Source organism: Pyrus communis, chromosome 14 (genome assembly GCF_041283825.1).
Source record: "Pyrus communis isolate YQ-2024b chromosome 14, ASM4128382v1, whole genome shotgun sequence".
Taxonomy (NCBI): Eukaryota; Viridiplantae; Streptophyta; class Magnoliopsida; order Rosales; family Rosaceae; genus Pyrus; species Pyrus communis.
The window spans coordinates 21621442-21689259 of record NC_142578.1 but is presented as its reverse complement, the minus strand read 5'-3'; the positions used below and the strand labels follow the sequence as shown (position 1 = coordinate 21689259).

Genomic DNA, 67818 nt, shown 5'->3' with positions numbered 1-67818 from the left:
TTCTACTTTTGAAATAGTCTCTTAGCATTTCTTTTGGCTAATCGATGATGCTTTATATTTGTAGCTTTTTTTTTTATGTTATTTGTAAATTAGTAATTTTTGTTTGCTAAGGAGGGCCTCGTTTTTATATTTTCCCACATGACCTCTATTATCTCAACCAAACAGTGATTTGAGTGTAAAATCATGTCCTTATAAATCAAGCTTCCATAACATAAAACAACTCTAAAAAGAAACTCTCATAAGAAGAGACTATAAACTCGCACAATAAACACATAACGAGTTGTTGTAGTTTATTCAAACTCACAAAATATTTGTAACTTGAAATAAACCCAGTAGTTTATTCAAACTCACAAAATATTTGTAACTTGAAATAACCCCAATAGCAATTCATATCCAAATCTGGAGTCGGAAAAACACTTGGGTAAGCAGATCTTATTTTCACGATAAAAACATTGTTTGACACCTTAAATGTTAATATAGTCATTCTTACTTGTGAATAATGTCTGACACATACAATAATAACTCATTAAAGTCACAAAAAGTAAAATTTTTGCATGCAGTGTGTTGACTCTAAAAATTACAGAGCCTACATGGCGCGCATGCTGAACAACTATAAGCTAATTACGTCTTTCTTTTGAATGCGGATGTGACCGGAGTCGAGGTATGCTAGGCGACACTCGAAGGTGACGTAACCAAAAGAAAGTGATATATAAAAATATTGATATATTTAAACCAAAGCTAACATTTATTTAAGTTAATAAAGATAGTGCACAGTAGTCGGCAGAACCTATAAAACATAAATAGTCAGAGCATAGATGACAGTACGACATAAGTAGAGCAGTCAAATCTAGTTAAGGTACTTATTACACAACCTTAAATAAGCTCCTACATTTATTTAGGGATATGTCAGAACCGCCTGAGATTTCCTCGTACGCCACAGAGAATTCAACTAACTAAGTCCTGAAGGGGCGAAAAACAGAAGGGTGAGTGGGCAAAAACAAAGGTTTATAAAACACATTTATTTTCTGAGCATACTAAACCCTCTCCGTAAAACATGTATAGTTTACAAAAAAATCATATTACGTATAAGTATGAAATCAAATGCGAATTAACAAAAAATTTCCAGAAATCCGGCAATTTTTCCAGAATCCGGCGAACTAGATTGCGGAAGGCGGAGAAAAACCGAAGAAGAAGGAGAATATTTTTTTAGACTTAACGGAATATTCTAACGCCGTTAGACTTAACAGAATATTCCCTGGGAATCTGCCGGCATGTGCAGGCACATGGCCTGCACATAGGTGTGAGGGCGTGTCCGGCCTCATGGTGGTAAGTGGTTGTCGTGCACGGGTCCTTGACATCGTGTAGAATGTTTTCGTATATTTAAACCCAAGTATAATTTTCAAAATATACATAATACATATAGTAAGAAAATGCATACCGTAGTTTGCAATATTTCAAGAATTCAATACGTCACAATATTTCGTATGTAAGCACATGATGTTCGTAAACACATAATCTCGCATAGCAACCATATCATATCGAGTGCTCATCGACACATGCTAACACACGAGTTCATGCAGAGATATTCTTACATGAATAGGACTGAGTGTAACAAGGATATACGCTCTAGTACTACAATTACGTGAAGACTGGCCTTATGCGTAGCACATACGAGTCCTAATTGCCTGTAGCAATCTAGCACAGGACTGGCACTTACAATGGATCCAAAGTGAGCGGACGATGCGATGTGCACATACATGTGGAAGACTGGCCCTGGCTCGGGCGAGTACTAACACTGATGCAGCAAACGATGAGCATATAACATAAATATAGTCATGCCACAGTGATTCAATAATTCTAGTCAACATAATATTATTCGTAGCCGTAATTATAATTATGGCATCAATAATAATACGCATACTTGTGCATCCTGTAGGACGTAGCATAACTTCATAATTTCTATCAATGAACTAAATCTTATAAACGTCACGCTAATCTAGGCATATTGTAGAAAACTCTTTATGAAATGTATAAATGGAAACTAACAAATATATATACACACACACACACACACACTATATAAAAGAAAAGACCCACCCACCCTTATTTTTCGCCCCTCCAGGTTTTAGTGCTGAGCTTTCATGTCGATGAGGATTTTTGGCAAATCTCAGTATAGGTGGCTACCTTTGATAATATAATTCTTATCCTACCTTACTGTACTTTACTTATGCTCTAACATCATGTGTGAAATGAATTCATTTCCGCTCACAAGCGCACTCTTAAAATTAGGCACTTTTAGGTTTAAATTTATTCTCATATTCCACTACACTACACTTTATAGCTTCGTCACCTTCCAGGTATCGGCCAGCATAGCTCGATTTGGAGTCCAAGTGGACATTCCGGGTCAGGGTGTCTCAGGACGTGCCAACTCGCAACCGAGCTTAATAGGGCGAGTAGAATAGATGTGGTTCTAGAACTTGAAGACAAGGTTGCTCAATTCACTACGAAGTTCAGGATCATGCGCACTAGGTTCAATTGCTTTGACTATATTCATGAGAATATAGGTGCATCGAATCGGTATCAGGCTATAGGGGAAAAGGTACTCAAAGAAGATGAGTTTATTTATGATAAATGTGGTTTTGCAGTCTGAATCTTGAACTATGAAATACACCTGAGAATAACCAACCATAGAACAGTTCACTTCACCCGAAGGGCTAATGAAGTGACCACTTTAATTAGGTGAAAAAATTAAGAATTTTTCGCCAACTAAGACTTGAACAGACAACCAACCGACCAGAAGCAGTGCTGTTTATTTATCTAAACTGAAGGTGCTGCTGAATCATCTGGTTCTATGACTCTAGTGTTGTTTACTTATCTAAACTGAAGATGTCGTCGGTTGTCAACAAAATGTTTTTTACTTATCCACCTTGAAGAGGTGTTGACAAGAGGATTATGATAGTTAGTGGTTTTCTCAGAGGTATGAGAAGGCAATCGCATAGAGCGAGGATTTTCGTGTAGAACATTTTGAGTTGTTTGTTGAGTTGAATAGGCTTTTCATATTGTAAAACCTCTTTTATTTATAGAGATAGACCTCGTAATAAACATGATTTGCCGAGGTAAAGTTCTAATAGGACTGTGCCTACTTGATTCTAATTCTTAGAATACTCCGTATCTCATCAGAACTTATCTTGATCCTTGACAATTCCAACTCACTTAGGAATCGACCAAGGCATTCTTGACCTTGATCCTTTCACAGTTTTACTGTTATAGGACTCAGTCTAATTAGAGCTTCCTTGGACTAAAAGCCCACTAGCCTGAGGAATTATTACTGGGCTGAGAATTATAGTTTTTCAACTTGGGTCACTTATTCTTGGCATAAACCTTTATTTCAGGCTCAAACAATGTGAAATTGCAATTTGTCTGCAATAGAAAATGTGTGAAACCCCACCCCCATCATTAATTTTTAATTTCATTTTGTCCTTGAAAGTTTATAAAAATGTGCAGTTTGGTCCCATATTCTACTTTAATCCGGACCCGCCATCTAGATTTCCCTTCAACCCCATGCTGCCATGTGGCACCACCCTAACTCATCTCTTATCTCTCTCTTTCCCTGATCTTTCTCCTCTCTCTCTCACTTTCAGTTCTCTCCCTTTCAACTTTCACTCTCTCTTGCACTCACGCTCCTCTTTTCCCGGCAACACCACACCCACACCGTCATCCAGACGAAGGCATGGCACCTTCACCACCCCCAAGGACCTTCTTTTCTCTCTCGTCAAGGTGAGGCTAGAAAGCCTAGAAAACCCAGGAGAAACCCCTGGCGCACCCGCAACCTTTCAAGCCTAGATTCCAGTCGTTTCAGTCCTCTTCACGGTGATTAGAGGTATGAAACCTCTCCATCTCCATCCTACTTTCATTTTCGTACTAGTTTAGAAGCCTAGTTATAGCGCCACCGTCGACTGGGGCACAGGAGGTTTTGGCCTCCTTCCTCAGTGTGTTCGAGACCAGGCCTTTTGGGCCACATAGAGAGTTTAGGCCTTTGGCCAATTGTTTTTAAAACCAAGCCCTTAGAGGCTCAAGGCCTTCGGGCCTTTTCTTGTCACCACGGGCCCTTGGCCTTTAGGCCAGACCCTAAGCCCATTTCTCTGAGCCCATTTCCTTGAAACCCAAACCCAAAATCCTAAGTGCTAAAGCCTTGGGTCAATTAGATGTCGAGCCTTAGGCCCGTTAACCCAGCTCACCTAAAACCTAAGCCCAACCCTAAACCTAGCTAAACCTTAAAGCCCAAAACCCTAGGGCCCAACCCGGTTTAGACTCAAACCCTAAATCGGTTTGACCCCATTGACCGTTGACTTTTCGCATTGACTTTTTTGGGTTTCATGAAACCCTTCCTAAGCTAGTTTCGACGTCCTGAACCCGTTTATGACGTCCGTTTCCCCAAATTAGATCGTTTCAGTATAGTTTTATTAATTGTACTCTTTATGTGCTTAGGTGCAATTAATAACAGCGATTCAGTCATTCCTATTCCGTAAAGCTCATCTACAACATAGTATCTATGAGTGGATCCCTTCTAAAATGCATTTTTTTAATACTAGAAATGCATATATTTGGTTGAGTTGATGAGAAGCAAGTATTCGTTTTTATTTGGTTGAGTTGTAATTTTGGGGACGAAATTTTTATAAAGGGGTAGATTGTGAAACCCCATCCCCCATTATTAATTTTTAATTTCATTTTTTCCCTAAAAGTTTATAAAAATGTGAAGTTTGGTTCCCTATCCTAATTTAATCCGGACCCTCCATCTAGATTTCTCTTTTCCCCTACGCTGCCATGTGGCACCACCCTAACTCATCCCCGCTCTCTCTTTTCTCTCTCTCACTTTCAGTTCTCTCCCTTTCAACTTTCACTCTCTCTTACACTCACGCTCCCTTTTTCCCGGCGACACCACACCCATACATACTCACACCATCACCCAGACGAAGGCACGACACTTCCACCACCTAGAGGACCTTCTTTCTCTCTCTAGTCGCGGTGAGGCTAGAAAGCCTAGAAAACCCAAGAGAAACCCCCGACGCACCAGCAACCTTTCAAGCCCAGATTGTAGTCATTTTCGTCTTCTTCACGGTGATCGAAGGTATGAACCTCTCCCTCTCCTTCCTACTTTCATTTTTGTACTAGTTTGGAAGCCTAGTTCTAGTGCCATCATCGACCGGAGCACAGTAGGTTCCGGCCTCTTTCCTTGGCGTGTTCGAGACCAAGCCCTTTGGGGCATGTAGAGAGTTTAGGCCTTAGGCCCGTTGTGTTTAAAACCCAAGCCCTTAGAGGCTCAAGGCCTTTGGGGCGTTTCTTTTCTTGTCGCCACGGGCCCTTGGCCTTTAGGCCAGGCCCTAAGCCCAATTCCTTGAAACCCAAACCCAAAATCCTAAGTGCTAAGGCCATGGGCCAATTGGAAGTCAGGCCTTAAGCCCATTCACCCAGCCCACCTTAAACCTAAGCCCAACCCTAAACCTAGCTAAACCTTAAAGCCCAAAACCCTAAGGCCTAACTTGGTTTACCCAAACCCTAAACTAGTTTGACTCGGTTGACTCGACCCGTTGACTCTGATCGACCAGAGCCCGTTGACTTTTCGGGTTGACTTTTTTGAGTTTCATCCGGAACCCCTCCTAAGCTAATTTCAACGTCCTGGACCCGTTTATGACGTCTGTTTCGCCAAATTAAATCGTTTGAGTATAGTTTTATTAATTGTACTCTTTATGTGCTTAGGTGCAATTAATAGCAGCGATTCCGTCATTCCTATTTCGTATAGCTCATCTACGATGAAGTATCTGTGAGTGGACCCCTTCTAAAATGCATGTTTTAATAGTAGAAATGCATACATGAAAAGAATGATCTAATGATCACGTTTTAGATAACGTTTTATGAGTAAATTGGATTTACCTTATATGATTATCATGCTTACTTAGAATATTTTGGAATACCATATTTTCCATAGAACCCATGGTCTTTGTAAGATATCTAATGGATGACGATATATTATTTAGAACATGTTTTTACACACTTCTTTATAATATAGATGATGGATGACTTTATACTATGAAGATGTTTTTGAGAGATATATATATATATATATATATATATATATGTATCTATGTTTGGAAAGACTATGTTCAATATTTTGTGCGTATCTAGTGGTCACTGTTCTGCCTTCAAGCAATGACACTTTTATTGACCTTCAGGTCGGGTGATGTAGGGGCCTTCGGGTCGATTGAAGATTTATGTATTAGGCCTTCGGGTGGGGTGATGTAGGGACCTTTGGGTCGATTATGATACCACTAGTTAGCACACTATATATGAGATATGTTTTACGGAAAGTTTTATGGCATGCTAGGGTTTTCGGAAAACCTATCACATATTATACTATTAGTTTTCATAAAACTTTGGGGGTTAGTATGTTGATAACTATTATATATATATATATATATATATATATATCAACTTCGTCCACTCATGTTTGTTTTGCACCCCCTCAGGACCTAGGTACGAAGAAGACGACCTAAGCTACGATGCATTCCCATACCATTGACATCGTGCCATCTTCCCTGTTTGACTACTCTTGTAATAGCACCTCCCACTTGTAATATGTTTTAGAATATGCTCTGAACATGCCATTCATCATCGTTGTGAATTCATTGTTGGCAGTTGAAAATTATTTATATCACTATTTTCACTCTATGAATTGTCACATCTTATTATCTTGCTACAAATTAGGTGCATGTTCTTAGAATTTGCATTCATAAATGGTTGCGTCACCTTTGGGTGTTGGCCATCACTTGACCATCTTGATGTCTGTGGGACATCAGGATCGGGGCGTGTCAAAATGACTCCTTAAGCCATCCATAGTAGAATGAAAAATTAAGTTTGATTCCAATCATATAGGATTCAAACTCCTATAGTGAGTCGTAAAATTTGAGTTCTATGAGAGTAATTCTAAATTCATGAGTTTAATTATGATATACTTATTTAAGATTTGAACTCATAACTTTGATCCTACACAATACACCTTTTTAAGAAAGAGAAGAGAATGACCAATAGTAGATTCGAAAATGTGTCCTGCAATTAAAAGATATAACTCAGCTCTAATAAGCTCACACTAATATAATAATTGTGTTATAAAAATTAAAGTCAAAATGCCGAATCCCTGTTTATAGGAATCAAATTCACTCAAACTATTGAGAAAGACCTGACATGTATGTAGCCAAGTATTTTTCATGTGCTAATTACATGAACCAACTATATAAGAAAAAGTGAAAGCGTAAGAGATTTGATCATAGCGGAATAATTTTAGGTAGTATTTTTGCTTGCCACCTTTAAATGATGATGATATTACTACATTATTTATCATTATTGTATGAGTTTAAATTTTAATATTTGTGTAATAGATATACATAAATATCAAAATTTAAATTTATCTAGTAATAATAAATAAGATGAAACATTACCTCCTATTAAGCTAATGCAAAAACAATGGGCCCCATCACCATGCACCATCTTGCAATGGGCATCCATATCCAAGCAAAACAAAAGGAAACAGCTTGAAATTCTTAAAGATAGAAAGAGAGTGATGGAGATTTATAAACGACAGTTTTGTATAGTAGTAATTATCAAGCGCGCAAAAGGAGCCTCTCGTAAAGCTGATTGATTCAGTGCCCCTCATCACTGAGAGAGATAAGAGCCCCCCATCACTGAGAGAGATATAGAGAGAGAGAGCTCCATAAAGTACTTACTCTCTCTCTCTCCTCTTTTCTGCATTTTTGCTCCATTATTTTTGTAGAGAGATATAGAGAGAGAGAGCTCCATAAAGTACTTACTCTCTCTCTCCTCTTTTCTGCATTTTTGCTCCATTATTTTTGTACAGTCAGAGAGTCTCCCAGACAAAGTGTACCACTTCTCTATTTCTCTCTCACTCGCACATTTGGCACCAACAAACACTATATCTCTCTGAGAGGGCCAGAGCTGGCATGGGCCACTGTCAGATGCGTGCTTTTCACTACCCCTCCACATTCAAGACCTTTATCACTCTCTCACTACCCCTCCTTTAGAGAGAGAAACAAACCCTCTCTCTCTCTCTCTCTCTATCAATTGATGACCCCCAAAAGAAGTATTATGAATGGGCTGTAGAGGACAATCAGGAAAATGGGCTCGAGTTCTATGACCGAGTCAGGGAGCTCCTCCTCCTCTTCGCCGCCCAACTCGTCAGCCGAGTCACTCAACGGCCTGAAATTCGGCCAAACAATCTACTTTGAGGATGTGGGTTTTGGAGCTCAGCACAAATCATCATCCGGGTCAGCTGCTGGGTCTTCCTCCGCCGGGGCTACGCCGCCCAAGAAGCAACGGGGCGGCGGGAATATGGGTCAGCTGGGTCAGCCGCCGCGGTGTCAGGTGGAAGGCTGCCAGGTAGATCTGAGCGATGCCAAAGCTTACTATTCCAGGCACAAAGTCTGTGGCTTGCACTCTAAAACCCCCACAGTCATTGTTGCTGGTCTTGAACAGAGGTTTTGCCAACAGTGTAGCAGGTCAGTCAACTTTTTGAATTTTGGTTGTTGGTTTATTTTCTGTACTTATTTGCAGAGGAACCCCAATTGCACGTTTTACAGTTTCAACCTTCAAGTTCTGTTAAATTTACGATGAGTTACGTACTTGGTGCTTGGTGGGGCTCTTTGTAAGTAAGCAGCAATTGTTTCCAATTTCTTAATTTCTATATGTGAGTGAGTATATTGTGTGTGTAGCTTGTTCTTGGGTAATGTTCTTCAGTGTGTTGGTTGCTCTGGACCTTGATGGGGCCTTTTGGATTTACTTGTTTCCTTATTTGGATGCCTGGTTCGTTGTTGTTTCTGTTTAATTTATATGCAAAACTAGGTCTTGGTTGCCGTTTTCGGGTGCTGGGTATTTGTTGTTTTGAATTTGGATGGTCACTTTTTGTTGTTTCTGGTTAAGATTCTGGACGTTTAGCTGTGAATTTGGCGGTATAGTTTCTTGTTTTTTTTTGTTTTGTGCATAATCGTTCGATGATTAATGCTTTCCCTTTGAGAATTTGTTCATGTTAATGGATTTTGTTCTGGTTTGTTGGTGCAGGGCTTCTTGGTTACTTTTGTTGTGGAATGGTTAGGTGCTTTTTGCGTTTTACTTGTAGTTGGGGTACATATTTGGGGGATGAGGATGACATATCAGTTCTATACAACGTGTTGTGCTCGTAGGCGTTCCTTAAAACTTGAACTATTTAGTAACTGTTGGGTCTATCTTGTTGTTTGTGGAGGAACAGTTCGTATAATGAATTAGAAGCCGGACTTTAAACTGCAAGTCTCATAAATTTGTAGCAGCGTGCCAAAATGACACTTTTGAAGGTTTTTGTCTTGACTTTTACATCAACACAACTCTGTCCACTAAATAGGATGTCATTCAGCCTTGTAGTGTGAGTAGTAATTAATGGAAATAAGTTCATTGCATATCCTCAAATTTTTTTATTTTGGGTTCTCAACCAACCAAATAAGAACCAATCAACTTGTCGTATGGTATCCGTAAGGGTCTCTAAAGCTGTCCTTTTGATTTCTGCAGATGTTCACAAGTTTGATAAAAGAATACACTCACTGCATTGTACAATTTCCATATAGTTACTACCCTAAAACTTGCCAAACTAAACATCTATTTTCGAAAACCAGACTTTAAAATTGGCTCCAAAGTCCTAGACTAAGAGTGTCCTATTGTTTGTAGGTGAACGTAATGTTACTAACTTCCTCTATTTTTGATATTTTGTGGAAGTTCATGTGCTTTTGCCTTGTGGATCATATTATTATGGTGTAACTTTCAACAGTTCATTGATTTGAGAAACTAGGATAAAACCGAGGATCTAAAATTGCAAAAACGAATCAAATTTTTAACAATGCATTCCGAAATGTTGCATTTAAATGCTTTACTTGCAAGGACTGTATGCTAAAAGTTACATGGAGGTGTACCATTTAACACATTACTCATCCCATATATTACAAATTGTGACTCATGAATCGCTTGCAGCAATAGCGATTTGACTAAAAAGTAGGGTTGAAACAAATGATCAATGCTGTTTCTTTGATGTTACACTTCTTAAAGTTATAGAAGTCCTTGTGATTGATTTGATAACCACAGTAACCCATTCTTTTAAATGTGCTGTTCAAGTATATGATTGAAATTTAGCATTAAATGTGATATCTTTTTGGGGATTCACGATCTATGATTGGATCCTTGTGATGGTAGGTCTGCTGTTAAAAACAAATCATTACGTGCCTATTGAAGGAGAGCATGAAACATTTCCTTCAGCTATGCTGCTATACAGTAACCATGCCCTTTTTTGCTGAGGGCATTTCCTCTGACTAGATTTGTATTAGACATTCAGTGGTAGCATACAGTGAAACTAAACAAGCAATTACCCTAGTTAATGTCTACTTTTACTTTTGTTAGTTTACAAATTTCATCAAGTCTAGTTCAGTCCCTACGTCAATGATAAATAATATTCTTACCTTGCATTTCTCAGGTTTCATTTGCTTCCTGAATTTGACCAAGGAAAACGTAGTTGTCGTAGACGTTTGGCTGGGCATAATGAGCGTCGTAGAAAGCCACAACCAGGATCCATATTGTCTACGCGTTTTGGCCGACTTTCTTCATCTCTCTACGGTTAGACATCATCATATCATTAGTTGAACTCTTTTTTTTCTTGGTCGAATCATAAGTTTCACTCTGTACCTCTCAGATGTGTGTATTTTCAGTTCCTCTAACCCTACTCATAAAGTGCTACAAAATCTTTTACTTGAAATGATAGAAAACAGCAACAGAGTTGGAAGCTTTCTGATGGACTTCACTGCATACCCAAGGGTTTCTGGGAGGGATGCATGGACAACAACAAGAACTTCTGAGCGAGCACCTGTTGTTCAAAATGCCAATGACGCAGGGAAGTTTCTCCAACAGCCGTGGCATAGCAACTCTGGGATTACTACATCCGGCTTTTACATGCAAGGTTCAGCAGGTGGGACTAATTATCCTGGTCCTGGAATTCCTCCGGGAGAATGCATCACAGTAGTCGCTGACTCAAGCTGTGCTCTCTCTCTTCTGTCAAATCAACCATGGGGCTCTCGAAACCGAGTATCAGGTGTCGGGATGAATTCCTTGATGAACACCCAAGGGATACCTGTGGCTCAACCAACCCCTCATGTTGCAACCTCCAATCACTTTCCGACCACTTTATGGGGTTTCAAAGGAAATGAAAATGGTAGCAGCTCACACGAGATGCTTCCGGATCTGGGTCTCGGTCAAATCTCGCAGCCGCTTAGCAGTCAGTACTCTGGTGTGCTGGAGCTGTCTCAACAGGGTAGGAGGCAGCAACACATGGAACTCGGACACACCAGGGGCTATGACTCCACCAGTCAGCAGATGAACTGGTCACTTTAAAAACTATGGATTCTGTTTGCAGGTTTTATGTCTTGAATGGTAGAACCCTGAACTGACTATGCTGTTTGTTAAAAGACTAATTAAGAAAAATATTATCATATTCTAGGTTAGCCTTCAAGGCTTGAACTTCCTACCTAGCAATAAAGCTACTGTTTGGATTTTGGATATCCTTGTGATTATTAGTGGTTTGTGTTGTTATTTTTATTTATTTTTTGACAGGCTGAAGTGGACCAACAAATTTTCAAAGGGAGAAGTGATTTTCACGCGCTCATTTTCTCATTGTGCACCTCTTTTTCTTCGATTCTGTTGATTCACATCTCAATAATTTACGTGTCTCGATTTGATTAGTTAGTATCACCGTTTGGCATTGTCATGTGGTACTAGAGGGAATGAGGAATGAGGAAATCACTCGCTACAATTTATGCTCAAAAGATTTGTTGTTAGCCCTAGGGCTTTTGGAAATAGAAATAATGAGGGATGGGCTGCTTGTCTTTTGGTAGGAAAGTGAAGGGAAATTCTCCAGGACCAAATTAGTTGAAGGATGAACATTTTAACAGATTCTTTTTCCCTTTTGTATTTTTATCAAACAATTTAATAGGAGTGAAAAAGTTATGTTTGATTTAATATCATAAAACTACGCAAATGACACTTTTTCCACTGAGTTCCCTCTCCCCTATCAACTAACCATTTTTTTTTTCACTCAACACACTTGCAACTCTTATAAATTGTTGCCAAGGGGAGAGTTATGAAGGTTTTTTTCTTGGACTCCTTTTTTTTTTTTTTTCTTTTGTTTTTGGAGGGAAATTGTATTTCATTAAACGGTCCAAAATGACAGTCAAAGGTTGGTACATATACAAAGAGTCAAAGAACCCACAAGCATAAGCATCAAACAAAATAGCCTAAAACAAATTACAAAAGCTTACAAGTTGAACTAAACAAAAAATATCAAAAGTACAAGAAACATTAACAACCACCACCCCAAAACCTAAACAACAGCCGGCCGTACAAATGTATGATCAACTACAATCAAATGAAATTATGAGCTCGTTTACAAGTGCTTTTAAAATGATTGAAAGCGCTTTTGGTGAAATTGACTTTGGGTTATAAAAACACTTTAAATACTTTTTGGAATAAGCATCAAATATCTACTTCTTACAGGAAGCACTAAAGCGCTTTCTAAGATCCACTTGGATTTGTACAAGGGATTAGTCTCATACATACTTCATTCATACATATAAATTCTCTCGTTACAGTAAAACTTAGAACAGTCTGGGAAATAATCTAAATGTAAATGAAATGCAAAGAGCAGCTTAAGTAGAGGAATCCAGGTGTCCCACTTACGGCATTGATCACCTAAGTTGATCGATGGAGAGAAAGTGATCGATCTAGACAGGAATTAGGCTCTCCACATAATTTACTCCGATACCAAACAAGTTCATTTCTCCATGGTTGAGAATCTTTCTCTGCGTCTCACTTCTAGGGTCATACACGAACAAGTTTTCCGGCGGCACAACATCATTTGTTTCTTCTTCGTGTGTTTGTTTTCTTGTGAGTAAAATATGTTGATCCTTCCATACACCTACAAACATGCGTCCTGCCGTAAATGCTTTGGATCTGCTTATCAATTGTCGAACCCAAGCTGGCTTCGTCGTCACCGTAGTAGTGCTACTACTCATCACCCAAAGCACTTGGTCGTAACATTCATCATCTAATGAAGAAGTAGTTGTTAGAATTGCAACTGAATTATTCCATGATAATAATGGTACCAGGTGCTTGAAATCCTGCAATTCTCCTGGCAGATGCATCACATGGAAAACCTCATCGTGTAAGTTGAACGAAAGAATAGCGAGCTCGTACTCCGTCTGCAGTACCAAACAATACAAGACTCCATTCAAGGTAATCGCCCAACTAGTGAAACATCTTTTAAATGATGGAAACTCCAATTTGTTTTCGACTTCTCTCCATGAATTTGTACTCTGGATGAACACTTGGGCTTGGAAAGTAACTACTTCTCCATCATCACCATTACGTGTCGGGAAAACTCTCACCACTTTGTATTGATTTATCTCCCGTACGAAATCAAAACCTAGAAGAGGATCATTTTTATCATCCCATATGCGTTGAGGATACCGTCTGTGAGAGAAAAGAACAGGTTCCGGAAGATACCTAAATTGTTTTGTTGCTGGATTCCATACTACTATTGAATCAACATAGTCCTCCTCGACCCCCTCCTCCTCCTCGTCCTCCTCGTCCCCCTCGTCCTCGTCCTCGTCCTCGTCCTCGTCCTCGTCCTCGTCCTCCTCCTGCTGTGTCTCATTACAAATTCGCACAATACCACAAACCAAACCATTACTGGACCCCACTATGTTAAAGCTTGCATAGTTCGGGAGAAACGGTAAATCCAAACTCAAAAGCGGAGTTTCTTCGTCACGAAGCAATGCGACTCCAAGTGATTTCGGCTTATATCTTTCAGTGCTAATTCCTGAAACAAGGAGAACACAAGGATTGATAGCAGAGCGACGAAGGTGTCTAGCAATGAAATAAGAGCTTTTGGTAAGCGCATACCACTCTTTTGAGACACATGAAAATCTAATCAAAGACTTTGCAGGTAGTTTTGAGAGAATTTCTACTAGGACATCTTGGTGTAAACACTTGATCAAGGATAGTTTTCCTTGGTTAACCTCACCGCTGACGATAATCGACTCATCACGCTCCTGCATTTTGCCTCCAAACATGCAACAAGCAGCTAGCAATTCCGATCGAGAAGAGCCTTTTGGTCCAAAACCCTAGCAGTACCAGTATTATTTATTTATATAGGATTTCGTCTACTATAAACTAAATAGAAACCGTACTGGATTCAGTCAACAAATACATTGCGGAGTAGGAGTTTGAATAATAAAAGGGAATGGAAATTGATAAATACTTATGCTAATGGGAAAAGGAGGAGAGTTTGAACTTGGAAGGCAGTGGGTTGAAGATGAAAACTCTAACCACCGAGGAATCCACCACTTGTAAGAAAATCTTCTTTTTACTCACGTGATTTTATTAAGTTTGGACAACTTAAACTGAATTTGATGAAGTGTGCCGCCAATTGGATACCATGAGCCTACATGCAGTTTGTGATAAACTGATAATCCTTGTTATATGTGGATAGTCACTCTAAACTTACAACAAAATTCTCCAAAACAAAAATCACAAACCTAACCTTTCATTCCAAGCAAATTTCTCCGATATAAATCTAGCTAGTTTGAATTGTCTCGCAAAAAACACAAGTTGTTGACAAATTTTATTAGCTGAACATACCAATGTTCAAGCTTGACTTGTTTCTTATTGAACCAAACAGAGGCTTGGCTTGTAATTTATTTCACAAGTCGATCTTCGATGAGCCCGACCTAGTGCAACCTCATTATGTTTAGAATACTGCCTTCTCCATTACTTCCTCCAAAGTTTCATTTACAAACCCTAGCATTTGTTTTAAATTTGCATAGCGCGTCCCAATTTATGTCTCATAAATGTCCCTAATAGAGGTTCGGCCACCTATAAATATGAGCCCATCTCTTATAAGAAAGATCGTACAAATGTAGAATGAAAAATGCAGTAACAATAGCATTTTTTAGAAAGAAAACAAAAATTATTGAGGTTGGTTATCACGTTTTATTTGTGGAGTATATTGCTAAAACAAAATATTATTCAAGCTTTCAGGATCCAAAAAGTCATTTCATATTGTAACACATAAGTCGTTAAATATCCAAATTTTAAGTGAGTGTCATAACAAATGTAAAAGTTTCAATGAAGCTGCTCAATATTTATGGAATTGGATCTTATCAAATTTTTTTTTATTTTTTTTATTTATTTATTTATTTTTTTTATATGGAATTGGATGGGTGTGATGAGCAAATACTAATTGGTTGTTGGACTTATTGATCAAAATATTACAAACAAAACGATATTGTGAAGAGGGATTGGAACTCGGGACCTTTTGTATAACACAGAATGCTCTTAACCAACTTTTACAAACCTTACAAAACGAAAGAATAAATTTAAAAAATAGCATCGGCAAGGCTTTCCATATCTCAATAAAAGTTGGATTGTTGAACTTCAGCTCTTGCATTTGGCTATATATCCACACACTTCGATTTGGGAACTAATTCAAATAATGCTCTCAGAGGTCTGGACTATAGGGATTTCCCTAACCTAATTCGGGTTTCTGACTCAGAAATTTGCACGTCGGATCTTAGGAACTTCCGGATCAATTGGATGCAAGAATATCTCCATTGCAAGCAAGAAGACCTGCATTACCGCTCGGTATTACCTTGTCTAACAAGGAATACATTCTGGGGGTCCATGCATAAGGGAACTTAGTTCAGTGGTCGTCTTCGTCCGTTCCAGGGCAGTACGACAACAGTGCCTCCGTTGAGTCATACTGAAGCAGAGCACAGTTCATAACATGACCATCAGAAATGTATCAATAGCAGTCCACAGTTGTAAACAAGCTATTTCAGCAAAAAAATTTCTCTTGGAATGCAAATGATAAATACGGTTACCTGGCATCCACAAAAGAGGCAGTATCTATGTTCATCTCTCAGTTTCATCAATATCTCTTGCAAATCCTGCAGCAAGCACAGAGCAAGGATAACTAATAAGTCAGCTTTTCCGACTAATATCAAGCAACAAAATCACAGCATGTCAAGAAAAGGAAGGAGCAGAAACATTGCACCCTACAAGTCTTAAAAGACTTGACTTAGAATTAACCGTTTTCAACCCATATGCAATTGCACAAGAAATTACAAGGGCTGGAAACAGACCTAACGCCTGATACACCAAACGAAGAGAATCTAGCAAGCATAACTTCAAAAAATCTGGATGCTATCAATTAAAATTTCCCCAATTTTATCTCTTGGTGGTTAAATTGTTCAGAGCTGAAACTCTCAGACCTAGTCACCACGTAATAATGTTCTTTTAACACCTCCTCAAGTTTACCCTAAACAACAACAGACAAGTCTCCACTTGACCATTAAGCGAAACAAGAAAAATTTGATCACCTAAGGTAAACCAATGCCAAACTCAGCAAGACATGATTTAAATTTTTCAACATTCACATTACATAACAGCCACAGGAGTACAAACAAGAAACTGACAATATTTTTCATCTTTCTTTCTCATGTTATCTCATGAAACTCAAAGATGACTTGACTTGTTCTCAGAATTTCTAATTCATGAGAGATGGAACTAACTACAACGTAACCGAATAACGTGACAGTCTTTCCCAAATACCAACAGAGTCTCCAAAAGACATGAACTCAACATAAGCATTAAAGCCGCCTTATTCAAAAAAACTGATATAGAACAACTGGAGAAGCAAAACAAATAGTATCAGGCTTAAAGGAACTTATTTCTTTGATGATAATAGAAATACACTGTCAGATAAGAATTTGACATCAATTTGGAGGTATTATTACACTTTATCTGCACACACAATCTCAATCCACCCATCATAATATGCAGAATTGAATTTCGCATAAGCATCTTTCAAAACAGTTCAGCTATAAAAGAAAAACTTTGGAAATTAAAAAAGGGAATGATTTGATTCCAATACAATTTTTGCAGCCTAGGGACTTCCAACGTATCTGTACATTCGTTGCAACTTGCAACTGCAAGCCAGGGCACTAGAGTTTGACAACCTGATACTATCAAACCCACTAAGAAGTATCAGTTCTTATGCTAATTTTTAAGAATCTAATTCTAATGCTGGGCTTTGTAGACTAGAGTCCCAATTATTATGCCAATAATTTCAGAATCAAGATTGTATAATAACGAAATATCGGGCACTGGTATGCTTCCGTCCTGTCCTACTTTGCAAAAACTTCCAATCTCCGCTTCCTAGTCGACTTTAATTTTCTTGGGAGAGAATCTATTTTGCACAGCTTACGAATTCCTCCGTCAAACAAGGCTTTGTCTGATTACTCTCTGTTGAAGCCTTCTCGGCTTTCTGTACATTTTAACACCCAAGTGCTTTTGCCTCCAAGACAATGTCATGTATCAATTTAAAAGAACATTTCAACTCTACAGCTCCAAGGAAGTGCTTTAGCCTCATAGCATTTGGGTACTATAAGTTCAGGATTTCAAGTACACATTCAGCAGGAGATAGTTATGTTATCTATATATATATATATAGACACACAATGTAATTGCCATTGGATGAACACTGTAAGAATTTCTAATTTGCATCAAAATCATCTAATTCAGTTAGTTCTTTGCTATGCTTGTCAACCATGCCTTTGAGCTAAACTCAGTCATACATAGATACTGCATAAAAAAAGATGCTCATTTAAACACGTTATAGTCTAAGAAAACACAAACAATTCAAGAAACATACCTCTTCTGTAATTTCTTCCTCTTCCTCTTCCTCCTCTCCCCCCTCCTCTTCCCCGTCCTCATTCTTCTCCGGAGGCACAACTTCCTTATTCTCCAATTGATCCAACGCTGCCTGTGCCTTCTTAAAATTAACCACAACTCTCTTGCTCCGCCACTGTGACTTCTGCCTATACCCAAACTCCTCCATCATAGCCTCCTCAGTCCTCCTTTCCGCCCAAGTCCTTATCTCCTCTCGCTTCCTCTTCTCCTTATGCGGGTCTTCCCGCCCAATCCCAGCTCGTGAGCGCCGAATATCAATCTTCACCGGCTCAGCCTGGCCCGAGCCCTCCTTTCCAAGAGCGGAACCCGGGGTATACCCCATTTGTTTCAAAAGTTTGAATCCAATGTTGGATTGTGGAATTGGGGCAGCCTCTATTTTAGCCAATGTTTTCTCATCCTCTTCCTGTTGCTTTCGCTCCCTATCGATTCTACGTTGTTCTTGCCAGTTTAACAGTTTAGATTTTTTCTTAGAGGGTTGAAAATTACTGGGGTTTTTGGTATTCAAAATCTGTTCACCAAAACTAGGTTAGAGAATTTGTTCACCAGCAAAACCAAGAATTAGCTTAAAACACAAAAATCATGCTCCATTTGGTTGCAATTAACCCTCTTGATTACACATTTTAGAGATAAATTGGTTGACAATCCCAGAACTAGGTTCTATGATTCTTCCGGAAGATTTTCTAGTGAACCAAACAGAAAATTAAGCTTGCAAGCGTACCTTTTTGGATGAAGATTTTGGAGGGCTGGTGACTTCTGAAGTGAGGAACTGAGAGAGGTCGCCCATGTAATCATCTTCTTCCGCCATAGCCCGAGAGCTGTCGAGCACGTTCGCCAAGCAAAATCAAAATCAGTAAGCGTTCTTGAAGTATTTTCGTATTATTTTCTTCCTTTTCCAAACATTTAATTACTATAGTACCCCTTGAAATGTTTGCAAATAATATTTCGTTTTCTTCTTTAATTACTAACATATGGACACATACAAAGTGTAAGAGAAAATTTTTATTTTTGTTTTTTTAAATAGAAGGAGAGAGGAAGAGAGTGATGGAGAATGTGGGAGTGGAAAGTTTTTTTAATTTTTTTAATTTTTAATTTTTTTAATTTTTTTAATTTTTTTAATTAGAAATATATTAAGATTACATGTGAGGTTTTGAAAAAAAAAAAAACAACAACAAAATTTGGTTATGTGAAATTACATTTCTGCCCCATATTTCTCATTCATGTTCTGTTTTAATTAAAAGGTTAAATTAGTAATTTCATAGAATTTTGGTTAACTAATTATTTTATTAATTAGTAGAAATAAACAAGGGCAGAATGGAGATTTAATAATTATTCTGAAGCTAAATTAAACTAGTCTCTTTAATTTTATTTTATTCCAAAAAAAGAGAAAAATTAGTGAGAAGTTACGGTTGTCTACTTCTTCCAGACCCGTATAGGATATGAGAAATTTTACTCTGCCCTTAATCACAGTTAAGCAAACTTATTATCTCGAAATAGTCTCCGTAATCTTGTTGAACTAATATCTTTTTAATTCTGAAATTGTTAGCATACTTGAAATTTAATTTAAAATTTTTTTTTTCTGTGCAAGAAGCTGAATTTTACTTATTGATTACATTATTGACAAATGTGTTACACCATTGAAGACATGAAAGAAAATGGTCAAGTAAAATAAAAAGCGTAAACTCCGAGCGATAACATGAAATTCATGAACAACTTTAGACGTTAAAAAACAAAATAATATTCGAAATTTTTAACTGTGAGATTTATAATAAAAAACATAAAACCAAGATGCACTAACAATTAAAAAGACTAAAATATCCGAGATTTCGGAGCATCATAAGAAAACTAATCTTCTGTGGGCCCAATACTTTGGGCTTGTGCCCGGCCTTTTATTTAGGCCCAGTACTCTAACAAACCCCGAGAAGCGGCCCCCTCGAAGAAACGGAACCAAACGGCTGTGTGCCTACGTGGACTCCAGCTACTCAACGACTCGTTAAGACATTCTTCTCTCTCTCTCTCTCTCTCTCTCTCTCTCTCTTACTCTCTGCAACCTCCACAGCACGCATTCCAAATCCTCTCTGCTCGCTCTCCGTGCCCGTTGCTTCCTCCGCACGTACATCTCGTCGCCTACAAACCCTAGCTTTTCTGCATTTCAATTCATAACTCCGACGTCGGTTTCGTCTCCAGAAATGTATTCTTCATTGCGTTTCGCTCAATTTTACTGTCTTTCTTCGCACTTTCCATTCCGTTTGGTTGCCAAGAAAATGCGGGAAAACGAAAGAAAATTCACTTTCACTTCGTTCGGGGGTTTCTGACGATTTTCCTTACGATTGACTGCTGCAGTTGGATTCTTCTAGAATATGGCCGCCAAAAGGAGTGTGTGCGTGTGCTTCGCCGTAATTTTCATCTCGTCGGTTCTGGTTTCCGGCGCCGGAGCATTTACCGATCCGCTTGACGGTTAGTCTTGATTTTCTTCCGATCATTTCTTTACTTGTTAATTTTCTCGGCGTTCTGTATATATGGAATCTTGTCACTGCGAAAGTTGATGACGTTCGTTGTTTTGGAGGTCCGTTATCTCCTGTTTGGTTACTGAGAAAGTGTAGGGAAATTAGAGAAAGGCTTAGAGAGATAGGATAGAATCCGAACCTATAAACTTTCTGTTATTATTGACGATTATATTAAAAGAGGGAAGAACAGAGTTTTAATTTTGATTTTTTAATTTGAGGAATAGAATTTTTAGTTTTCCAGGGATTTTCCCAATAACCAAACAGAAAGGTTGGAAACTCCTACAGTTTGCCGTAATTTCTTTTGGATAGAAATTGGGCGACCGCTTTGGCGGGAAAATAAACAGAACCGTCGTTTGTGAAAACGACTTGTCGTTGTAGATACCGTATAGAAATAGAAAAATATAGCAGTCTTTGTGCTTTGCAGGGTATTGTGGTCACTAAAAATCGAAATAATGGTTCAATTTCCTGTTTGGATGCTAAGAAAATAATACAATTTTTTTCCGGAATAGAATTATGGTTCTTACGCTAGATTTTCTTAGGAACCAAACAGGAAATTAACAAACCCAGAACAATAGTAGTCTTATGGTTCTTAGTACTTACCCTAGATTTTCTAGGGAACCAAACATGAAATTTACCTTATAATTGTACGTTGTGCATTGCAGTCACGGCTCTTCATTATTTTTACCGGGCCCTTAACAACCCACAGGAGCTGAAGGGGTGGCGATTGGATGGAGGGGATCCTTGTGAAGAGTCATGGGATGGAGTTTCATGTTCGGGGTCCTCTGTGATATACCTGTAAGTAATGCAACTCTTCCATTCACTATATTATTAACTATGTACAAAACTTTAGTTTTCCTTTGATCACCTTAATAATATTGCAGCAAGCTTCACAGTCTGAACCTTTCTGGATATATTCCTGAGGAGCTCTACAGTATGTTCAACTTAAAGCAACTGTAAGTGATACTGACTGACCATTTTGCGGTCTTTTTACTTTGAATACACAAGTGTTGCTGAATCTTAATATTCATCTGGTTTCTTCTTCTTAAAGGGATGTTAGTTCCAATTACATTGTGGGTGAAATTCCTTATGTCTTGCCCCCCAATGCCACCCATATGTAAGTACAATGTTAGCTCATTGCCACATACAATTCTTTGGTTAAATTCCACAAATTGGGTTCTCTTTACTCCCTTCTAATTTTTATAATTCTGCACTTGTAGAAATCTGGCATGCAACTATTTGACCCAAAATATTCCCCATTCTTTACCTACCATGAAAAGTCTCCGACATTTGTGAGTAGCTTGTTCCGGCCTGTTATCTTACTGGTTTATGGGTTCTTGGTTATTCTGCGATAAACTGAAATGTTCCTTTCTTCCAGGAATCTAAGCCACAATTTGTTATCGGGACCTGTTGGCAATGTATTTACCGGCCTACAAAATTTAAGAGAACTGTACGTTTCTTTTCACATAGTTTTTTAATGTTGGATTCTAAATTCTAAGTGAAACTGAAATAAGGTTTTAACTTTGATTCTCTAAGTTGATGTGGAATAAAATGCCATGTAAAATCCCCACAACTTTTAGTCTTCTGTATTGGTATATCAGAGGTTTTGACTTTTCTTTTATCTTAAATGAAGGGAAGCAGAGCATAATTGTCATTTGATGAAATTATCTGTTTGATATTTAAAATATTGTCATTGGACAATATCCATTTCTTATTTGTGAGTTTGGTTTATGCAGTGATTTGTCATACAATAACTTCACTGGAGATCTACCAAGTTCTTTTGGTTCCATGACAAATCTCACTGGATTGTGAGTTTTCATTCCCTTCCGCCCGCTTGCAGTGTTTTACGGCTTGGTATAATGTATTTCTATAGTTACATGTCCATGGGTGCATCTACAGGTTCTTGCAGAACAATAAATTCACTGGATCAGTTGCCTATCTAGCCGAGCTTCCACTAACAGATCTGTAGGTTTCTACCTACCTGCCTTTAGCAGCGTTTTGCATTTAGTTGATCTTTTTTCCTTTTTCTTAATTTCTTGCTGGCACATTTTCTGTTGGCAGGAACATACAAGATAATTATTTCAGCGGCATCATTCCAAATCATTTTCAGTCCATACCAAATTTATGGTAGGTGTTCAGTTGTGAGTACGTCTCCTTATTTGCCTGCAAAGGAAAAAAGAACTAAACATTGTAGATTTAATTTCCTTTCAGGATTGGGGGTAATATTTTTCATGTTGGGGATAACTCTCCACCTTGGGATTTTCCGCTGGAAACACAGGCCAGTTCTGTCATACAAAACATTCCTGCGCCCCCCACAACCCCAGCCACCCCAGCCACTCTGTCAAGTGCCATTGAGAAGAATCCTCCTATGAAATTAGGAGGACACAAGAAGAAAAGGATGAGTCCTGGAGGAATAGCTTTTTTGGTTGGTGGAGGCACTCTAGTGGCATCATGTGTGGCACTTTACATTGCAGTTCGCATTAATCAATCCCGTACACAGAGGCTTATAATCTTGGGGGGAAGTAACAGCTCAAGGAATTCGCTCCCGATAAGAACCACTGCCAGAGGTGAGTTCTCACTCACTTGCACAGTGATAATGGATATAATGTTAAGTAAACAATCGAAGTAGACACACACACATGCACACCCAAACATCATAATTATGAAAAAATTGAACTGGCTGATCGGTGTAAAGTTACTGAAATTAGGGATTGATGTTAACAAATTCTCCTCAATAGAATGAAACAAAGTCATCAAACAGCCCTGAAATGTGGTACTTGTTTCCTCCTTTGGTTACAGATGGTTCTTCTATTGCAGAAGAAAGCCCACCAATGTTTCCCTTCAGGTCACCAATGCTACTTCCAAGGCGACTGGCTCCGGTTTACCATAGCAAACTGCAGAAAAATACTAGAAGAAAAAGCTCCTCTGATAAATACAAATACCCAGTGAGAGCAAAACTTCACACTGTGGCAGAGCTTCAATTAGCTACAAACAGCTTTAGTGAAGAAAACTTTCTGGGCGAAGGATCTCTTGGTTCAGTTTACAAAGCTGTGTTTCCTGATGGCCAGGTATAAACCTGAAATAACCTTGGAATAGTTATTTCCACCTTATAGAAATAATAAACTCCTATGAAACTCGATAGAATTATTTGACTGTTATACCCTGATTACAGACGTTGGCTGTGAAGAACATCAACATTGTAGGATTGTCTTTCAATGAAGAGGAACAATTCTTGGATGTCATAGGGACTGCTTCACGTTTAAGGCACCCAAACATAGTACCACTTGTTGGCTATTGCATAGAGCATGGACAGCATCTTGTTGTCTACGAGTATGTTAAAAATTTATCCCTTGATGATGCTCTTCACAGTGATGCTTACAAGCCTCTGTCTTGGGGACTCCGTCTCCAGATTGCTCTTGGTGTTGCTCAAGCTTTGGAGTAAGTATTCTGTATTTTTCTCCCTAAAAGTTCATAATTCGTAATGAAGCGTGGATTAATATACCAGAAATTTCAATGATATTGACTTCCAAGTTCCTAGGTAAACAATTGATGCCTTCTGTGTGGGAGAATATAGTTATCCTCGTTACTAATTTGATTGGTTTTTTTTTCAGCTATCTGCACTCTACGTTCTCACCTCCAGTTGCTCATAGCAACTTGAAGAGTGCCAATATCTTACTTGATGAAGAACTTGCTCCTCGAATCTGTGACTGCGGACTTGCAATTTTGAGGCCACTTACAAGCAATAGACTCAAGCTAAAGGTATATCTATGCTTTCATAAACCAGTACTATATTCCACTAGAGAGCATCATTGAAAGTTTTATACTTCCTATAGAACAATTAGCAATAACTGGAACCAATAAACAGCTTGAGCTTAAACTGCTTAAACTAAATTCTCATTGATATTGGATGTAAACAGGCTTCGGAAAATGCTATCGGTGACACTGGCTACATTGCACCTGAGCATGGCCAACCGGGAATTGATAACACAAAGTGTGACATCTATGCCTTTGGAGTGTTGCTTTTGGAGCTATTAACAGGAAGGAAAGCTTTTGACGGGTACGTATGGTTCATGCCCTTTTTTCTCATTTCTCAAAGTTATTAATGTCATTTTTCGTGATCATGAACATATTCAGCTCGTTTATCATGTGTAGTTCAAGACCAAGGGAGGAGCAATCGCTGGTGAAATGGGCTTCATTCCGGCTTCATGATGTTGAGAGTCTGGCTGAGATGATCGATCCAGGCATTAAAAGGACATTTTCCTCCAAGAATCTCTCCCAGTTTGCTGACATTGTCTCCCTCTGTATCCAGGTACAAAGCACATACCTCAAATTATGCATTGAGATAATGTCTGTCATCTTAGGGAAGTCAGAAAAGAACGAAGGATTCAGATTTTAAGAAGTGATTTTGTTTAACTTGTATGTGACAACGTTAATTGGTGGGTTTTGTGGTCACTGAAACATGAACAGCCTGTGAAAGAATTCCGACCGCCGATGTCTGAAGTTGTGGGATCACTAATAAGACTAATAGAGAAACTCAATGCCATGGGGAAAGGCAATGGAGCAGATGACCCGTTCGAGAGATCATTCCGTTCGATCAACAGCCAGTTCTTGGGCTCACCTACAGTGAGCTATTTGTCCATTTGACAAAGCCACCGGTACTCACAAACCAAATCTACAGCGTCAATCGGATCGGATGTTTGCTAAGACGTTCCACTCTACAATCAGCTTCTTTTAGTTCTGTATATTCTTTTGAACTGCCCTTCCTTTCATGCATTGACATATTTGGCAGTCTTTCTTTGCCTTAAGAAAGCAAAGGCCGTAATTCTACGAGCGCATATAAAACAGGAATCAAGGATTCAAGTTACCGAAAAAAAGATAATAAGGAATGCTTTGATATCATAAGAACCAAACATCTCATTGTGTAAACGGGTCTTCGATTAAACATGGATGAGAGGGTACAAGTATCTTCCTATGCATCGTATGCCACACTGCGGTCTAGTCGAACGGGCATTGATGATGTCTCCAACTACATTAACACGTTCTAACGTCAATTTTCATCCCCTTATGCAGTAAGGCCACTAGTCAAAAGAGTATTGATCTCCCCAATTATGTTAACAGGTCTTCCATCAAACATCGATGAAAGGGTGCTTTCACACAGTTTCTTCAGTTCACGGGTTTTTGTAAGAGCAGCTTCCTGCAATTGAACCACGAGTTAGTGCTTTGTGCCAAAAATTCAAACCGAAAATAACAAAAAAAGCGAGGAAGTAAATGGAGAAGAGGTGGCAGTTTTCCACACAACATGAGCTCAACTTGATAGAGGTGTTGGTTATTAGTTAACGCAAAACTTACAAGAATACAACCGGCTAACACAACAAGCAGATTAAACACGATAACTAAGCCTGTTTAATCGGTATTGTAACTCGACAACACAACAAGACATGAGTCTATTGCCACACTTTAATAAAGAGACCTCAATCTGAACAGTACATTGCTAGCTTAGGAGTTACCGAATACAACCCACCACAAGTTCTCACTGTTTCATTTCATTTTGTTTTGCAAAGAACAATTAATGCAATGGTACAACTCTTACGGGCTTAGAACACAAGTCACACTCTACAGCCAGTATTAATAGTGATACTTGATACAAATTGCGTTTCAAAGAGTCAAAACCTCAAAACAAAAAACAAAAAAACCAAAACTTCAAAATACTTCTAGCTTATGCCAAACATTTATCTACCTAAAGCTTTAAGCCTTCTGTTTTATTTAACTTCTCGAGTATGCACATTTTTCTGAACTTAGAAGAAAATACTCAACTTAAGAGCTAAAACACTCTTCACATGCATGGGGCATGTGCGCGATCGCACATACAGGGAGAAGCATGGCTTTTAATAGGGCCACAGGCGCAAAAGTTAGACAACATAAAATGACGGATTGTAGTGTAATCTGAAAACTCAAGAACGTCACCTGCTTAGGCCAGGAAGAAGATAATGAATTCTGCAGTTCCATGCGTTTGCCAGCTATGCCATTCAGACTCTCCTTCAACTTAACTTCATGGTGCTTCTTTTCTTCCAATGAGCTCGCCAATCTGTCTAGAAACCTGAAATTAAGGTTGACATGAATTAGTATTCTAATTCAGTTCACAGAACAGAAACAAAATAAAAAATCCAGGGTTCCAGAATAAAGGTATGGCTACTTAAGTATAAATTAACATGCTAAATGATACAGCTATAACAGATGAGAAATTTGACCTGTACCTATTCATTAAGACCAAACAAAAATAAAATTATCAGAAATAAGATTAGCCCAATCTAGAGTTGCAACAAGAAGAAGACTTAAGCCTTAAGATGAAAATTATACTCAAAATATTTGGTATTACCTTTTGGAGTTGAGAATCATAATCAAGTCCCGTGTCTTCCTGTTTGTCAGCAATGAAATAGCCAAGGACACATCAGACAGCATTGTTTCGATAGCATCATGAGCATATTGCTGCAGCACAAAGGGAGCAGCAGCCTGAACTTGATGTTGCAAGGACAAAGTATCCTCATTCTTTAACTCAACTAACCGCTGATTTAAAAAAGCTTTGACCTGATAGTAGAATATCAATATAAAACATCAATTCATGAAAGGGAAGCTCCATGATGAGACCACAGATATCAAACGGGAACTAACAGGATCTTTCTCACTATGTTTCCTAAAAGTCCCGACAGAGGAGGGGGAAAAAACAAAATGGAGCAAATAAATCCAAATGCAAGAATATGAAGAAGTGTCCTATACCTCATTCAGATCATCAAGAATCTTGTTCCTGTACTCTGTCTCCAAAAGTTGGCTCCTACCTTCCTTGATTTCAGTTGTTTGAGTTGAATTATCAAGAGCAGATGTTTGATTGTCCATGATTACATTTGACAAATTGATACCATCAATCACGTCAACCTGAGGAGTTTCAACACTAATATCCCAAGATATCTCTGATACAGAGACCTCTGGGGTTGGATCAGACTTCACACCTTCATTTGCAGAACTCTGCACCTCACTCGCATTAACCATTTCGTATGGACCCAAACCATTACCAGTATCATCTGTTTCCTCCACCGTACCAATATCCCAATCAATCTGAGAACTTTCCACAGAAAAATCCCAATCTATACTATCTTCATTTATTTCGACTGCTGCATTGTTTATCTCATTGTTGCTTGATTGAACATTCCCGGAATCAACCACCTCTGAGCCCACAGGGACATTCAATGATGGGGGATGTTCACGTACATCTTTCAAGTTTGTCAACACATCCAAATATTTCTGTGATCGCATTCACAAATAACAGAATTGATTTATCATATTAGTCATAATGATCTCAACTTTCCATCACCGTCTAAAATCAATAAAGTAAGTTAGTATTCGTATAAGGAAACAGATTATTTCCTTACATCCTTTTCTGTGTGAGCATCTCTGACAAAGTTAGAATAATACTCCAGAGCCCTTGACATAGAATCACCATTTAACACTCCCAAAATCTTGCTAAATGTGCTTGGAAGTGATTTTGCAGTTTCTAAAAGCTCCAACCTCACGTTTTTTCCCTAAAGAAAGAACCAATAGGCAGATACTATTATGCATCAGATTTAACAAGGAAAACCTATCAAACCAAGTTAGAAAACCATGCGCAGGGAGGTCCAGAATATGACCTGCAGTCCAAGCTCTTGGCAAGCCTCTACATACTTAGCAGCCGATAGAGCTGCACTTCTCTTAATATCAGCTTCCTTGTGGTCTAGTTCTGCTAATTGTTGCTGAATCTTTTGCACCTGCTTTTTCTGATACGGACTTCACAACAACGACCAACAAAAAAGAAATCAATACAGATCACATTCGCGCAATGAAATACCCTTAGTATTTACCCGATAAATAAATAAATATCCTAATACTATTCTTATCTTGAACCAAGCAACCAATGGCAATACCACAAACTTACATCTCATAGTTCACATTTTGCACCATTATCTGAGCAGCCTCGCCGAGATATACATAATCCTTCTCAAATGAACGTACAATCGATTCCCAAGCGCCCTGCCCAAACAAAACATAAAAACAAAAAGATTTAACATTGCAAGTAAAGTTGGTAAATTTACAGAGGATAAAAATTTAAAGAGAGTGTCAAGTTCTCACAGCAGCACCCGATAGCCGGCCGAAAATATTCCGACTTTCTGGAGCTGACTTCACAAGAATATCATATATTTGTTTGGCCTCTAAGTAACCAATTCCTGGAAATTGCATTCCCAGTTAACAAATTGAACCGAAATTACAATTTTTTACAGAACCCAATTCAAATTTCAATCATTTAATCACAATTCACACAGATTAAATTTGAAAAACCAACCATCAGATTCCAAGCTATGGAAATAGGGATTGATATCTTTGGGAAGAGAAGCGAATTCCTTTGAAATTCGAGCTCTCACTGCCGCCAATCGTTTCCTCCAATCTCCAGGTATTCTCTTCCGATCAACCAGCCATTCTTCAATTCAATCCCAACGTAATTAATTACCAAACCCAAATTAAAGTTTGAAAAAATTCTCTAAAAATAAATGGAACATTTTTTTAATTGTGATGGTTTTGTGTACCTCCGAGACGAGAAAAGGTGATGTCGATTGGGAGCTTTCCAATGTCGTCGGGCGTCGGCATTTTCCGGGAAAAGCAGTTTGTCTTTTCAGAATCTCAGGTTTGTTTGTGATTTGAGAAACGAAGGGAGTGATGGACAGAGTCTGAAAACGGTGCACGAGGTTTTACGGATTAACGGGTCGGATCAAGGTGAACGAATCGGTATCTATTAACATGGTCGGGGCCCAAAAGCAATACATCAAGGATTGCAATATACAATTGAGGTCTCATATCCACATATTTCTTTCTACTTTTTTCACATATTTTTTGTTTTCGGCTGTCAGATCGGATAAATTGAAGAAAATCAAATGATAGAGATTAACAAAGGGTGTGTGAGACGTAAAAAGAGATTTGTGGATAGCACACCCCTATAAAATTTAGTCACCGGGTTTATATCATAAATGTCCCTGAAATTGACTCTCATCATCAAAATGATCCTTAAAATTGAAAAGCAATCAATGTAGTCCCTGAAAATAGGTGTCACAAATCAATGTAGTCATTCCGTCACAATTTTGTTAAAAATTACATTAAGTGCTGATGTGACACATAAATAGACCCCACAAGATTTACTGGTTTTTATCATAAATGGTCTTTAAAATTGACTTACACCATCAAGATAGTCCCTGAAATTGACCCATTTCATTAAGATGGTCCCTAAAATTGAAAATCGACTAATGTAGCCTTTGAAAATAAATGTCGCAAATCAATATGATAATTTCACCATAATTCTGTAAAAAAAAAAAAAAAAAAAAATTGTTAGTGAAACTTTGTCTCCAGTCCTTAGTTGGTATAATTTTTTGATTGAAACCTAATTGAATTTCAATTTCTGATCAAGGTCCCTGAGCTTTGTACACATCAACATTTTACTATTCGTATATTTCCATATCAGCTTTTTATTTTATTTATTAAAAAATTTAATTTATAAATTATACTTGATATAACTCATTATCACAACAAAATAATCGGAGAGCATTGTAACTGAAATTCCCAAATTTCAATCCCAATTCAAGCTATTCTGTTTCAGTTTATAGTTTGTACCCAAGACAGACTTTATGAACCTCAGGCAATAAGATTGTGCCCCCCACGCATATGGCCTTTTTAGCCCGTTGACAGCAAAAATCTTCTAGTATTTATGTTTACCTAATAAGCTAGTTTGTACCCAAGATTAAAAAATTGATTTTGCAGTCACCATATATGCTAACAAAAAATGTACTCAATGCAATAAGATTGTACCCCATGCCTGGCCTTTTGAGCCTTGTAAAGGGATAAAAGCAAAAAAACTCATTCAAACATTTTTACAAACACTTGTTGTGCATACCAGAAATTTGCATAAACAAAAGTACAAGCTAAAACGAAATGCTTGCATATTCAAATACAAGTCGGTAATTGAAGATACAAAAAACACTTGTCAAAAAAGAAAGTAAAAAAAAACAAAACCCTCTAACAGGTCGTAGGATCTCCAAGTTCCTCTGCAAATGCAATGCAGTTCTTCTCCGCTTGAAATACCTCCGACTGGGTAGAACTATGGTACAAAGATCACCCATTTAAAAATCTTAGCAAAGTCTCTCCGAAGTAAGAAAAAAGGGGCTCGGTACCTTCAAATCTTCTGCAAAAATTTGCGTTTGTTTGAATGCTATTGGAGAGCATACGAGTACTGCTCAAATTTTGGCGAAATTTGAATGCATACGTAAAAACAAAAAAGGGAATAGCTTGAAATACTCTCCGACTGGGAGTTTCAGTTACATTGATTATTTTGATAGTGATAATGAATGATATGAGGGGTAATATATAAATTAAAATTTTTAATAAACAAAATAAAAAGCTGACATGGAAATATATGAAAATGTTGATGTGTACAAACTTCAGGGACCTTGATCAGAAACTGAAATTCAACAAGATTTCAATCATAGAGTATTGGTAACCACGGATTGAATCCTAATTTCTCATTTTTGTTATGTGCTGATATAGGTTTAATAATTAATTTAAAAAGTTATCTAAATACATTTTGCACAATAGAATTTTTTTGTTCTTATAGTAGGACCTACTCCGAAGAGAGATCCCTTCTATAAATTCTCAAAGGCACAAAGCTTAACCAAGGCCCAAGAGAGGGTTTAGAAATAGTTTTCAATCAACAATAGATGCACGTTAGTTATAACCTCATTATATCAACGCAGACCTCGCCGTTCTTTGAGTCACTAGACCACTAAGAAAACACCGAACAAGCTCTTCAAGATTAAGATTGTGAGGACGTTGATCGCTTAAATGTTAACAATAATGTCCTAGACGTCGTTGTCAATCAGTCAAGCCATCATCAAAGGTGATCTCGATTCAGGTTCAATTCGGTGAAGAGTGTTAAAGTGTGTAAAGATGGATGTATTGAGATTTTTTTTTAGAGAATAAACAGCGAAGGAGATAGATGAATGTGGACTGAGATCAGAGATGATTGTAGGACTGGGTTTTTTGGCTAACAATTTTTTATTAACTATTAAATTATTAAACCTATTTGTATTTTTTTTTTAATTTAATTAGACTTGTGTGATACATTTATGTATCATATTAGCACATAACAGATTTTTTGACAGAATTGTGATGGAAGGACTATATTGATTTGGAAACTTACTTGCAAGACTACATTGATCAATTTTCAATTTCATGGACCATTTTGATGTCACATGTCAATTTCAAAGACAATTTTGATATCGCAAATCAATTTCAATGACCATTTGTGAGGAAAAGAATGACTTATGGGATCCATTTATGTGCCACATCAGCACTTAACGGAAATTTTAACAGAATTGTGACGAAAGAACCATATTGATTTCAACATCTATTTTTAGTGACTACATTGATTAATTTTCAATTTCAATGATCATATTGATGGTGAAGGTCAATTTCAGGAACCATTTGTGATAAAAAGCCTTTAGTCACCTGTTAACTAACCGGTGCATCTGAAGTTTTTAACACAAGATTTGAACTTAAGATTCTCGTTTATAAGTAAATAGAATATCACTAAATCATAATACTAAATGGTAACGGATTTGAAACAAATAGATTTGCATAGCGGATTGGTGTACCAATCTTGGGTTATAAATTCTCGTGCATGGGAAGGTGAAGAAAGTTAAAGTTCTATCATAAAATTAATTGACAATATAAAGAGCAGCCCAATTATTTTATACACATGCAAGATTTCATCTTTTCCTAATATGAGATTCATTCTCTCAACATCTCATTCGCATGTGGCAAATTTTCAAGCCTAATATATAAACAACACAAATCGTGGAACGTGGATCACGAGCTTTACACAAGGAACGACCTGACGTGATACCATAAAAAAAGTAACAATATAAAGAATAATCTAGTTACTATTGAAACCAAAATCACGTACATCCGTGGACAGAGGCGATACTCAAACGGAATTACCCATGAACTCTGACGATCAGAGAATGAGGTTGATTGGGGTGTGATTGAATTCAGATTGGACTGGTGTGATGCATATCTTCGAGGAGAAAATTGATTTGACATTGTTTTGGGGGTAAACAGTAAACTTGATCCAATCCAGCCCTGAACACCTCTTATTTCTTATTTTTTTTCAGTACTCCTTTAATTCTTCAGTCGACTAACATAATTCATAGTAACAAACGATTTAAAAATAATATATATATATATATAAAAAGAAGGTAAAAATGTTATTTTTACTTATTATTTGTATTACTTCCCTAATAAAGATAAACTCACATGTCATATGTCGGTGGACTATATCTCTATTTGAGAAATGATATAAATAAATGGTAAGTACAACACTATTTTTAAATTCCAAATTCCCAACAATAAATTTTTTTTGCCACTTTTCTTTTGTTAGGAGAGTACAATAATATCAATTGAACCCTAATTTATAACTGTTATTCTCTCCTTGTTTGAAAATTATTGATTTAGCTTGAGTTGTTTTATTAGCACAATACATATTATTTAACGATTTATATAATAACAGTTTAGGCCTAATAAGATTTAAAAATCAAACAAAAAATTTGAATACCCCAAATCACTTTTAAGGTGTATCCCAAAAATTATTTTTCTTCAAGCTCTCAAAGCCACTCCCACCCTCCATTATAAACAAAACTCTTAACCAATAAAAGTAAAACTCCATTGATAAACTTTATTTTATACATGCATTGAATGTCACTTTCTAATTTGAAATCAATAGAATTGCATGCATAATCATATAATATGTAAGGTGTGTTCAACAATATGTGAATTATATTTAATATGTGAGGTACGTTCAACCGCATATGTACTGTGAATAAAACAACCCTAAATGTCATTAGATTGAGAAAAAGATTTTTTTTTTTTTTTCCTAAAAGGAAGTAGTAAATTCTGAAATATAGAGTAAAGCAACTCAAAAACCGTATACATGAAGGTTAGAAATAAACGTACTTTCCCTCATTGAGAGTAGCTCCTTTCAGATTTGCTACTTCTATAAGAGATGTCCTCCATCTTTGCACCTTCTAGGTCATTCTCATATTTGCAGCTATGGTCAGCAAACGCAACATCATAGCTATTTCTTTGATGTCGGACATCCGATGGATCCACCTTGTAGAAAATTGGCCTTGTCATTTGTCCCTTTGACTTTCTACATTCAAGGATATGTACGAGCTCGTCTAAGCACCATCTTGAAGAAACATAGTTTTTAGAGAATACAATAACAGAAATTCACGACTTATCAATTACTTCGAGAAAAGTTAGTAATATTTCTTCTCTTGTTGGAAGTTCACGATGATCAATGAAAGTATTGATTTCGTGACGGTGCAAGACATGGTATAGATGATCTGTAAAATTGGTACGTGTATCCTCTCCTCTAAAGCTCAAAAAGACATCGTATGTCCATGAAGGAGTACTGCTGAAGGAAGAAGAAGGGACAATTTGATTGGCCATAGGAGAATTAAAGCCAGACCATAAACTAAAGAAAAGAGCCTCTCAAATAATTGGAAATGCAGTATGGTACAGTGTATGGACAATGGGCTCTCTCTTGTTATATATATCAGTCATCATGCTTTTCTCCCTACCAACGGAGCAGCTTCTTACTTACTACCTTTCAATGTGACTGTTATAAAGTGAAAGGATTAAAGTTGACACGAAACTTCTCATCTCTTTCATTGCAATATCATTTCATCAAACAATTTGTTTTTTTGTTACCAACGCGTTCTTTTTTTGTACGTCAGATATTCATGGATCTGGTGATCTTGATGGGTCAATTCATCGTCTCATCACACTATTATTAGTTGGGAACACTCAGCTACAATTATTTACCTTTTTCTTTTAGTTATATAATAAAGTGATTCTCTTGGACAAATTGATTTTCCCTCTTTCATACAATGCGTACGGATGAAATGCAATTCCTTTTACATAAAACATATTAATTAGCACCACAAATATGAAGGAAATCAAATTAACCACTGACATGCCATCAAATGTACGTGTTTGGATTTTTATTCTTACACTATAAATTGACACAAAAAAACTCATGAAAAATTATGAAAGAATATAAAACACATAATAAAAATAAAAATGCATAAAACACAAAACACATGAAATATATATATATATATATATATATATGAACACATCCAATCTAAGTGTGGTAGTGTTGTTAGTGTTTGTGTGTCAACGTATGGTTCTCCACTTGCAGAAGCAGGCCACTATAATAATAGATCAGTATGGGAGAGAGGGTTCTCGCCGCATTTTTTTTTTTGTGAGTATTTCAATATCTTCAAATCATATTCATTTATTTTGCGATCAAAATTATTATACATTTTTTTATTTAAACGACAAAGGCAGATGAAGAGGGAGTCGAAAGAGGACCCGGTTTCATCCTGAGCTCGGTTGGGTTCTTTTATTGTGAGCCGTTCGGTTAAAATCTAACAACTTAAAATTCGTCCGCACAATTGGTCCACACCTTAGGAATGGTGGTTGCGCAATAAGAGGTGCGCCTCGCAGCTTTTAATGCCTACACCTTTGCGGGAAGCAAATGTAACTTGACGAATATCTGGCTCTATCTCGAGGTCCCATGTCGTCGAAAGACCAAATGGTCAAAGAGATATACATAAAAGAGAGATCATGAGGATCTTCAGACCAAGAACAAAAACCATTACAAAGAAGTGTCGAGTGGGCTAGACGGTGCACTGCTTCATTCGCTTGATGGCATATATGGGTGATGACAGCTCTAGTGATCTGGTCTAGCATGCCTTTGCATCCTCAACGATAGGGTCAACTGGCGAGAGGTTGAGGGATTGGCCTTACAAAGCTAAGACAATCCGGAGAGAATCACTCTCCTGAATAAGATTTTGATAACCCATGTTGATCACTGGAATGAGGCATTCTCTAACCCCTGGAGAAAGATAAACAACAAATTCACCATCCTGCTAAGTTCATAAACATATAAACATGATGGAGCTCCAGCATTAGCCCCACACTTTAAAATTTACAATACACACAATGGTCAGCAAATCTCTGAACACTAAAACAACACAAAATATATTTCATATAACTTCACTAGTTTTGAATCATTTCAAGGAGAGACAAAAGCCCAAACCTCAACAAACCTAGCCCAAAAACAAGCAAACCAAAATTTTAAAATTCCAGCCATGGCCTCAATAGACTTGTTAGTTAACCAAGCCAAAACTATAAGGGGGCGTTTGTTGCGCCGGACTATCTCGGACTGGATTAGCTTCAAGGACTAAGCTGGACTGGCTTAGACTAGACTAAACTGGACTAACTTAGTGAAGCGTTTGGTGCAGTATTGGACTAAGAAGCTGGATAATAACAAATTATAATATTATATTATTTAATATATAAATTATTAATATTTTATTATGATCTTATCTTTTTCTTCATTTTTTCCTACCATTTCCTCGTTAAATTGGATGAAGTTAGCATCGCCAAAAAATTCATCACCATCCTTGGACCGAGATCTTAGCTTTGAATGCTTGAATCTGTCATGGATTTGAAGAAGCCCAAAAAGGCTGAGACTTCCAGGCCATTTTCTAGCCACATTCAACCACATTTTGGCCTCGATTCAGGTAAAATCGTAATCTTGTCACTCCCAGCTTCAATTTGGTATATTTTGTATGAAAGTTGGTTGTGAAATGGATCTGAAAGAGAGTCGGAAAGTTAATGATTGATCTAAGTGACCGGAGATGACAAGGAGTCTGTCGAGAGTGGTCGTTGAGCATGACGAGGACGAGAAAGAGAGGATAGTCTTAGCTAGTCCCATGGTTATTGGGAGGTCTCGCTAAGACCTCTTAGTGAAGGGTTTTGTCCATGCTAGTCCCCTTTAGTCTCATTAATGTTAGTCCCAGCATGGAACAAACACAGTATTGGACTAATAGCTAGTCCAGTCCAGTCCAGTCCAACTTAGTGAGGGCAAACAAACGCCCCCTAAAGTGACAAACTAGGCCTAAACTTTAAAGTGACACTACCTATAAAAACTTCAAACTGATTTTAGATCTGTAAAAATTAATTTCTGCATTTCTGAACAATTAATTTCACAATTCATGCATTTTTGCAAGATTACTTTTAAATTTTCTTTGCACTTCCGTAAAGTCGGTTTCAAAATTTCTACAAAAGCAAATTAATTTCTGCATTTCTGAACAATTAATTTCACAATTCATGCATTTTTGCAAGATTACTTTTAAATTTTCTTTGCACTTCTGTAAAGTTGGTTTCAAAATTTCTACAAAAGCAAAAATTTCAGTATTAGAAGGATAATGATGTAGGAGGAGGAATATAGAGAAGAGAAAGAAAAATACAAAGAAGAAGGTGGAGAGAGAGAAAGAGAGACATGGGTAGAAAGGAGAAGGAAGAGAGATAAAAATGGAGCAAGAAGAAGAAAAAAAGGACATGAAACTATAAAACGTATGGATAAGAATATAGAGACTTAGAGTAAAATTGTAAACGGAAAAATAATTAAAAAATAATCATGATATCGCATGTGACGTGAATAAGTTTAATCTCTCTCACAAATAAATAAAAAAACTTAGTCTCTCTCAAAAATATATAATCTTATCTAAATTACATGTTAACAAAATATCTCCCCCTAAAGAAAGGATTTAAATGCATATGTGATGGAGTTTTCTCACTTTAGATCATTGTGAACCCCGACTCATGATTAAACAGTAGTCCTACAAGTCTACCGTCTCTGCATGGATACTTGATTAATAAAGACAATAACAGAGGAGGAGTAGTTGCTTTACATGTTCATCCAAATGATGTAGTTCTTTGATCACCTTGTAGAAATTTTGTACTTATAATCTCATTTCTCCTTGTAGGTTTATATATCTGAATAAAACCAAGTTTTTAGGTAATTAATGTTGAATTTCATATTACTTCTTTCATTCACATAGTTGAAAAATGCCTGGATTTAATTGAAAAGGTACACCTCATGCCTTTCTCACAGATACCCATGCGAGCAGTCTCCTCCTTCCCAGCAGGCGAATCAGTCTCAGCAGCAGAGGGAGTGGGCCTTAGCGCCACTTTAGCAGCAGAGTTCACCTTATCGCTCTTCATAATAACAAGCCTTTCCGAATGAGAACCACACTTAGCTCCCAACGGACGTCTTGGCACAAACTTCGGCACTGGGGGCATGATAAGACCTCTACACTGAGCAATACTATCAACAATTGAATTAGCCATTCTCGACATAGCAGGCGCCACATGCTCAGATCTAACAGCCTTATTTTTCTTCCCATTGGAAGAAGTCATGTCAATCACAAGCCTTTCGACAGCAGGTAGACCCTCACGACCAGCGGAGGAAGTCTTCAGTTTTTTCTTAACCAGCATCTCTTGAGCAGACTGGGAAGATCTCTTCTTTTTACCTTCATTCATAGTAGGCTCCACGATAGCGATCAGACGAGCCAAAGTATCCACCTTGATCCTCTTTACCTTTTCTCTCGAGAGCAACCCACATTTCTCCTGGTGAAGAGAACTAAGCAGCCAACTCTATTCACGATACTCAGCAGGGGAACTCAACCCATACTGGCTTTTTCCTCATTTTTTCTCTCAGACCAGCAGGCAAGAAGCCTGCATGCCCAGCATTCCAGCAGCCCATGAGGCCCTCGACCTCCTTATCTCTCCCAATTGCCGGCCTGGCCCCCATTAAGTCCAAGAAGCCAGAAGACATGAGCCATGCAACTCGCCTAGCATTGTGCCCTTATGCCTCAATCCGTGGCACCAGCCGCACAAGCTGCCTTTAGCTCTAGCCAAGCCAAGCAGCCCAAGCAGTGGTCTCTACTATAACAGCTCCTCGCCCTACGCCGAGCCAACTTCTGGCCTCTGCTAGCAGACGTGCTGCACCACCTTGACGGCTGCCTCGCGACAGCATTATCCAAGAAGAAGACAAGAAAAATTAAAATTTTCTTACCTCAGTGCAGCGCGGAGAAGACGAAGAAAGCATCGAAAGACGGTCATTTGCACGGGCAAGTGTAGAAGATTGCTAGGGGAGGGGGAACAAATATCCTCTAGCTTTCTCTCTTTTGCAGGGTAGAATAAATTGATCTCCAAAGTTGATTTAATAACCCACTTAAGGTAGACTTAAATAGGCTTTGAAAGAAATTTATTTCCCTTTCCTAGAAGGATCTAATTTCATATTAAAGAGGGAATCTACATCAAAACAGGAAGCAATCTTAAGTTTCCTAGAGCAAGAAGATCTCTACACCTGCTGCCCTTTCCTACGAGCAACCCAGCAGGTGTGGAGGCATTTGTAGAGCCAAAATAATCACAAGGCGACACATGAATTTTTGGTAAAAATGACAAAATCACCCTTGAGACACACCGGTTGTCTTACGCGCGAGCAGTTGACAATCAGCCAAGAGTGTCCAAAATAGGTAACAAATTCCAAATTATCTCATCCATCCTCATCTTAGGTAATTACTTCATAACCTACAAATTATTCCATATAAATGGAGATTAATTGGCTAATTAATGGATTAATTCCTAATTAATCCATTAATCACCAATTAAATCACCCATTTTCACACAAAAAACCTCTAAGGGCCAGCCACCTCCATTCTCTATATATATGATCCTATTTTCTCTAAAAAACTAGTTCTTCACTCTTGCTAAAATTCTCCAAAACTCTCAAACACTTCTCTCTCTAAATTCTAACTTTGGCATTGGAGGTTCTTCGGCCAAAGCCCCCCCCCCCCCCCCCAAAAAAAAAATCGTCTTGGGCGCATGAGGCTCTTGCCCTTAACTTAAGGTGTTAATTGTTTTGTAGGTGCAATTTTGTCCAGAAAAAGAAGGCGGAAATTTGCATTCACACAAATATCATATCCAATTCACTGCAAACCCACATGAACATACAATTTGCCAGTTGATAGTCAAAAGAGATGCTATCTTTTTCAATCACATGTACTCAAAATTAAGAAATGTTTTGTGAGCTATCAAATTTGACCTCACTTCTTGCCATTTCACCAAAAAGGAATTTGGCCTCACTTCATTCGACCGGGAATTAATTAAAAACAGATATGCAATGAAATACCATTGTTTGTAACGAAAGAGGTGAGGGAGGAAAAGAATATAACTTTGGATAACAAGAACTGTGGAAATTGAAGATCTGTATTTGTAACAACTAAACAAGATCATTGACTGCAGATATTACACCGATTTATAGTTGCACATGACTAATCACAAATTTACAACAACCCACAATAAAAATGGAATTTGAAATTGGGTACAAGAAATACGATTGCAATCTACCTTAAACGACGTAGGCGGATGAAGAGGGAGTCGAAAGAGGACCCGGTTCCATCTTGAGCTCGGTTGGGCTCTTTTATTGTGAGCCGTTCAATTAAAATCTAACAGCTTAAAATTGGTCCGCACCTTAGGAGTGGTGGGTTGCGCAATAGGAGGTGCACGCCGCAGCTTTTAATGCCTATAAATTGGAAGCAATTGTAACCTGACGAATATCTGGCTCCATCTCGAGGTCGTTTACTAAATCCCATGTCGCAAGCCACACATGAGTTGCCTTCATGTCCTCGCTATTCCCCAAATGAGGGACATACTTTCATATTCCGTCGATGAAAATATACGTAGAACGACAATGATAAGTCGGTGGTTCAAAAACAAAGATAGAACCAATCCTGTTAACATCTCCTCACCTTGCAAATTTAGAGGAATTTCAAAACAAAATTCACTGCATCCAACAAATTCTTCTAAATGATTGTGGGATGGTTAGAGGTGTAGTTGAACCACTTTGGAACTTTATTCCCTGAAAGAACAACTTCAAAGTGATAGCACTGAAGAGATTCTTGCAATAGTAGAGATATATATTTGTGATCTAATCTCTCTCTCTCGAGTATATATCAACAAAATTAATTTTCATTTCAACATAAATTAAGAAGAAGATAGACGAACCTTATTCAACAAATTGTTTTCCAACTTTGCCACCTTGTATTCAATTGATAATTTGAGATACTTTAATGGACTTATAAATTCATGGATTTTTATAGAGTTTAATTGATTTGTAGAGATTTCGTCAATCCTGTTACTATTCACTTTACCTTTATTTTGTTCTTATCGTTAAAATTCAAAATTTTCAAACCATTTTCATTAGTTTTCCTTTTAAAATAAGATATTTCATTCTCCCAGGATTATGATTACGTTGGTTAATGGAGCCATGCCAGAATACTATGATTTGTGGTAGTACAATCCTGAGCACCCATGTAGTTTGAATCTCACTCTAAGGCCTTTTTGGTCATTCTAACCACCCTAAGCGTCACGTGTCATGATCTAGAAAATCATGGTTCCACTTACTTATAAGCACATGCAATACCTTTTTTTTCCTTCAATGTGAGATTCATACTCTAAAAAAATGTGATTAATCTACCATCAATGTGTGATGTGACTCTTTATATATTTATATAAAAATAAATCTCTTATTATACTGCGTTTGTCTCAACTTTTAGTGATCCGTTAGAGACTAGTCAACTAACGAATTGTGTAACACATTATCTTAATGGATAGAATTTGAGTTTTGATTTTCCAACCATTAGTTGAATATGTTTATACGATAGGATTCGTTTAGATAAAAAAAATTAACATGCGCATGGTAAATACAAGTCATTTGTCAAAGCTAGTTACAACTATGAGCCAAAACTTACTTGACAAGCCAAATGAAAATCAAGCTCAATACATACTCGAATTGTATCAATTCGACTTAGAACCCTAACATTCATCATTAATTTTGCTGAAACTGGACTTGTTATATAAGCCGGTCATTTATATGATTGTAACTTAAAGCTCGATACAACTTGAACTCAACTTTCTTTCAACATGTTCAAGCTTGACTCATTAAAAGCACAAATTAAATCAAGTCGAAGCTCGATAGTTTTTCTCATATATAAATGATATCGAAAAATGAGAATAAAACTTATGATCCTAAGAGCGAATACCCTTAATAAAGGACAATACAAGTGCTTTGCTTGCTAAATTTTAAACAAGCTCATTTTTTTTTTTTTGAACAAACGATAGTATCTACATTGAGGGGTTGAGGGAATGGACTAAGTCTCACAATGGGTTAGCAATAATGTGATTCAAATTTTTTTTTGGCAAGAATCGAACATAAGACATCTCACTTACTAGTGAAGAAAAATATCATCAGACCGTAATACTAAGTAACAACAAGCTCAATTTAATCATTATGATATTCGGCTTGGCCTGACTTGTTAAGACTGTTTACCAACTGATTTGGATCACATCCGAATTCAAATTATGGGGATCCTCACATCTTAGTCATTCATCGTGTAAGTGCGATAAAAAATCATTTGACTTTTTTTTATTTAAAACACAAATAGTACATAACGAAAACTAATCGTACAATATACAATAAACGGTTAAGATATGAGAATTCCTAAAATTCTCACAAAGTGGATTTGGACTCTTTTCCTTTACCAACTACTAAATACAAGAGCCAATTTTAAGGGAGGGGCAAAATTGTCAGTGCGGAAGTAATGATAATCTAGTGGAAGGAGGAGCACGCAATAGCTAAAAATTTCGTTTCCTCCCATGTTTTCTCAGATGGTCTTTGTTCCTGTGTTCGTAGTGAGAACTGAGTAGAAATTGCCGACTTCTGATTTTCCCCTCGAAGGTAATTTACATTTTCTGATGAGCTCCTGCTTTCTGGTTGGCTCTTTCATGGATTCAAATCCTCGATCATTTTTTTTTCCTTACAAATTTAGGGTTTCGGCTTGTTAGTTAATTTGTTATATTATTGATGATTGGATCTTCGGCTTCGATTTTTCTCGAATCAACGTGAATTTTGGTGATAATTATCACCAAATATTTGGTTTTTTGGGGGGAATTTGTGTTTAATTGCATCTATGTCGATGGTTTTTAAAAGAATTGAAATTTGGGATTTATTTACTTTCTTCCCCGAATGCTTAGTATGCTACTGTGGATAAATTTCTCCAAGAAATGAAATTTGGGTTTGCAGTAATGGTCACTTTGTAAGATTCAAACCCAGTGAAGCTTAAATTTTGATTACCCATAGCGGAAGAGGACAATGTAGTTTCTTTTTTGTCTTGCATTGTATAAGCAGAAAGATCGTTTAGCGAACGGGGCGTGAGTGCTGATATATGTGTTATTTGCCTGCAGTTTTTATTGTGCCAGGTTAGTAGACAGTCATGGACTCCTTGGACCCTGCAGAGCGTAGGTATTTGGAGGATGAGGATACTCCTCTAGTGAAGACACTTAAGGGTGCAACAAATGGATTTGTTACTGGAACAATCTTTGGAACCATAGTTGCTACTTGGTATGATGTGCCTCGTGTTGAGAGAAATGTTGCTCTTCCTGGGCTGATAAGGACCCTGAGGATGATGGGAAACTACGGGGTAACATTTGCTGCAATTGGGGGAGTGTACATTGGCGTTGAGCAGCTTGTACAGAATTATCGGATGAAAAGAGACTTTATCAATGGAGCTGTTGGTGGTTTTGTTGCTGGGTCTACTGTTCTAGGTTACAGAGGTGAGGATTTCTTGTGATCCTTCATTTCTTATTTGAACTTTGAATTCCTGCTATCATGATTGGTAATCTCTAGTAATGTGATCTTATAATATTTTGGTATTTCGACAAGACAAATTGGATTTTAGTTTCTGAAAAAGGGTTTAGTTTTTAGGGCGAAGATTTCTTGTCTATGTTCATTAAGAAAGCAAGTATTTGAGGTTTTCTTTCGTTGAATTATTTCATAAGTTTCATATTTAAACTTTTACAACTGTTTAGTTTGGACTTTTACCATTACGACTAAAAGATTGACGTGGTAAATAATATGGTATCTAGAATTTTTTATAAATTTGACACTTGTGCTGACTAGATAGGAGTGTGCTCGATTTTATGTTACTTATCCAAGATTTGTTGAATCCTGCTAAAACTTCCAGTTAGGAATATGATATTTGTTTCCAGGAAATCCATGTTGCTAGTGAACATTATCTGCTGCTGGCTATTAAGATGTGTCACCCTTTAAGATAGTTTTTTTATTTTTTATTATTTTTATTTTTTTTAATAAATGAAATAGGGTAATTTTAGCAAGAGATAGAGTGACAGAGTTTTGGTGTATGATAGATGTATGGAATATTGATAGACCAGTACTAATTTGTAGATTCTTAAAGATGGTAGATGTATCATGTGAAATAATGTTCAGTAAGAGAGTAAGAGTTGTAACCATACAAAGATACGACAGAGTAATTTGTTATTTCATGTCATATGAAATAGAGGAACTCTCTATTTATTCTTTTGAGTTTGGCATGAAACAAGGTGTTTGTATTTCTTAGAAGAATAAATTTCTTGCAGAAACGCATCACATATTATCTTTGTGGATATATTGTGTGAATCCTGTAAACATTAAAAGCAGTATGGCAACATGTCACTGTATGTTTAATACTTGGACGCAGAATCTAAGAGAACTTAGAGAATATTGGTAATGAAATGTTTATGTAAGAGCTCATTTCCAACTAAGAGAAACTATCTTAGTAATTAGGTTGTCAAGGTTATATGGTCGTCTAAGGAAGGAAACATTTTTGAAATGACTTTTCACTTTCACATGAACCTACTTAGTTGGTATACAATTGTACATTTCTTCTCATCCTACAATATGTCATCCTTAAATCGATATCACTTTGTGAATTTTTTTTGTTCAACAAAATATCCATTTATGTGTAAAATCTGAGTTTAGGGTCATCAGCTTCTTTAATTTACACAAATGGTAATAGATTATAGCCCATTGAATGGCTAATGTTGTCTGTGCTTGTAAGCTTTGAACTTGGTGTTCCAATGATACTCTCTCGTATGCCAGAGCTAGTTTGAGACATTGTGTGTAAAGGTTTAAAATTTATGTTGATTATTATATGAATTTATGAGGCTGATCCTGTCCCTAAAGTCAATTTTGAATTTGAAGAGCATACATTAATTTTTCACTTTTTCGTTTCTAAACTTAAAAATAGAGTAATTACTTAGGAATTTGCAATCCATCAAGATGGATCCGAGATACAAAGCATCTTTGTGTCCGAAAACGGCACTATAAGCATTTCTTACTTACTTTCAGTTTCAGCTCATATAAATTGCATAATTGATATGTAGGTCTCCATACACATGATCAGATTTGTATCTGATTTTCTAATCCTTGTTTACTGCATCTGTGTGCGTGCTTCCCGAATATTTTCCACTCAATGCCTGCTGCTAGCATTATCGGATTGGTTTGTATTCATATTGATTATTTAGCATCTGCAGTTGACCTATTATTTCATGGGAGAAATACATTGGCCCTTTGGACTCTCCATTTCAAGTTGAAATCTTTGCTAGCAGGTACTTGTTCTCAATTACATGTATTATTTTGCTGTCCATTTTACAGGAAAGAGCATTTCAACTGCAATTTCTGCTGGAGCAGCCCTGGCGGTCACTTCTGCGCTCATTGATGCTGGGGGCCAGACCACGAGAATTGATAATGGCAAGGAGTACTATCCTTACACCACCAAGAAAAGATCTTCTGCTGATTCATAAACTTAACCGATGAAAAGGTGGAACACTTTTTTCTTGAATTGGCCGTATTTCTGGAGATGTAATCTTACTCTTAGTTCTCTTTCGCCGGCGTCCAGGTTTATGTTTTGGACCTTGGATGGACGTCTTGAATAAATTTTCTATTTCGTGCTGTTGAAATATATTGTTTTGTACGAGAGTTTTTCAAAATTTAGAACGGTTTTGATTCCGGTTCTTGTGAGTTAGTAAACATGTCCTCTTTCTGAATTCAAATTTCGTTGCTTTGATTGTGATTCGTCCTAACGCCTTCGGTTGATTATCTTATATTTGTCAAGGAAATAAACTCATCATTTACTAAATCCCTTTTAATTTGCTGAACAGGTGTGTCTATTTCTATGTTCAAAAGAAACACATTATGGAATGCGAGATGTGGGTTCTTATCCCTTACGAAAAAGTGTGCGAATGCAACGTCATTTGCATTCTCGAATGCTATTTAAACGCACAAAATTGACCACATTGTGACATTCTAGTACAGGTTTGCTCTATCATTGTATATGGAGGTCACCTGTATTAGATAGTACTTCAACAATCTGATATGTTTTATGCGACTAAACAACGTTACTTGTTTTATTTTCATTCTCAAACTTCTAATCTATGAAGCAAATGATTTTTGTTTGTTTTCATAGTACAAGCGGTATTTTAACGTACTCTACAAGAAAAAAGGGGAATACATTGAATTTAGAACGTAGTAGGTTGGAAGGGAAGACCTTAACTATCAGGACAGTCCATGCGACCAGTTTTCGTTTCTCATTTTTGCCTTCTTCCTGGGAAAGAAAGTGAAATTATATATATAAACCAAATAATTAAAGGGAAAGAAGAATTTCCATTCACTTTCTGATCCTCACCGATCTTACGGTGTACATATATAGCCTCAGAAACTCAGCCACTACCATACACACAGGATTGAAAAAGCATGCAGGAAATACAAAAAGTTGAGCGATTAAATAAAATAATTTACAGACGACACAGATTAGGATTGACGGGGAAGTGTGGAACCAGAATTGGCACCGCCGGAGATTCAGAATTCAGTGGCTGCCTCAGGCTGCTCGCCGTGTCACCTCCTGCTGCTGCTGCTGATCCTTCGACGCAGACACGAGAAGGATGATGAAGGCAGCAACAGATGAAAGACAAAAGCCCCATTAAATCCTCCTGATGGACCTGACCTCTCTCTCTCTCTCTCTCTCTCTCTACAAATTTTTTACATTCAATTTGAGTGTTGCAAATAGCAATAGGATCATCATTTTAACAAGGTGACTCTTGACTTTGTTGGCCTTTTCCATTTTCACTGGTCAATACTGGACTGTGAGTCACAAGTACATATTACCCTCCCTTTCTGTTTCCATTTACAAATTCACCACTTTGATCATATCCTTAGAAAATGAAAACACCCAAAATTGGGCCATCTTAATATTATGGACCACAATTTAGTCAATCAGCGGCCTGGATTAATTTGAAGGAATTTTTTTTTTTTAAAATACAAATTTTTTTTTATCACACGCTTAACAAACTTACAAAGTTTAATCATCTTCTTTGTTCGTCTTTTATTTTTAATTAATTATGCGTGTACGTGATGCTATGCTTTGATTTGTATTTAAAGTTAGATTATTGGAATTGAATACGGAGTTTTACTTTTAAAAAACAAACTTACTAATTACACGATTACAAGGCATAAAACATAAAAAATATATTTGTTAATAGCCTTTGCCCTTGCAGTTATCCTTTATTTTCTCAAACGAGTAGACTTACACAAAGACAATTATAATTTAGAGTGAATAGTAAGAATAATTTCACTGACCTTGCTTTTGCCTTGCTCTTGCTTAAAACTGGTGGAGATGCTTTGATGACGAAGCAAAAGAGATATCAGCACAAGGAGGAAAAGGAAACAGCAGCATTCCACAACAAAAAAAAAAAAAAAACAGTGACAAATGTCATCCACTTTCAAAAATTTTGTGCAGTCGAGCAAATTTTTTTATATTTTTATATCTAGTGTTAAACTCAAAGAACAGGTATAAAATTTATCCCAAAAAGTGCGAAAAGACGACGAGGAAAAGGTTGGGAATATATCTAAACATCCAATGCCAGTTGCAATGTTTTGTAATTCCGTACTTAGCAAGTTTGTTCTTTAAAAATAAAAATAAAAATAAAATACAATAAAATTCGGTACTTAGCATGGTTTAACTTTAAATATAAACCAAACCATAACATCACAAGCAAGCAGTTGTTATCAAAAAAAAAAAAAAAAAAAAAAAAAGACAAAAACGATTACCACGTGGCAGAATCCCATTGCCACACCCAAATTTCTTGGGCCATTATTGGCTGTTGATTGGGTAGACAAGTGATGGAGGACAGAAGAAACTCAAGGTTTGAGGATTCCAGAATCTCCGACGATGGCAGGGATTGGCTCTTGCTGTACAACTCTATCCTCCACAACTTTGGCTGTATTTCTGGGGATGTAATCTTACTCTTAGTTCTCTTTCGCTGATGTCCAGATTTATGTTTTAGTTCTCTTTGGATGGACGTCTTGAATATATTTTCTATTTCGTGCTGTTGGATTGTTGTTAGTAAGTTGCAAAAATATATTGTTTTATACGATAGTTTTTCAAAATTTAGACACGTTTTGATTCCGGTTCTTGTGAGTTAGTAAAAATCGCAACAAGAATAAAACATGTTCTCTTTCTGATTCGAAGCATTTAGTAAATATCTCGACGCAATTCCTTGGGTTGATTCTCTTATATTTGTCAAGGAAATAAACTCATGATTTTTATTAAATCCCTTTTAATTTGCTAAGCAGGTGTGTCTATTTCTATGTGCAAAATAAACAGATTATAGAATGTGAGATATGGATTCGTATTCCTTGTCTATAGAAAAAATGTGTGAATGCAACATCGTTTATATTCTCGAATGCTATTTAGACATACAAAATTGACGACATTGATATGACATTCTAACACAGGCTAAACAACATTAGTCGTTTCATTTCCATTCTTAAACTTCTAATCTATGAACCAAATGAATTTTGTCTTTTTTTTTTAGTAGAAATGGTATTTTACAGTAATCTACAATAAAAGAAGGGGAAAGGTTTGAATCTAGAACACTATGAGTTGAAAATGAAGATCCTAACTATCATGAACCAGTTTTCGTTTCTCATTTTTGCCTTCTTCCTGGGAATTAGAGCGAAATTAAACATATAAACCAAATATTTAAAGAGAAAGAAAGAATCTTCCATTCATCTTCTGATCCTCACCTATCTTACGGTGTACATATATAGCATCAGAAACTCAGCCACCACCGTACACACAAGATCCAAAAAGCATGCAGGAAAAACAAAAAGTTGACCTATTGAATAAAATAATTTACAAACGAGAGAAATTAGGGTTGACGGGGAAGTGGGGAACCACAGTTGGCACTATCGGAGATTCAGTGTTCAGAGGCTGCCTCGGGCTGCTCACTGTGCCACCATCTCCTCCTCCTGCAGCTGCTTCTGGTCCTTCGCCGCAGACACGAGGACGATGATGAAGGCAGCAACAGATGAATGACAAAAACCCCATCATATCCCCCTGATGGACCTGATCTCTCTTGACTCTCTCTCTGTAGAAATTTTATACATGCAATCTTGCAAATAGCCATAGGATCATCATTTTAACGTAATATATAGATAATATGTTGCGTTAATAAGAAGTTAACTTTTTTGAATTACCACATGGTGCACCGTTGGCTAAAATAAATTCCAGGCTCGTATTTTACACGACACATTCTAAATTTGATTATTAGTATTGATGAATCGTACGATGGTGGCCAGAAAGAGGTTGAAATGCATCCGAGTCTTTTCTGCTCTCGAAAAAGTAGATTGTCATAACAAAATCACCAACTAATTTAAAAAAAATAAAAATAAATAACAAGGCAACTTTTGTCTTGTTGATCTTTTCCATTTTCACTAATCAAATGCTAGACTGAGTCAATGAAAAGCTAATGAAAACACCGAAAGCAGGCCATCTCAATATTAATGACCACAAAATTTTTTATGCCGAATTCTTCCTTGAGCATAAAGTTGAAATTTCTTTCCTGCAATAAAGCACGTGGTAAGGGCGTTTTTTTCCTTCAAAAAGTAATGGAGTTCGATGACTAAGCAAAAGAGTCAACAGCACGAGGAGGAAAAAGAGACAGTAGCAAGCGGAGGAAAAAGAAAAAAACAGTGCATCACGTTCAGAAACAGTATGAAGTGACATTCACGTTAAAAAATAATGCAATTAACTGTAATTTTTTGTTAAGTACAATCATATTTACGCAGATTTTTACATTTAAAATATGCAGCTCCCGTTCGAAATGATCTTAAGGAGGAATTCCGTCATAAACACAGTTACATGAAACGGCTACAAGATATTTTGGGAATTACGTAACAATTTTGTGGGGTTAAGAAAAATTTTGTTAGATAATATTAGGGAGACCAAAATTTTAAATTAAATTTGCAAAATAAATAATGTACCACCAATAAAAAATAATTACATTAATTAACACTTAAGTGATAATTTAATTATCAACAAACACGTCATTTGATTTACAAAATTCTATTTAAAAATTACATTACATTTTTTTATTTTTTATTTATCTGGTGTTGAACTCAAAGAACAGGTTGTATAAAATTTATCCAAGAAAGCGAGAAAAGACGAAGAGCAAAAGGTTGGATATATATCTAATATCCAATACCAGTTGCCACGTGGCAGAAACCCATTGCCACACATAAATTTCTCAGGCCATTATTGGCTGTTGATTGAGTGCACAAGTAACGGGGGAGAGAAGAAACTCAAAAGATTGAGGATTCCAGAAACTCCTTCGATGGCAGGGATTGGCTCTTGCTCTACAACTCTCTCCTCCACAAGGTAACTTATTCCCTGTCTTTCTTTGTTTTCGTGTTGGAAAGACTGCATTTTTACTAGGAAAAGTTCCTACTCTGAATACTCTCCTGGATTCTCGATGGTGGGTTTCTTGTTTGGTTGCTGAGAAAATGTAGAAAACTAAGATTATTGAACAACTGCAACAGAACCTTTTGCTCTTTTGAAGCATTATGAGATACAGAAATACATTCAACTACTCATCTAGCCAGATGTGTTTTTAGCTTGTTTAAGAGCGAGGTGTCAAAACGTTTTCAGATAACCAAAAACGTTTACGATGGCGCTTAGTAGGAAAAGCTAAAAGTAATTATGAATTCTGGAGAATCACCTAGTTCCAAGTGCTTTTCAGAAAAGCGCATGTTGGAGAATAGAATCCCACATCGGAAACTTCACATAGGAAAATTACAACTTACATTGTATGGTTCCATTTCTAGCTAGTTGCACAGAGGCCAACAGCTGCCCAACCGTGCAGTGGTTCAGTTGGAACACTATCGCGAGGTGATTAGTAATTTAGTAGTGGGCCGCTGGCTCGACTCTGAAATCTTGACAACACCTGTTTCCAAATGCTTTTTGAGCAGCACTTTGAAATTGTACCAGAAACCTAGCACTTGTTTAGGTTCAAATCGCATATGCATTACAATATTTACTCCTTATTTTATTACATTTTGTTTCTTTTGGATCACTTTGAACTCAATTGGTATCATGGTAATATATGTTAGTGAATCTAGTGAAATTGTTACGCACACAAAGGAAAATGAAAGTAAGGGGTAAGAAATTTTTTTTGACAGCAATTTCTGCACATCTTGGTTGAAACTTGACACTCGTACTCATGGTGGAGGAACCATCTTAGGGCAACCAACCCGCCATCGACGAAAATTCTCATTCAGAGCAGAAGTGGATTTTGTAAGTGCAGAAGAAGCAAAAGAACTTGTTGCAGTTGAGGGATATACAGTCATTGATGTCCGGGACAAATCTCAGTATGAACGAGCTCATATCAAATCTTGCCATCATGTGCCCCTCTTCATTGAAAACCAAGACAATGATTTTGGTAAGCATTTCTTTCTTGGACAACTCATTTCTCACTAATGTGGCATCATTTTTATATAATAATAACTAGAACCGTTCGTTCTTTTTGTCATCATCTAAAGATCATCTTCAAATTTTTTGTCTTTTGTATTAAATTTGAGCATTTTATGATTTTCGGAACCGAAATGGAATTTGATTTTGTTAATGATGAATTATGGGCAGGAACAATCATAAAGAGGACTCTCCACAACAATTTTTCTGGTCTCTTCTATGGGTTGCCTTTTACTAAACCTAACCCTGAATTTGTAGAGTCGGTAAAAACCAAGTTCTCACCCGAAAGTAAATTGTTACTGGTGTGTCAGGAAGGACTGAGGTAAGTTTTTCCATATGTTAGCTGCTATGTTTTTCACCTAGCAACGCACTTTCAGATAACCAAAAGCGTTGCAAGTAGCGTTGAATAAACCGTTTGACAAGATCCTTTTGTTTCCTTTTAATTTGAAGGTCTGCTGCTGCTGCCAATAAGTTGGAGCAAGTAGGCTTTGAGAACATAGCGTGTATAACATCAGGTCTTCAAAGCGTAAAACCCGGTTAGGATTCGAGCTAGCTCCAATGTCTTTTCGTTCTCTGGATTATGATCTGTTAAAAAGATTATTTGGATCTAATGCGACCATTTGCTTCACCAGGAGAATTTGATTCCGTTGGTTCGACGGAGTTGCAAGATGCCGGCAAAGCCGGATTAGTCACTGTTCAGGGAAAGATCTCAGCTGTACTTGGAACAGTACTGATCTGTAAGTCCTTTTGAACAACCGTAAAAGCACTTTCGTTCTGTTGATCCATGAGGTGATATTTTTATCTCTGTTCTGATTAAATGGCAGGTGCTTATTTGTTCATCACCTTCTTTCCCGATCAAGCTGAGAAGATACTCGCAATTTTCGCGGCCAGCTAGCCCGAATGCCGTGCATACATTTATGAGAAAGTTTTGCAGATCTCTCCAACCCCATCAAGAGATTTGAGTAGGGAGAGATTTTTGAGGCATCTGCTGCTCTGCAACAAGCTGTATAAGGTTCAGATCATGATAAAATTTCATACATATTCATCATTCAACTGGTTTTTGCTACCTATTCAGGTTCCAAACCAGTAAGATCATGACGATAATCTACACCAACACACGATGACGTTCCAACTACAAAATAAAATTCATATGACGAACTATATCGCTATAGAATTATAAAGCTAACAACCAAAACCTCGCGAAAAGGAGAGAAACTCGAAGGTTAGAGTCGAGATCCAATATTCTAGACCCACGAAAGAGGAAAAAGGAAAATTCACAAGGGTGTGAACCTAGGTTAACAAAATATTACAGTAAGATTTTATTTTCTTTACCCAAAAAATATTACAATGAGATTGGCAAATGTATTCTGATCCCATCCTGTGCACCGTGTCAATGCATAAATTATGCAGGGTACCACTCCAGAGTACTTAGGGTTGAGCCGCAGCTGCCAACGGCACGATGAGCATGATAGGATTGAAGGATAAAACAGCAAGCTTCTTTCTGCACCGCTGTTGTTCTACGGCATTATGATGCACAAAATCATTCTCCTTGTAGGCAATAGAGCTGACGGATGTTTCCAGAAGCTGTCAAATGGGTTAAATAGATCAGCTTTTAAACAACATCCTACTTATCTACAATAAAGGCTCATGAAATTACATATAATGGTATGCATTTGGCACAATCTCAACTCAATAATATGCAGTGATGCTTCAAATAAAGCCACATTAAAGAGGGTATTAAAAAATAATATACTATTCAGAACGTTAAACAGCAGTATATGTCGCTTGAAAATGCAGTTTCAAAATACAGGATATGCCAACTAACTTTGTTGTGCAAAGTGCTGATGGTGATGTTCCAATGAAATGCAATGTTCTAGCATGCGTGTGTCAACGTGAGGAAACTATTGTAATAATGAACATTACCATATAACCAGTCTTTAAAATATACGTGGAGAGCAGTTGATAATTCCCGCTTTCTATTTTCTTCAAGAGGTGCTTCCTTCAATAATTGCTTTACCTCCCCAAGATTGTTCTGCAGGAGAAACAGTTAACATAATTAAAACATACATAACATTGACCACCTCAATCAAACATCAAGCATCAAGGAATTCTTAGTAAAACAGTAAGAAAATATCTAATGACTAAACCCAAATATAAAAATAAAAATCTACACTAGTGTTAAGCCGGAGTGAACATACGTTTCTATGCTGGGAAACCATGTAAGCATCTGGTAATGGAAATGGGTTGTCTTTTGTGGAGCCCTGCGATTCACCTCCATACCAGTTTGGAATCTGAATATAAAAGAGAAATATAGGATGTAACTAGATAATTCAGAAAGAAAATGAGTAATAGTACAACCATTGCCATCTCAACCACCCTAAGCCAACCAAATGAAGAAACATACTCATAAATACAATTGTAATGCCCCTAATGTGCGTGACTTTGTCCGAATACTTTGTTGGTAGAGCTTTTCAGAGGCTTTTCTCTATTTAATTTCCAATGAAAAACTATTATTTCAGAAAACTAAGGAAACCCCTTTAATACACTATCCAAATCTAAATTAAAAGCTTGTAAAAATTATAATACCAAGAAATTTGTGAACTGGTCAGCGTCTAAGTGTGCAGCGGACTCGGCCTGAGCCTCAGAGACACCTGCTGGGTGAGATAATGAATCATGTGGATCAACCACTCCAAGTGGCAGGGGCTCATCCCATCTGTTGATAGTAGCATCAACCCCAACTTCCTTCATGTGTTCCTCCAACTGACTGTAAAATGTATTGTATGGTGCCACCTGATAAAAGTCGAAAGGTGAAAACAAAGATCAGAGCTTGTTAAATCTTCATTAGAACTTGAAAAATAAAACACACAAAACTATGATCATAACAATATATAATACTTATTATGATCGAAGAAATTAATGCTACATTTCAGTAAAAAATTTCAATTTTGTTTACTCTTCAAGACGTATTGTATTCGATTTGACACCAAAGGTTCAACATAACCAAACCATGCATGCAAACCACTATTCAAAAATAAAAAAAATAGCAACCATATGCGTCAAGGCTGTTAGCAAAGATCAATTTAAAAGTATGTGCGCCTGTGTGTAGCAAGGGCATCTTGACGATAACTTGGTAAGTTTCACATGACATTTGTTTCTTTTTTTTTTTAACTCAACAAATTAAAGAGTAAAGGAAACCCTAGATGCTCGAATGTTAGATAGATCAAGAGCTATGATATCTGGGGGCATGCTATCAAATGTAGAACGGAAAGAAAGTTCCCTTCTCTTGATATGAATCACAATAGAACTAGAGAGTGGCCAATAACATGTCAATGAAACATATTGTTTAAGCTGGATGCATATACGAGATTACCAAAAAAAGTCATGGAGATTCACAAAAAAAACAAACAGGTTTAACCAATATACTAGCAAACCCACATTAAGATTGGTTGTAACAAAACGAATCCACATTAATATAAGTCACTGAAGATAAAGCGTAGCAATAATTGGGGGAACTCAATCAAATGTAGATTAAAGTGTGAAAATTAAACTGCACGAGAACTGGCCAGAAACACAATTGCGCAATCAACTATTAAGGGCAAGATTCACCTGCAGCTTATGGTTATCACCAACAATAAGTGGTCGCTGGTTGACTCCAAGGAAAAACATGCATTCACGGCAGTTAGCAATGCAGATTCGATTTGCTGCTGTAATCACATGAACTCGCTCACAGTGTTCGATTCTAACAGCCTGTAAGAGACATTAGACATCTAAGCTATAAGATTCAAGTTAACCAGGTGACATAACTACCCGTTCATTGCATGCAAAACAGTAATTAGTTGGCCACTTCACATGACAGTAATAAGTCACTAGACAGATAGGTATGGGGTCAAAACATGATTTTCCAGCTTCATAAAAGCTCAAGAAATGCTAAAATTAAGACTGGCCATTTAAATAGAAGTGCATAGTTGTTGGCCAGATGTATTTGCAGGGAGTCTTTTGTTTTCAGATAATATTATAATCACCAGACTGTCCAAGCAAATAGGGATATTTAGTATTTAGAATAAGGCTGTCCAGTCTAAAGCAAATTAATCATACATTGAAATAGAGAATGCCCCTGAATTTTCTAAAGACAGGTTTAGTGTAACATACAGACATTGGACTAATTCAAATGTTCACTAAAGGGAAAAACATCAGGCCTAACAATTAGACATAACAAAAGTTATAACATTTGATTAACTAAACCATTATGCAAGATCTGTAACTTAAAAAACAAGTTGTGCAAAAGCTTTCAACCAAAATTGAATGAACTTACTACAAGATAAAACTTTGCATAACCACCACTTAAGAAGCATACTAGGTAATTCACAGGAACACCAGTCAACTTATGATTTCACAAACAGAGATCAAGAGTAATTATCTGTAGTTGTTCGAGAGTATTCAACCCATTATACAAGCTACCAGACAAACAAAATTCAAAAGCCTTCTTTTTCATTGTGTTATAAACTTGCATGACCATTTCATTGACTTTCAGAAGTCAACTGCAAACTTTGTACTCGTGATAGGAAAGGGTAAAAAAGAGTGCCAACAGAAAGTGGCTAGGCATGCATAAGCTTAGTGGGAATGAAATGCAATATGACTACTTGCAAAGTGAAGATATCAGTTATTAGCATTACTGCAATACATAAAGTAACCAAACTCTACCATTTTATCTGATACCAAATTTTCAGAGATGAAGGATAAACAAATCCACAGACCTTTACAGACCACAAGTCAATCATTCGGATATGTTTAAATTTACTAGAGATAGAAAACTATTTCCAATTCTACCATCAACATCAGCACCACAGGTGTAACCTTTTCAGTATCCAACAATATATAAGGGAATAAGTACAGATATCACTGCAACGGTCAATATCCAAAGCATAAATACAAATGCCTTTCCTATTACCTTTCCAACAGCTCCAAGAACAATTGTAGCATCTGAGCATCCATAAACTGTGGCATATCTCAGAGGTGCTAATATGTAGATAACTGAATCGTGGCAATTTAAAACCTGAAATTGCAAACAAGTAACCACCAAGCCAATATACATCTTAGAAGGAACACTCCAATTTTAGTTCACCGCTTTTACGCACAAAGCATGTAAAGGAACATGTTGAGAAAAGATGACAATAAAGCTGACATTCTTGACAAATTTCGTTAACCAAGTGCATTATTAAGTTCAATGATCTTTATAAATAAGATTAGGATCAAACTGAATAAGCAGCTACCTCCCTTCCTTAAATGCATAACAGCAGGACTTAGCAGACTCCAAACTTAAAACAAATACATAAATAAATAAAAGTGAAAAAATGCATCTATGGAACAGTTAGCCAATTTAGAAACCCAAATATAGCATAGCAAAACCTTCAACCCATCACTCACATAACACAACAGGTGCATACTCACAGCCCCAAGAGCGAATCCCCAATGTGGCATGCAATCACTAAACAACTCACATCTTGATAATCACGTCATGTCTATAACATGTACCTAATAAGTTATTAGAAGCTCAATAGAAATAATGACTTGATTCTTGTGTCTTATTATGAATTGAGTTCTCTTCATTTAATTCTTTCTGGTTCCAGCTCCTGAACTTCTAGAAGCGTTAAAATATGAAACATCCCGTAAATGTAGGACAGACATCAGAGGAAAAGAGAATGGATTTTACATTTTTATAAACTAGTTACAAGAAAACATAAAAATATGACTTATGATTCATGAACCAACCTTTACAGAAGAACCCTTAAGATCAGATGTTCGCTTTACAAGTGAAGACTTGGAGATCCCCTCAATAAAACTTGGGCCTCTGACACATGATGAGCCCTTGTTTGAACTTGTGCAGGCATCAGCCATGGGAACATCTTGGTCTGAGGAACTGGGTGGCCCGTTTTCTTTTGGAGAAATCCTTTCTGAAATATGTTCCAAAGATGAGACCATATTCTCTAGAACCCAATCGTGAACTTGTGCTGCAGGAACAGGAACAGCAGGCATATCAGGATCTGAATTTGCGAAAAAAGGAGCGTGTTGGCTGAATTGATTTCCTTCAGATCCTTTGTCACCAAAGTGAAGCAGAAACCCAAGGTGCTCAAATTTCTCCATGGTCAAAACCTATTAAGGGTTAAATCAGATCATTAAGTGGGCTTGGGAGATACCAACAAAAAAGATACAACTATAAATTCCATAACATAAAATAAAAATAAGAAATCAGCACTGGTTGTCTATGAAAAAAAATACAAGGAGACATTAGTTATCGTGGCCCAACTTATTATCATCCATATTAACTGTTCCACCAGTACCTACTTTATCAACTGCAATGGCCACCAAAAGAAGAAAAGAAGAGGAATGTATATCCTTCCTTTTGCAACTTTAAGAAGCAGCAACATGCTAACCATGTGTTGGATTTATTGAACTGCATTTCCATTCCATTAAATCTGTCCCAATTTACATTTTTTTTAGATTAATAATAATCAAACTTCAGTACATTTCATGCAATTGGAATGTAGAATGTATGGTTCATGGTTCAAACTTCAAACATCCCATGAAGAAATCAGTTCCCACAAATACAAATGTTCATAAGTGATGATAATTGGTGTTGCACTTATGACCCAACCAAAGCATGAATTAAGGATTTGGGTGGTGCTCACAATACGAATAGTGTTTTTGTATTGAATTGGAGAAAAGTACCAGCAACCATTATCTTTAATACAATTTACTTTTTTGGTAACCAAAAAGGTGACTAATTGACTCAACCAAAGAAGATTAAGTAGTAATTTGACATACCAGAGATTCTTCTCCTTCCCCCTCCACAGATTCTGCTAATAAAGAGACAAGGTTGGCCAAATGCTTTTTCAAATATGATAACTGATGTGCCTCTTCATCAGCCTGTGATGGCATAAACCGACGGCTATTGCTACGTACAAGCTGTCATGTGTTGGAATTCCAAGGTTGATATAAGTTTAATCCAACAAAATAAATGTCTCAAATCAAAGTTCCGAGCAATTAAATAAAAAATAAGAAAAGTTTCTGGACACAAATATTGCAAGTTAAATAGTAATAGTATTGCCCAAATTCTGACACTGAAAATGTTGTACGATGCACTTAAAAATTCATCCAAGTATAACCAACCAAACAAAACCCTTGCTCTAAAAGTTTATAATCAACCTCATGATTACCATTTCGCAACACAATGAGTACATAAAGCTAATTAAACCGGGGTAGACTGCCATGCCAAATGAATCTAACCATACACATCCTGGAAGATAAAACTAGGTGGTCCGCTCACTACAAGCCAAGATTAGGTACTTGAGCATTTTACGTTTAGTGCAATTCAACCCAACAATGTAGTAGACAATGCCACGAATAGTTACAAGCCCCACCCCAAGCACGCAATTGATCAAAACTCCAACCAGAACACAATGAAAAGTAAGATTAGTCAAATACTAACCACAATAAGTTCAATAATGGATAGATCAAATGGAAATATATTCCATTTCAATCCACATTGTATTCCAATACCAACAATTTTTTCGTACCAATGAACGAACACACACAAAGTCACAATTTACCTGAATAATCCCATTTTCTACATGGCAGCAATCTCAAGTCAAGAAAACCAGCTTCTTGAATAAAAATGCCAACCTTTTCGACTTAATTAACCGAAATCTAACCAAAACCAACCGACAACGGAAGTAATTAATCGCGGCAAACTCCATTTCTAATCCCCACGCATTGCACAATGCACCACCAATTAACTAAAGAAAGAAAACAAAGATCAATTAAGGGACAGCTCCTCACCTGCAATGGCGACAAGGCGGACAGATACCCATCGAAAGCCGACGTCGAAGGCCAGACATCGGCGACGGCAGCCGAGTCCTTGTGCGTCCGCGGCAGCAACTTCTTGTACGACTGAATGTAGAGGAACAGAACCAGATCATTCACATCCGCTCCGGCCTCGTCAATCCCATCCGGCTTGGCTTTAACGAGCGGGTCGGACTCCGAGTGCAGAACCGACGCTAGCGTATCGAGGACGAGTTTCGCTTGATCAATGGAGATCTGGAGAGCCTCGGAGATCGCGGCCGAGTCGACCCGGTGACTGGGCGACTTCTCGATCAGCTTCTGCTTCAGCGGAATCAGGGTTTGGGTCGGGTCGGTGAAGATTAGCTTGGGGATGGGCAGCAGCCCGTGCTCGAACGGCTCGCGGCGCGGGTGAATCAGGAGGGCCGGGTCCTTGGCCGAAGATGACGTCGTTGCGGGCTCACTTGGGTCGCTCATGGCTTCTTTTCTCAGGAGGCAGCAAAACGCAGAGTTTTTGCGTAGACGGAGATTTGTGAGTTGCAGATCTTCCAGAAATGAATAATGAGAGAGAGGTTGAGGAGAGAGTGAGGGAATGATCCGGTGCGGTTCGGTGCACGGAAGGTGAACTGCGTGGACGTATGTTAATTGGGCGTTGGGTTGCAATCATCAGTACGTATTTTTCAAAAACAAAAAAAATCATCTCCTAGCTTTGTCGTGGCAGTTCATTGTATCGGGGATTAAGAAAACTCATATAGTTATTTTAGCCTTCTTCTAATTAATGTTGTATAATTTATCAGTACTAAGAATCAAACTCAAAATATAGCATGTAAATATATCATAAAATTCATACTCAACTGCTGAGTGACCCCATAACTATCATCATTACGTTGAATTGTGGCTAATTCCAAGAGGTTAGTGGAGAAGAAGTGGATTAAAGAGGGGGTCGTGGCCCGTGAATATGTATCGGACATGTGTATGACCATTTTAAATGATATCAATTATATTATCGACTGCTATGATTTGCTTTAATCTTTTGACCATAAAGTTGCAAGAATTTCAAACGTCATAATGTATTAAAAATGTCCCTCTCTAATTTCATTAAATATAAAATTGCCCTCTTAATGAAACCGGAAAAAACATTAAAATTACAAGGATGAAGTGCTGATTTAGTCTTTGAATTATCATCTCAATAAAAATTAAGTTCCTGAATTATGTTTTCGGTAAAATAAGTCCTTAAATTCATTAAAAATTACTAATTTCATCCCTACTACTATATTCAAAGTTATCTTATCTAGTTTTTCTTCAACTTAAGTCATTTAACACACTTTAGAGCGTAATACCGTCATTTTCTCTCATATAAGCTCTTAACATTACATATAGGTTGTGAATCTAACGTCTAATTTACCCTCCAAAGTTAACTCGATACACTATTTCTTTATGAAAAATTACCAATCTATCTTCCAATGTGTATCACATGCAAGTAACATGACTTAAATTGACAGAAAATTGAATATAGTAGGTTCGAATCTAATATTAGGGATGTAATTGGCAAATAATTGATTTTTCTGGAAAAAAAAATAGCACTAAGGTAATAATTCAGAGATTAAATTGACAGTTCACCCAAATTACAATTGTTACAGAAATAAGAGCAAAAAGTAAAAACAACGTTATAATGCCCTCTACGTTTTCAACATTCACAACACAAAGTTTGCAATTACACATAGAGGAAAATAAACGCGGACTCGAACATGGAGGAAGTAGTTTTGCGAGAGAGAAATATAGAAGAATTCATATGACAATCTCATTGAGGGTGGATAGTTATTCAAGGATCATGTTTTTTGGGATAAGACGAAGTAGTATGCTGCTTGAATTTTTTTATGTGGGAGAATTTGGCTCCATAACCGCCATATGGTGTCGGAGTTGTTCTGATTCATGTGTGGAACGTTAGGAGTCATCCCAACGTATTCTCTAAAATTTACTTACTTTATACGGCATGCCCTATGTCATGTTACAAGCTAATAGTGGAGGATGACAAATGTGGGCTACCAAAGTTTTGGTAGTGACTTTGTTTTTAGCTTATTAGAGTGATCTTGGTGTTGGCTAGAAACCTTAGGATAACAGTTAATGAAGCCATTTTTGTGTGTATCCTGAAATAATATGTTGTTGTAGCATGTTGTGCGCCGTTTTATGTCAGTTTGGAGAAAGAAATTGAAGAATTTTGCAGAGAATTTCAGCATGCGCAACAAGTTGTAAAATTTTGATAAAGTTTTCCACGTAGCTTGGAATCATGTTCCGCAAAATTCTATAGAAATCTAACATTTGTATATTCGTGATAGCATATGGCATAAAGCTCAATTCATTATGAGAAGGTATAGTTTAATCTGTCAATTTGGTAGTGCTGTTGTGACATGCTGGTTAAGCTGGTTTGTTGTTTAGCTTTTTTGCATGCTAGATTTGAGACTAATATGTTGTGGAAATTTATGGAAAAATAATAACATCATTGTAAATGTACTTCTTAGCTTGCCAGGAGTATACGGAACGCCATTTGGAAAAGTCGAGGAGGCTTCAAAATCTTCGTTTTCCCATATATGTGCAGTTTTAAAGGGAATGCATTTTTTACTATCTTCGTTTGAAAAAAATTGAAGGATAACTATGACGAAAAGTCTGAAAACTTGACACAACGATCTTTAATGCCTTATGATTCTTTCCCAACTGGTCGTGCATTAATATTCATTCGGAAAGTCAACTTTATGATAAAAATCATTTGAGTGCACAAAATGGGTTTTAAGGCATGACCACCTTGCTCCTATAGCTTTGTGAGAACTTGCCCCAATCAGAGTGTTGATCAACTTGGATCGAGTTGCATAAATAACTAATTGTAGACTTTAGACAATAGGTTTACGAGTTGAATTTGTGATGTGGTGTTTGTCCGCACAGAGCCGAACCTGCATTTTTGTCCTGACTTGGAAGTATGGTTGTCACTCCATCTTGGAGTTCATACTTGTAAGCTTTTTTTAACATGACCGTTCGTGCAAGCTTCTTTTGGAATAAGCCAAGTCCAGTTTTGTTACTCTATGTCTTGTGTGCTAGCGAGTCTTTCCAAACTAAGCATTTTAGTCCAAGATTGTGTCGCAAAGTGGAGCTCCATGTGTGGGATCTTATGGCAATGGTGTTGCTTATGGCAGAAGTCGTTGGCCAAAGGAATATGATTCTTCTTTTACGGAAATCACTAGTTGTTGGAACCAAATCCATGCACATCTGCGGACAGAGATAGTATCGAAATCACTCATTAATTCCACCAAGGGGTGAATGGGGTTCATTAAGAGGTGTTATTGAATCTGGTTCGGGAATCCTACATATCTCCGGGGTTGGAGAATCAAATCATAAGTGTAGTTCTAAGAAAGAAGTGGTGTGATGTGTGCTACATCATGAACCATCCTTGACGAAGATCCCTGACTTAGGTGTGTTGGAGATGTTTCTCCATGTCTACCGTCTACACGTAGATGAATGGAGTGTAGAGAATATGTTAGCCTATGTTACTCGTAGAGAGAATGTGTGTTGTGACTATTAGATGATCAAAGAGAAGTCTAGAAATTAATACTATATTTGGATGAGGGAAATAAACTTGGAATTTCGATAAAAGTTAGAATTTTATAAATTAACATGCACCAATTCCTTTGTTTGGCTTCATAAACATAGAAATTTAGAATTTCCACGTGGAAAAAAAAACTTGAAATTTGGGACCTCTAATTCCCAATTTTAAATTCCATATAAATAGGTGTCATTTCCCAATTTCTATGATTAAGAGTTTAAAAATAACAAATTCCGTATTCAATTCCATTATTCCTTTAGGTTAACCAAATAAGAAAATTCACAAATTCTAGAAAATAAATCCCGTCATTTCAATTTTTGTCATTTTAAAATTCCTTAGAGATCTTAAATTTCTTCATCCAAATAGAGTGTAAAGAGATTCCCCTGGATAAATACCTAGCCTGGACATTTATAAAGGTCTTGAGAGAATAATTCATACTAAAAGGGATCCTTCACTTTCACTCGGAAAACTATTTATGATGAAATTTAGGATAAGCAAAGAGAGCAACGGGATCTTTATTCTATAAAAGGGATCCTTCACTTTCACTTGGAGGAGAAGCAAATAGAGCAAATGAGGGAAAAAAGAAGAGCAAAGAGAGCAAACCCTAGTGAAACCATATTGTAACCTTCATTGATATAGTGAAACCATATTGACACCAGTGTGGATGTAGCCCCAACTTGGGGTGAACCACGTTATATCTTTGTGTTCTTGTGCGTTTGTGTGATTCACGATCGGATTTATGTTGGTCCAAGTTCAACCCGATTTTGTGCATCAACAATGTCCAATCCTTCTAGAATTATGATTATGTTGCCTAATCCCCAATGTATCTAAATTCGACATGAATTTGGATTTTCTTACTTGGGAGACAACTAATAGTTATAATGAGCTTAAGCCTAGCCTATCAAACTGAGGTTGTCTAACTACATGTTTCGACTAGTTAACCCGTTGGAATATCTTACTCCAATTTGACTAGGAAACTTGACTAGTTTGATCGTTTGAGCTCCATGGGCTATAGGCATTATGGTCTTTCTCACCACTCGGGTGCTAAGTGTTAGAGGTGCAAATTCATGGTTACACATAGCCGATTTCAACCAAACCACAACCTCACACCACCGCCAATAGAACCAGTGAGACTTGTGGAGTGTAATTGTTGTCTTGCATGTGGGTTTGGATGTCAGAAAGGTGATAGACTTAAGAACTTGAGTTCACCAATCTTTCTGACGAATTTTGGTTGAAACACGATGATACGGCTAACTACTTCCAAGTGTAAAAAGCATGGGTTGCATGTTGTTTATGAATTGAAATCGAGAGTTTTAACTTATACGTACCTATGTGTTCATTTCCCTAGTTTTTGACAAGAGAAAACGATCAAATTTCAACGAGTTTGTTGAAGATCTTGAAGTCAAATGATTATATATAGGTTCCACTAAGTATTTCAGACCTTTTATGAAGTTTTGGGTAGAAAATCCGTCAAAATGAGCTAATTTGGACTTCTGAAATAATTTCTGGAAATTCTACATAATTCGCTTGAAGATTCCTATGGCGGAGCATGGCGGTGGACTTAAAGACATTAACATCAACAACGGCGGAATCTATTAGTTCTAATGAAATCATTGATAACAAAGATAAATCCTGTCAACTTCTCATGTTTGCATGCACGGCCCGTTTACTCACCTCACTCGTGAGTGAGCGTACACTAGGTGACACGTGGCATTGTCTACGATGGCGTACTCACCGACAACAGCTACAATGACAGTGGCACTAGCGATTAGATGGCATGTGGTGGCTCGTGACCGTTTATACGGTGGAGCATGACGACTCGTGTGGTGGTGCGTAAAGACCTAAGACTTAACCCAAGGTTTTTCGACATCCTAAATCACATCGTGCACTCCGTTTTCACTAATTCGGAGGCATTGTTTCTAGAAATAGCATCACCGTTTCTAGAAAATTGTATCATTGATTTTAGAAATAGTGTGACCATTTCCAGAAGTACTGGCACTGTTTCTAGAAATAGCATCACTATTTCTAGAAAAAGTGTCACCGTTTCTAAAAAAACAAAATAAAAAGAAGCTACTAATATAATAAGAAAAGGGCTTGAGTTTTCATTAGTTTGTTTAGAAATTATTGTTTTTAAGAAACAATATTTCATATTAATAAAATTTTATTAAGTATTTTAATAAAAATTTGTTGATAATAAAAAATAAAATAAAAAGGAGAGAGGAAGGAGTGACATGAGAGAGGAAAGAGAGACGATAGTGATGGGTGAAAGGGGAGAGAGATAATGGTGATGAGTGAAGAGAGAGAGGGAATTCGGGTGAGGGAGGGTGGGAGAGGGGGGAATTTTATTTAATTTTTTTTTTTTTTATGAAAAAAGACTTATATTAAAGCGAGAAACCACAGGAACAACTGGCACCAACCAAATTGAAATTTATGACTGGGCCAACAAAGTTTGGTACAACACCATCCCAGATATGATTGGAATGAAGATTGAGCCCATGTTTAGCAAAAGCATCCACAACAAAGTTAGCTTCCCTAAAAATACGCTTCCAAGAGATGGATTGGAATTTTGTCGCCAGCCTTCGAATTTCTACTATCGCAACCATTAAGTTCCAGGGGATAGACCAACTACCAAGCACATAGTGGATTACTAATCTTGAGTGGCCTTCCACTTGGATCTTAAAAACACCTTTTTTTTTAGGGCAAATGAAAGTCCCTCCTTCAGTGCCATAGTTTCTGCCTCATATATCGTAGCTCCATCAACATTGAAGGAACCACCACCCAAAATATTCTCTTGATCATTTCTTAACACGAACCCTGCAGTTGCATTATGAAGACTGACTGACCCATCAAAATTAAGCTTTATAAAAGTAGGGTTAGGAGGGTGCCATTTAATGTTTATAAGTTACCCTCTAGACTTCTAATCTAAGGGTTTTTTTTATTTGCTTGAAAGAAGGAGTTCCCAGAGAGAAAGCAAGAGCCCTGGTTCTCACATGGTAAAGAATAGTACCTATGAAATGTTTATTGTTTTTGTCATTCCATATTTGCCAACAAAGAATCAAAACCTAACTTAACTTGCAAAGTCCGTCAGTAACAACATAACCAAGATTAAAAAGCCAATCAATAACCCTATTGAAATCAACATTTAAATCACTTGGCACAATAAAATTACAAGTATGCCAAACTAACTTTGCAAAATCACAATTAAAGAAAAGATGTGTCTGAGTTTCATCTTCCTTGTTGCATAAAGAGCATTTAAGATCAATGTTTTAGATAAACTTACCGAGCCTTCCTTTAGTTTGAAGTCGATTATGTAGGAACATCCACGCAAACATTTTAACTTTAGGGGGAGGTTTAAACTTCCACATTTGTAAAATCAACTCATCCTTGACATCAGGATTCCAACAATTGTTTTGATTCCACATAGCTGACTTAACTGAAAACAACCCATTTTTAGAGCTTCCTCAAATAAGCTTATCCATGCTATCATCTTGAGGAATGACAATATTATAAATTATCTTACCAATCTCTGGGCTAAAAAGATGTTCAATCTTATTTATATCCCAACACTTGTTTATAATGCAATCACTAATTGGAAGATTCCAATTCATATTAGCTTGTTGATCTTTCAGGGATGAGACGGAAAAAAGAGTAAGGAAAAACCTAATTGTGGGACCAAAACAAGATGTCTTGACCATTACCCACCATCCATCTCGAACCCTTGGCCAGAATATCACGACAATTGAGAATGCCTTTCCAAGCTAGATAGTAGTATTGTCTTATCTTATTATTCATTAATTCTTCTTGAGTTAGGTATTTCCTTTTAACTAGCTGCATCCACAAGTTGTCTTCTTACATTAGAACTTTCTAGCCTAACTTTGCAAGGCACACATATAAAATGATCAAGCTTTCTAATGCCTAGACCACCATCCCGTTTACTCATACAAACCCTGTCCCAAAAGAAATGAAAGATTTGTCTTCCTCTACCCCAAAGGAAATCCCTGCATTTGTTATTTAATTTATGTATTACTCTTGACGGCCATTCGAAACAAGACATAACATGATTAGGCATTCCAGAAAGGTTAGATTTAATAAGAGTTACTCTCCCCGTCTTTGATAAAGTATTATCTTTCCATCCAGAAAGCTTTTGTTTAACCATTTTTATAAGTACATTTTCATTTAAAGGGTCATTCCAAAAAACAATATTATGAATTCCAAGATATTTTCCAATAGTTGTTTTATGTTGTATATGGAGAACTTGAACCATATCATTTCGGAGTTGGGACGACGTATTATGGGAGAAATATAAAGAAGATTTATAAAAGTTTACCAGTTGTCATGCAACCCTAGTAAACATATTAAGGATACTAAGAATAGTTTTGGCACCTTTGACAGTGGCTTTGGCAAACAATAAGCAGTCGTCAGAAAAGACTAGTTTAGAAATTTTAAAACCCCTTGGTGAAGAAAGGATACCCACATGAGATTTTGGGTTGGACGCAATTAAACTTAGATGCCTAATTAGGGGCTCTATGCATAATATAAAAATGTAAGGAGATAGAGGGTCACCTTGCCTAACACCCATTTTAGGATAAAAGTGTCTATGTGGAACACCATTGATAAGGATCGAAAAAGATGTTGAGGTAATACATTTCATAATTAGAGTAACCCATTTGTCATTTAAACCAAATTTTTGTAGCACATTCCTAATATAGTCCCAATTGAGGAAGTCATAAGCTTTTTCCAAATCAAGCTTGAAGGTCACCTTGCCTAACACCCATTTTAGGATAAAAGTGTCTATGTGGAGCACCATTGATAAGGATCGAAAAAGATGTTGAGGTAATACATTTCATAATTAGAGTAACCCATTTGTCATTTAAACCAAATTTTTGTAGCACATTCCTAATATAGTCCCAATTGAGGAAGTCATAAGCTTTTTCCAAATCAAGCTTGATTCCCATCACCCCAATCAAGGCTGGAAAAAGATACCAAAAATCCCAAACCATACCGAAACCATTCCGAAACTGAACCGAAAAAATAGTGTCAGTGTGTGTGTTGGAATATGTAATGACTATTATTATATTATTAAAATAACTAAAGTGTGGTGTGGTGCTGACAAAAGTTGTATCAAGCACATGGAATGGGTCATGGGTGCTTGTTTTCTAAAGATAGAACTATGTCTCTTTTTCTTTCTCTTATTTTCTGTCTCATCAGTCATCTTTCTCGTATTATTTCTCTCTCTACAACCAGAAACCACCTAACCCTTCCTTCCACTCAATCCAAAACTGAGCCAACACATCCCTACTCACTCTCTCTCATTTCA

The 67818-nt window shown here is 37.0% G+C and overlaps 8 protein-coding genes and 2 long non-coding RNA genes across 12 annotated transcripts; 5 read left to right on the top strand and 5 right to left on the bottom strand.

The window, feature by feature from the left end:
- Positions 1-7608: 7608 nt before the first annotated feature.
- On the top strand, positions 7609-11636 carry LOC137712969 (squamosa promoter-binding-like protein 9). The gene is made up of 3 exons (XM_068452185.2): positions 7609-8567; positions 10559-10698; positions 10844-11636. The coding sequence occupies exons 1-3, from the start codon at positions 8188-8190 to the stop codon at positions 11467-11469; spliced, it is 1146 nt and encodes a 381-aa protein (XP_068308286.1). The 5' UTR covers positions 7609-8187; the 3' UTR covers positions 11470-11636.
- LOC148691390 (uncharacterized) lies at positions 8576-9345 on the top strand. The gene is made up of 2 exons (XR_015955839.1): positions 8576-8713; positions 8806-9345. It is a non-coding gene; the product is annotated as an uncharacterized LOC148691390 (long non-coding RNA).
- Positions 11637-12854: 1218 nt separating the features above from the next.
- On the bottom strand, positions 12855-14189 carry LOC137712119 (F-box protein At5g49610-like). The gene has a single exon (XM_068451263.2). The coding sequence runs from the start codon at positions 14187-14189 to the stop codon at positions 12855-12857; it is 1335 nt and encodes a 444-aa protein (XP_068307364.2).
- A 1229-nt stretch (positions 14190-15418) lies between these two features.
- On the bottom strand, positions 15419-18759 carry LOC137712472 (D111/G-patch domain-containing protein). Its single transcript, XM_068451542.2, has 4 exons — positions 18602-18759; positions 17846-18391; positions 16014-16079; positions 15419-15892 (listed from the first exon to the last, which is right to left on the bottom strand). The coding sequence occupies exons 1-4, from the start codon at positions 18686-18688 to the stop codon at positions 15833-15835; spliced, it is 759 nt and encodes a 252-aa protein (XP_068307643.1). The 5' UTR covers positions 18689-18759; the 3' UTR covers positions 15419-15832.
- Positions 18760-19904: 1145 nt separating this feature from the next.
- Positions 19905-25310, top strand: LOC137713166 (protein STRUBBELIG-RECEPTOR FAMILY 2-like). 2 transcript variants are annotated; one of them, XM_088684131.1, is made up of 17 exons: positions 19905-20071; positions 20224-20337; positions 21050-21182; positions 21269-21340; positions 21436-21501; positions 21605-21676; positions 21763-21834; positions 22121-22192; positions 22284-22349; positions 22446-22511; positions 22596-22951; positions 23184-23452; positions 23557-23822; positions 23996-24143; positions 24302-24441; positions 24537-24693; positions 24852-25310. In XM_088684131.1, the coding sequence occupies exons 2-17, from the start codon at positions 20241-20243 to the stop codon at positions 25026-25028; spliced, it is 2229 nt and encodes a 742-aa protein (XP_088540257.1). In that variant the 5' UTR covers positions 19905-20071; positions 20224-20240; the 3' UTR covers positions 25029-25310. The 2 variants fall into 2 exon arrangements, with proteins under 2 accessions (XP_088540257.1, XP_068308533.1); XM_068452432.2 differs by lacking the exon at positions 19905-20071 and having other exon boundaries at positions 20130-20337.
- On the bottom strand, positions 25246-29167 carry LOC137713167 (CDK5RAP3 protein homolog). The gene is made up of 10 exons (XM_068452433.2): positions 28994-29167; positions 28753-28887; positions 28542-28636; positions 28348-28442; positions 28064-28199; positions 27809-27958; positions 27159-27680; positions 26761-26969; positions 26349-26481; positions 25246-25578 (listed from the first exon to the last, which is right to left on the bottom strand). The coding sequence occupies exons 1-10, from the start codon at positions 29052-29054 to the stop codon at positions 25447-25449; spliced, it is 1668 nt and encodes a 555-aa protein (XP_068308534.1). The 5' UTR covers positions 29055-29167; the 3' UTR covers positions 25246-25446.
- Positions 29168-42007: 12840 nt separating this feature from the next.
- LOC137712957 (outer envelope pore protein 16-3, chloroplastic/mitochondrial) lies at positions 42008-45314 on the top strand. The gene is made up of 3 exons (XM_068452167.2): positions 42008-42168; positions 42675-43043; positions 44923-45314. The coding sequence occupies exons 2-3, from the start codon at positions 42704-42706 to the stop codon at positions 45069-45071; spliced, it is 489 nt and encodes a 162-aa protein (XP_068308268.1). The 5' UTR covers positions 42008-42168; positions 42675-42703; the 3' UTR covers positions 45072-45314.
- Positions 45315-45910: 596 nt separating this feature from the next.
- Positions 45911-47832, bottom strand: LOC148691389 (uncharacterized). Its single transcript, XR_015955960.1, has 2 exons — positions 47374-47832; positions 45911-46942 (listed from the first exon to the last, which is right to left on the bottom strand). It is a non-coding gene; the product is annotated as an uncharacterized LOC148691389 (long non-coding RNA).
- Positions 47833-49777: 1945 nt separating this feature from the next.
- LOC137712473 (rhodanese-like domain-containing protein 9, chloroplastic) lies at positions 49778-52143 on the top strand. Its single transcript, XM_068451543.2, has 6 exons — positions 49778-49984; positions 50785-51044; positions 51245-51395; positions 51524-51609; positions 51706-51810; positions 51898-52143. The coding sequence occupies exons 1-6, from the start codon at positions 49941-49943 to the stop codon at positions 51966-51968; spliced, it is 717 nt and encodes a 238-aa protein (XP_068307644.2). The 5' UTR covers positions 49778-49940; the 3' UTR covers positions 51969-52143.
- On the bottom strand, positions 52096-59628 carry LOC137712471 (uncharacterized). 2 transcript variants are annotated; one of them, XR_015955675.1, is made up of 10 exons: positions 58910-59502; positions 57896-58036; positions 56843-57223; positions 56022-56126; positions 54680-54820; positions 53660-53863; positions 53478-53558; positions 53272-53364; positions 52997-53105; positions 52096-52657 (listed from the first exon to the last, which is right to left on the bottom strand). XR_015955675.1 is itself a non-coding variant. In XM_068451540.2 (9 exons), exons 1-9 carry the CDS (start codon positions 59384-59386, stop codon positions 52614-52616), a joined length of 1695 nt encoding a protein of 564 aa, XP_068307641.1. In that variant the 5' UTR covers positions 59387-59628; the 3' UTR covers positions 52096-52613. The 2 variants fall into 2 exon arrangements, 1 of the variants encoding a protein (XP_068307641.1); XM_068451540.2 differs by lacking the exon at positions 53478-53558 and having other exon boundaries at positions 58910-59628.
- Positions 59629-67818: the final 8190 nt, after the last annotated feature.

What these genes read in the sequence shown, in the direction of transcription:
- LOC137712969 (XM_068452185.2), top strand. Translation starts at nt 8,188, where the DNA reads ATGGGCTCGAGTTCTATGACCGAGTCAGGGAGCTCCTCCTCCTCTTCG. An exon ending in TTTTGCCAACAGTGTAGCAG is followed by an intron (nt 8,568 to 10,558) that starts GTCAGTCAACTT and finishes TGCATTTCTCAG; the next exon opens with GTTTCATTTGCTTCCTGAAT. An exon ending in ACTTTCTTCATCTCTCTACG is followed by an intron (nt 10,699 to 10,843) that starts GTTAGACATCAT and finishes TTGAAATGATAG; the next exon opens with AAAACAGCAACAGAGTTGGA.
- LOC137712119 (XM_068451263.2), bottom strand. Translation starts at nt 14,189, where the DNA reads ATGCAGGAGCGTGATGAGTCGATTATCGTCAGCGGTGAGGTTAACCAA.
- LOC137712472 (XM_068451542.2), bottom strand. Translation starts at nt 18,688, where the DNA reads ATGGCGGAAGAAGATGATTACATGGGCGACCTCTCTCAGTTCCTCACT. An exon ending in CAAAATCTTCATCCAAAAAG is followed by an intron (nt 18,392 to 18,601) that starts GTACGCTTGCAA and finishes TTTGGTGAACAG; the next exon opens with ATTTTGAATACCAAAAACCC. An exon ending in GCCTCTTTTGTGGATGCCAG is followed by an intron (nt 15,893 to 16,013) that starts GTAACCGTATTT and finishes GCTCTGCTTCAG; the next exon opens with TATGACTCAACGGAGGCACT.
- LOC137713166 (XM_088684131.1), top strand. Translation starts at nt 20,241, where the DNA reads ATGGCCGCCAAAAGGAGTGTGTGCGTGTGCTTCGCCGTAATTTTCATC. An exon ending in GGGTCCTCTGTGATATACCT is followed by an intron (nt 21,183 to 21,268) that starts GTAAGTAATGCA and finishes ATAATATTGCAG; the next exon opens with CAAGCTTCACAGTCTGAACC. An exon ending in ATGACAAATCTCACTGGATT is followed by an intron (nt 22,193 to 22,283) that starts GTGAGTTTTCAT and finishes GTGCATCTACAG; the next exon opens with GTTCTTGCAGAACAATAAAT.
- LOC137713167 (XM_068452433.2), bottom strand. Translation starts at nt 29,054, where the DNA reads ATGCCGACGCCCGACGACATTGGAAAGCTCCCAATCGACATCACCTTT. An exon ending in GCCGGCTATCGGGTGCTGCT is followed by an intron (nt 28,443 to 28,541) that starts GTGAGAACTTGA and finishes TTGTTTGGGCAG; the next exon opens with GGCGCTTGGGAATCGATTGT. An exon ending in TTCTTGATGATCTGAATGAG is followed by an intron (nt 26,970 to 27,158) that starts GTATAGGACACT and finishes TTCTACTATCAG; the next exon opens with GTCAAAGCTTTTTTAAATCA.
- LOC137712957 (XM_068452167.2), top strand. Translation starts at nt 42,704, where the DNA reads ATGGACTCCTTGGACCCTGCAGAGCGTAGGTATTTGGAGGATGAGGAT. An exon ending in TACTGTTCTAGGTTACAGAG is followed by an intron (nt 43,044 to 44,922) that starts GTGAGGATTTCT and finishes TCCATTTTACAG; the next exon opens with GAAAGAGCATTTCAACTGCA.
- LOC137712473 (XM_068451543.2), top strand. Translation starts at nt 49,941, where the DNA reads ATGGCAGGGATTGGCTCTTGCTCTACAACTCTCTCCTCCACAAG. An exon ending in AAACCAAGACAATGATTTTG is followed by an intron (nt 51,045 to 51,244) that starts GTAAGCATTTCT and finishes AATTATGGGCAG; the next exon opens with GAACAATCATAAAGAGGACT. An exon ending in GTGTGTCAGGAAGGACTGAG is followed by an intron (nt 51,396 to 51,523) that starts GTAAGTTTTTCC and finishes TTTAATTTGAAG; the next exon opens with GTCTGCTGCTGCTGCCAATA.
- LOC137712471 (XM_068451540.2), bottom strand. Translation starts at nt 59,386, where the DNA reads ATGAGCGACCCAAGTGAGCCCGCAACGACGTCATCTTCGGCCAAGGAC. An exon ending in TTCTTGGAGCTGTTGGAAAG is followed by an intron (nt 54,821 to 56,021) that starts GTAATAGGAAAG and finishes TGTCTCTTACAG; the next exon opens with GCTGTTAGAATCGAACACTG. An exon ending in TTTTAAAGACTGGTTATATG is followed by an intron (nt 52,658 to 52,996) that starts GTAATGTTCATT and finishes CCCATTTGACAG; the next exon opens with CTTCTGGAAACATCCGTCAG.